A 72089-nucleotide genomic window follows, 5' to 3' on the forward strand; every position below is an offset into this window, starting at 1 on the left:
CCATCCTCAGCATCTCCACTCCCCTCCCAATAACACAACCTGCAGAAACCCATTCTCAGCATCTTCACTCACCTCCCAATAACACAACCTGCAGAAACACATCCTCTGCATCTCCACTCACCTCCCAAAAACACAACCTGCAGAAACACATCCTCTGCATCTTCACTCACCTCCCAATAACACAACCTGCAGCAACACATCCTCAGCATCTCCACTAACCTCCCAATAACACAACCTGCAGAAACCCATCCTCAGCATCACCAGTCACCTTCCAGTAACACAGCCTGCAGAAACCCATCCTCAGCATCTCCACTCACCTCCCAAGAACACAACCTGCAGAAACACATCCTCAGCATCTTTAATATCCTCCCAAGAACACAACCTGCAGAAACCCATCCTCTGCATCTCCACTAACCTTCCAATAACACAACCTGCAGAAACCCATTCTCAACATCTTCACTCACCTTCCAATAACACAACCTGCAGAAACCCATCCTCAGCATCTCCACTCACCTCCCAATAACACAACCTGCAGCAACACATCCTCAGCATCTGCACTAACCTCCCAATAACACAACCTGCAGAAACCCATCCTCTGCATCTCCACTCACCTTCCAGTAACACAACCTGCAGAAACCCATCCTCATCATCTCCACTCACCTCCCAATAACACAACCTGCAGAAACCCATCCTCATTATCTCCACTCACCCCCCAATAACAACCTGCAGAAACCCATCCTCAGCATCTCTACAGACCTTCCAATGACAGAAACTGCGGAAACCCATCCTCAGCATCTTCACTCACCCCCCAATAACACAACCTGCAGAAACCCATCCTCAGCATCTCCACACACCTCCCAATAACACAACCTGCAGAAACCCATCCTCAGCATCTCCACTCACCTCCCAATAACACAACCTGCAGAAACACATCCTCAGCATCTTCACTAACCTCCCAATAATACAACCTGCAGAAAACCATCCTCAGCATCTCCACTTACCTCCCAATAACATAACCTGCAGAAACCCATCCTCAGCATCTCCACTAACCTCCCAATAACACAACCTGCAGAAACCCATCCTCAGCATCTCCACTCACCTTCCAATAACACAACCTGCAGAAACCCTCCTTAGCATCTTCAATAACCTTCCAATAACAAAACTGTAGAGATTCATTCTCAACATCTCCACTCACCCCCCAATAACACAACCTGCAGAAACCCATCCTCAGCATCACCAGTCACCTTCCAATAACACAACCTGCAGAAACCCATTCTCAGCATCTTCACTCACCTCCCAATAACACAACCTGCAGAAAAACATCCTCTGCATCTCCACTCACCTCCCAATAACACAACCTGCAGAAACACATCCTCTGCATCTTCACTCACCTCCCAATAACACAACCTGCAGCAACACATCCTCAGCATCTCCACTAACCTCCCAATAACACAACCTGCAGAAACCCATCCTCAGCATCACCAGTCACCTTCCAATAACACAGCCTGCAGAAACCCATCCTCAGCATCTCCACTCACCTCCCAAGAACACAACCTGCAGAAACCCATCCTCAGCATCTTTAATATCCTCCCAAGAACACAACCTGCAGAAACCCATTCTCAACATCTTCACTCACCTTCCAATAACACAACCTGCAGAAACCCATCCTCAGCATCTCCACTCACCTCCCAATAACACAACCTGCAGCAACACATCCTCAGCATCTGCACTAACCTCCCAATAACACAACCTGCAGAAACCCATCCTCTGCATCTCCACTCACCTTCCAGTAACACAACCTGCAGAAACCCATCCTCATCATCTCCACTCACCTCCCAATAACACAACCTGCAGAAACCCATCCTCATTATCTCCACTCACCCCTCAATAACAACCTGCAGAAACCCATCCTCAGCATCTCTACTGACCTTCCAATGACAGAAACTGCGGAAACCCATCCTCAGCATCTTCACTCACCCCCCAATAACACAACCTGCAGAAACCCATCCTCAGCATCTCCACACACCTCCCAATAACACAACCTGCAGAAACCCATCCTCAGCATCTCCACTCACCTCCCAATAACACAACCTGCAGAAACACATCCTCAGCATCTTCACTAACCTCCCAATAACACAACCTGCAGAAACCCATCCTCAGCATCTCCACTTACCTCCCAATAACATAACCTGCAGAAACCCATCCTCAGCATCTCCACTAACCTCCCAATAACACAACCTGCAGAAACCCATCCTCAGCATCTCCACTCACCTTCCAATAACACAACCTGCAGAAACCCTCCTCAGCATCTTCAATAACCTTCCAATAACAAAACTGTAGAGATTCATTCTCAACATCTCCACTCACCCCCCAATAACACAACCTGCAGAAACCCATCCTCAGCATCACCAGTCACCTTCCAATAACACAACCTGCAGAAACCCATTCTCAGCATCTTCACTCACCTCCCAATAACACAAGCTGCAGAAACACATCCTCTGCATCTCCACTCACCTCCCAATAACACAACCTGCAGAAACACATCCTCTGCATCTTCACTAACCTCCCAATAACACAACCTGCAGCAACACATCCTCAGCATCTCCACTAACCTCCTAATAACACAACCTGCAGAAACCCATCCTCAGCATCACCAGTCACCTTCCAATAACACAGCCTGCAGAAACCCATCCTCAGCATCTCCACTCACCTCCCAAGAACACAACCTGCAGAAACACATCCTCTGCATCTCCACTAACCTTCCAATAACACAACCTGCAGAAACCCATTCTCAACATCTTCACTCACCTTCCAATAACACAACCTGCAGAAACCCATCCTCAGCATCTCCACTCACCTCCCAATAACACAACCTGCAGCAACACATCCTCAGCATCTGCACTAACCTCCCAATAACACAACCTGCAGAAACACATCCTCTGCATCTCCACTCACCTTCCAGTAACACAACCTGCAGAAACCCATCCTCATCATCTCCACTCACCTCCCAATAACACAACCTGCAGAAACCCATCCTCATTATCTCCACTCACCCCTCAATAATAACCTGCAGAAACCCATCCTCAGCATCTCTACTGACCGTCCAATGACAGAAACTGCAGAAACCCATCCTCAGCATCTTCACTCACCCCCCAATAACACAACCTGCAGAAACCCATCCTCAGCATCTCCACTCACCTCCCAATAACACAACCTGCAGAAACCCATCCTCAGCATCTCCAATCACCTCCCAATAACACAACCTGCAGAAAACCATCCTCAGCATCTTCACTAACCTTCCAATAGCACAACCTGCAGAAACCCATCCTCAGCATCTCCACTCACCTCCCAATAACACAACCTGCAGAAACACATCCTCAGCATCTTCACTAACCTCCCAATAACACAACCTGCAGAAACCCATACTCAGCATCTCCACTTACCTCCCAATAACATAACCTGCAGAAACCCAACCTCAGCATCTCCACTAACCTGCCAATAACACAACCTGCAGAAACCCATCCTCAGCATCTCCACTCACCTTCCAATAACACAACCTGCAGAACCCCTCCTCAGCATCTTCAATAACCTTCCAATAACAAAACTGTAGAGATTCATTCTCAACATCTCCACTCACCTCCCAATAACACAACCTGCAGAAACCCCTTCTCAGCATCTTCACTCACCTCCCAATAACACAACCTGCAGAAACCTATCCTCAGCAACTTCACTCACCTCCCAATAACACAACCTGCAGAAACCCATTCTCAGCATCTTCACTAACCTTCCAATAACACAACCTGCAGAAACCCATCCTCAGCATCTCAACTCACCTCCCAGTAACATAACCTGCAGAAACCCATTCTCAGAATCTTCACTAACCTTCCAATAACACAGTCTGCAGAAAACCATCCTCAGCATCCTCCCTAACCTTCCAATAACACAACATGCCGAAACCCATTCTCAGCATCTCCACTCACCTTCCAATAACAAAACCTGCAGAAACCCTCCTCAGCATCTTCAATGACCTCCCAATTACACAACCTGCAGAAACCCATCCTCAGCATCTCCACTCACCTCCCAATAACACAACCTGCAGAATCCATCCTGAGCATCTCCACTTACCTCCCAATAACACAACCTGCAGAAACCCATCCTCAGCATCTTCACTCACCTTCCAATAAAACTACCTGCAAAAACCCATCCTCAGCATCTTCACTCACCTCCCAATAACACAACCTGCAGAAACCCATCCTCAGCATCTCCACTCACCTCCCAATAATACAACCTGCAGAAACCCATCCTCAGCAACTCCACTCACCTCCCAGTAATACAACCTGCAGAAACCCATCCACAGCATCTCCACTCACCTCTCAATAACACAGTCTGCAGAAAACCATCCTCAGCATCTCCCCTAACCTTCCAATAACAAAACCTGCAGAATCTCATCCTCAGCATCTCCACACACCTCCCAATAACACAATCTGCAGAAACCTATCCTCAGCATCTACACTCACCTTCCCATAACAAAACCTGCAGAAACCCATCCTCAGCATCTCCACTCACCTCCCAATAACACAACCTGCAGAAACCCATCCTCAGCATGTTCACTAACCTTCCAATAACACAACCTGCAGATACCCATTCTCAGCATCTTCCCCAACCTTCCAACAACACAACCTGCAGAAACCCATCCTCAGCATCACCAGTCACCTTCCAATAACACAACCTGCAGAAACCCATTCTCAGCATCTTCACTCACCTCCCAATAACACAACCTGCAGAAACACATCCTCTGCATCTCCACTCACCTCCCAATAACACAACCTGCAGAAACACATCCTCTGCATCTTCACTCACCTCCCAATAACACAACCTGCAGCAACACATCCTCAGCATCTCCACTAACCTCCCAATAACACAACCTGCAGAAACCCATCCTCAGCATCACCAGTCACCTTCCAATAACACAGCCTGCAGAAACCCATCCTCAGCATCTCCACTCACCTCCCAAGAACACAACCTGCAGAAACCCATCCTCAGCATCTTTAATATCCTCCCAAGAACACAACCTGCAGAAACCCATCCTCTGCATCTCCACTAACCTTCCAATAACACAACCTGCAGAAACCCATTCTCAACATCTTCACTCACCTTCCAATAACACAACCTGCATAAACCCATCCTCAGCATCTCCACTCACCTCCCAATAACACAACCTGCAGCAACACATCCTCAGCATCTGCACTAACCTCCCAATAACACAACCTGCAGAAACCCATCCTCTGCATCTCCAATCACCTTCCAGTAACACAACCTGCAGAAACCCATCCTCAGCATCTCCACTCACCTCCCAATAACACAACCTGCAGAAACCCATCCTCATTATCTCCACTCACCCCCCAATAACAACCTGCAGAAACCCATCCTCAACATCTCTACTGACCTCCCAATAACACAACCTGCAGAAACCCATCCTCAGCATCTCCAATCACCTCCCAATAACACAACCTGCAGAAAACCATCCTCAGCATCTTCACTAACCTTCCAATAGCACAACCTGCAGAAACCCATCCTCAGCATCTCCACTCACCTCCCAATAACACAACCTGCAGAAACACATCCTCAGCATCTTCACTAACCTCCCAATAACACAACCTGCAGAAACCCATCCTCAGCATCTCCACTTACCTCCCAATAACATAACCTGCAGAACCCCATCCTCAGCATCTCCACTCACCTTCCAATAACACAACCTGCAGAAACCCTCCTCAGCATCTTCAATAACATTCCAATAACAAAACTGTAGAGATTCATTCTCAACATCTCCACTCACCTCCCAATAACACAACCTGCAGAAACCCATTCTCAGCATCTTCACTAACCTTCCAATAACACAACCTGCAGAAACCCATCCTCAGCATCTCAACTCACCTCCCAGTAACATAACCTGCAGAAACCCATCCTCAGAATCTTCACTAACCTTCCAATAACACAGTCTGCAGAAAACCATCCTCAGCATCCTCCCTAACCTTCCAATAACACAACATGCCGAAACCCATTCTCAGCATCTCCACTCACCTTCCAATAACAAAACCTGCAGAAACCCTCCTCAGCATCTTCAATAACCTCCCAATTACACAACCTGCAGAAACCCATCCTCAGCATCTCCACTCACCTCCCAATAACACAACCTGCAGAATCCATCCTCAGCATCTCCACTCACCTCCCAATAACACAACCTGCAGAAACCCATCCTCAGCAACTCCACTCACCTCCCAGTAATACAACCTGCAGAAACCCATCCACAGCATCTCCACTCACCTCCCAATAACAGTCTGCAGAAAACCATCCTCAGCATCTTCCCTAACCTTCCAATAACAAAACCTGCAGAATCTCATCCTCAGCATCTCCACACACCTCCCAATAACACAATCTGCAGAAACCTATCCTCAGCATCTCCACTCACCTTCCCATAACAAAACCTGCAGAAACCCATCCTCAGCATCTCCACTCACCTCCCAATAACACAACCTGCAGAAACCCATCCTCAGCATCTTCACTAACCTTCCAATAACACAACCTGCAGATACCCATTCTCAGCATCTTCCCCAACCTTCCAACAACACAACCTGCAGAAACCCATCCTCAGCATCTCAACTCAGCTCCCAGTAACATAACCTGCAGAAAGCCATCCTCAGAATCTTCAATAACCTTACAATAACACAGTCTGCAGAAAACCATCCTCAGCATCCTCCCTAACCTTCCAATAACACAACATGCCGAAACCCATCCTCAGCATCTCCACTCACCTTCCAATAACAAAACCTGCAGAAACCCTCCACAGAAACTTCAATAACCTCCCAATTACACAAGCTGCAGAAACCCATCCTCAGCATCTCCACTCACCTCCCAATAACACAACCTGCAGAATCCATCCTGAGCATCTCCACTCACCTCCCAATAACGCAACCTGCAGAAACCGATCCTCAGCATCTCCACTCACCTCACAATAACACAACCTGCAGAAACCCATCCTCAGCATCTCCTCTCACCTCCCAATAACACAACCTGCAGAAACCCATCCTCAGCATCTTCACTCACCTCCCAATAACACAACCTGCAGAAACCCATCCTCAGCATCTCCACTCACCTCCCAATAACACAACCTGCAGAAACCCATCCTCAGCAACTCCACTCACCTCCCAGTAACACAACCTGCAGAAACCCATCCTCAGCATCTCCACTGACCTCCCAATAATACAGTCTGCAGAAAACCATCCTCAGCATCTTCCCTAACCTTCCAATAACAAAACCTGCAGAATCTCATCCTCAGCATCTCCACACACCTCCCAATAACACAATCTACAGAAACCTATCCTCAGCATCTCCACTCCCCTTCCCATAACACAACCTGCAGAAACCCATCCTCAGCATCTCCACTCACCTCCCAATAACACAACCTGCAGAAACACATCCTCAGCATCTTCACTACCTCCCAATAACACAACCTGCAGAAACCCATCCTCAGCATCTCCACTCACCTCCCAATAACATAACCTGCAGAAACTCATCCTCAGCATCTCCACTAACCTCCCAATAACACAACCTGAAGAAACCCATTCTCAGCATCCTCACTCACCTTCCAATAACACAACCTGCAGAAACACATCCTCTGCATCTCCACTCACCTCCCAATAACACAACCTGCAGAAACCCATTCTCAGCATCTTCACTAACCTTCCAATAACACAACCTGCAGAAACCCATCCTCAGCATCTCAACTCACCTCCCAGTAACATAACCTGCAGAAACCCATCCTCAGAATCTTCACTAACCTTCCAATAACACAGTCTGCAGAAAACCATCCTCAGCATCCTCCCTAACCTTCCAATAACACAACATGCCGAAACCCATCCTCAGCATCTCCACTCACCTTCCAATAACAAAACCTGCAGAAACCCTCCACAGAATCTTCAATAACCTCCCAATTACACAACCTGCAGAAACCCATCCTCAGCATCTCCACTCACCTCCCAATAACACAACCTGCAGAATCCATCCTGAGCATCTCCACTTACCTCCCAATAACACAACCTGCAGAAACCCATCCTCAGCATCTTCACTCACCTTCCAATATAACAACCTGCAGAAACCCATCCTCAGCATCTTCACTCACCTCCCAATAACACAACATGCAGAAACCCATCCTCAGCATCTCCACTCACCTCCCAATAACGCAACCTGCAGAAACCCATCCTCAGCATCTCCACTCACCTCCCAATAACACAATCTACAGAAACCTATCCTCAGCATCTCCACTCCCCTTCCCATAACACAATCTGCAGAAACCCATCCTCAGCATCTCCACTCACCTCCCAATAACACAACCTGCAGAAACACATCCTCAGCATCTTCACTACCTCCCAATAACACAACCTGCAGAAACCCATCCTCAGCATCTCTTCTTACCTCCCAATAACACAACCTGCAGAAACCCATCCTCAGCATCTTCACTCACCTTCCAATAAAACTACCTGCAAAAACCCATCCTCAGCATCTTCACTCACCTCCCAATAACACAACCTGCAGAAACCCATCCTCAGCATCTCCACTCACCTCCCAATAACACAACCTGCAGAAACCCATCCTCAGCAACTCCACTCACCTCCCAGTAATACAACCTGCAGAAACCCATCCACAGCATCTCCACTCACCTCCCAATAACACAGTCTGCAGAAAACCATCCTCAGCATCTTCCCTAACCTTCCAATAACAAAACCTGCAGAATCTCATCCTCAGCATCTCCACACACCTCCCAATAACACAATCTGCAGAAACCCATCCTCAGCATCTCCACTCACCTCCCAATAACACAACCTGCAGAAACCCATCCTCAGCATCTTCACTAACCTTCCAATAACACAACCTGCAGATACCCATTCTCAGCATCTTCCCCAACCTTCCAACAACACAACCTGCAGAAAACCCATGCTCAGCATCTCAACTCAGCTCCCAGTAACATAACCTGCAGAAACCCATCCTCAGAATCTTCAATAACCTTCCGATAACACAGTCTGCAGAAAACCATCCTCAGCATCCTCCCTAACCTTCCAATAACACAACATGCCGAAACCCATCCTCAGCATCTCCACTCACCTTCCAATAACAAAACCTGCAGAAACCCTCCACAGAATCTTCAATAACCTCCCAATTACACAAGCTGCAGAAACCCATCCTCAGCATCTCCACTCACCTCCCAATAACACAACCTGCAGAATCCATCCTGAGCATCTCCACTCACCTCCCAATAACGCAACCTGCAGAAACCCATCCTCAGCATCTCCACTCACCTCCCAATAACACAACCTGCAGAAACCCATCCTCAGCATCTCCTCTCACCTCCCAATAACACAACCTGCAGAAACCCATCCTCAGCATCTTCACTCACCTCCCAATAACACAACCTGCAGAAACCCATCCTCAGCATCTCCACTCACCTCCCAATAACACAACCTGCAGAAACCCATCCTCAGCAACTCCACTCACCTCCCAGTAACACAATCTGCAGAAACCCATCCTCAGCATCTCCACTGACCTCCCAATAATACAGTCTGCTGAAAACCATCCTCAGCATCTTCCCTAACCTTCCAATAACAAAACCTGCAGAATCTCATCCTCAGCATCTCCACACACCTCCCAATAACACAATCTACAGAAACCTATCCTCAGCATTTCCACTCCCCTTCCCATAACACAACCTGCAGAAACCCATCCTCAGCATCTCCACTCACCTCCCAAAAACACAACCTGCAGAAACACATCCTCAGCATCTTCACTACCTCCCAATAACACAACCTGCAGAAACCCATCCTCAGCATCTCCACTCACCTCCCAATAACATAACCTGCAGAAACCCATCCTCAGCATCTCCACTAACCTCCCAATAACACAACCTGACGAAACCCATTCTCAGCATCCTCACTCACCTTCCAATAACACAACCTGCAGAAACCCATTCTCAGCATCTTCACTAACCTTCCAATAACACAACCTGCAGATACCCATTCTCAGCATCTTCCCCAACCTTCCAACAACACAACCTGCAGAAAACCCATCCTCAGCATCTCAACTCAGCTCCCAGTAACATAACCTGCAGAAACCCATCCTCAGAATCTTCAATAAGCTTCCAATAACACAGTCTGCAGAAAACCATCCTCAGCATCCTCCCTAACCTTCCAATAACACAACATGCCGAAACCCATCCTCAGCATCTCCACTCACCTTCCAATAACAAAACCTGCAGAAACCCTCCACAGAATCTTCAATAACCTCCCAATTACACAAGCTGCAGAAACCCATCCTCAGCATCTCCACTCACCTCCCAATAACACAACCTGCAGAATCCATCCTGAGCATCTCCACTCACCTCCCAATAACGCAACCTGCAGAAACCCATCCTCAGCATCTCCACTCACCTCCCAATAACACAACCTGCAGAAACCCATCCTCAGCATCTCCTCTCACCTCCCAATAACACAACCTGCAGAAACCCATCCTCAGCATCTTCACTCACCTCCCAATAACACAACCTGCAGAAACCCATCCTCAGCATCTCCACTCACCTCCCAATAACACAACCTGCAGAAACCCATCCTCAGCAACTCCACTCACCTCCCAGTAACACAACCTGCAGAAACCCATCCTCAGCATCTCCACTGACCTCCCAATAATACAGTCTGCAGAAAACCATCCTCAGCATCTTCCCTAACCTTCCAATAACAAAACCTGCAGAATCTCATCCTCAGCATCTCCACACACCTCCCAATAACACAATCTACAGAAACCTATCCTCAGCATCTCCACTCCCCTTCCCATAACACAACCTGCAGAAACCCATCCTCAGCATCTCCACTCACCTTCCAATAACAAAACCTGCAGAAACCCTCCACAGAATCTTCAATAACCTCCCAATTACACAACCTGCAGAAACCCATCCTCAGCATCTCCACTCACCTCCCAATAACACAACCTGCAGAATCCATCCTGAGCATCTCCACTTACCTCCCAATAACACAACCTGCAGAAACCCATCCTCAGCATCTTCACTCACCTTCCAATATAACAACCTGCAGAAACCCATCCTCAGCATCTTCACTCACCTCCCAATAACACAACATGCAGAAACCCATCCTCAGCATCTCCACTCACCTCCCAATAACGCAACCTGCAGAAACCCATCCTCAGCTTCTCCACTCACCTCCCAATAACACAATCTACAGAAACCTATCCTCAGCATCTCCACTCCCCTTCCCATAACACAACCTGCAGAAACCCATCCTCAGCATCTCCACTCACCTCCCAATAACACAACCTGCAGAAACACATCCTCAGCATCTTCACTACCTCCCAATAACACAACCTGCAGAAACCCATCCTCAGCATCTCCACTCACCTCCCAAAACATAACCTGCAGAAACCCATCCTCAGCATCTCCACTAACCTCCCAAAAACACAACCTGAATAAACCCATTCTCAGCATCCTCACTCACCTTCCAATAACACAACCTGCAGAAACCCATTCTCAGCATCTTCACTCACCTCCCAATAACACAACCTGCAGAAACACATCCTCTGCATCTCCACTCACCTCCCAATAATACAACCTGCAGAAACCCATTCTCAGCATCTTCACTAACCTTCCAATAACACAACCTGCAGAAACCCATCCTCAGCATCTCAACTCACCTCCCAGTAACATAACATGCAGAAACCCATCCTCAGAATCTTCACTAACCTTCCAATAACACAGTCTGCAGAAAACCATCCTCAGCATCCTCCCTAACCTTCCAAATCACAACATGCCGAAACCCATCCTCAGCATCTCCACTCACCTTCCAATAACAAAACCTGCAGAAACCCTCCACAGAATCTTCAATAACCTCCCAATTACACAACCTGCAGAAACCCATCCTCAGCATCTCCACTCACCTCCCAATAACACAACCTGCAGAATCCATCCTGAGCTTCTCCACTTACCTCCCAATAACACAACCTGCAGAAACCCATCCTCAGCATCTTCACTCACCTTCCAATATAACAACCTGCAGAAACCCATCCTCAGCATCTTCACTCACCTCCCAATAACACAACCTGCAGAAACCCATCCTCAGCATCTCCACTCACCTCCCAATAACGCAACCTGCAGAAACCCATCCTCAGCATCTCCACTCACCTCCCAATAACACAACCTGCAGAAACCCATCCTCGGCATCTCCTCTCACCTCCCAATAACACAACCTGCAGAAACCCATCCTCAGCATCTTCACTCACCTCCCAATAACACAACCTGCAGAAACCCATCCTCAGCATCTCTACTCACCTCCCAATAACACAACCTGCAGAACCCATCCTCAGCATCTCCACTCACCTCCCAATAACACAATCTGCATAAACCCATCCACAACATATTCACTGACCTTCCAATAACAAAACCTGCAGAACCCCATCCTCAGCATCTTCACTAACCTTCCAATAACACGACCTGCAGAAACCCATCCTCCGCATCGCCACTATCCTTCCAGTAACACAACCTGCAGTAACCCATCCTCATCATCTCCACTCACCTCCCAATAACACAACCTGCAGAAACCCATCCTGATTATCTCCACTCACCCCCCAATAACAACCTGCAGAAACCCATCCTCAGCATCTCTACTGACCTTCCACTGACAGAAACTGCAGAAACCCATCCTCAGCATCTTCACTCACCCCCCAATAACACAACCTGCAGAAACCCATCCTCAGCATCTCCACTCACCTCCCAATAACACAACCTGCAGAATCCCATCCTCAGCATCTCCAATCACCTCCCAATAACACAACCTGCAGAAAACCATCCTCAGCATCTTCACTAACCTTCCAATAGCACAACCTGCAGAAACCCATCCTCAGCATCTCCACTCACCTCCCAATAACACAACCTGCAGAAACACATCCTCAGCATCTTCACTAACCTTCCAATAACACAACCTGCAGAAACCCATTCTCAGCATCTCCACTAACCTTCCAATAACACAACCTGCAGAAAACCATCCTCAGCATCTTCACTAACCTTCCAATAGCACAACCTGCAGAAACCCATCCTCAGCATCTCCACTCACCTCCCAATAACACAACCTGCAGAAACACATCCTCAGCATCTTCACTAACCTCCCAATAACACAACCTGCAGAAACCCTTCCTCAGCATCTCCACTCACCTCCCAATAACACAACCTGCAGAAACCCTCCTCAGCATCTTCAATAACCTTCCAATAACAAAACTGTAGAGATTCATTCTCAACATCTCCACTCACCTCCCAATAACACAACCTGCAGAAATCCCTTCTCAGCATCTTCACTCACCTCCCAATAACACAACCTGCAGAAACCTATCCTCAGCAACTTCACTCACCTCCCAATAACACAACCTGCCGAAACCCATTCTCAGCATCTCCACTCACCTTCCAATAACAAAACTTGCAGAAACCCTCCTCAGCATCTTCAATAACCTCCCAATTACACAACCTGCAGAAACCCATCCTCAGCATCTCCACTCACCTCCCAATAACACAACCTGCAGAATCCATCCTGAGCATCTCCACTTACCTCCCAATAACACAACCTGCAGAAACCCATCCTCAGCATCTTCACTCACCTTCCAATAAAACTACCTGCAAAAACCCATCCTCAGCATCTTCACTCACCTCCCAATAACACAACCTGCAGAAACCCATCCTCAGCATCTCCACTCACCTCCCAATAACACAGTCTGCAGAAAACCATCCTCAGCATCTTCCCTAACCTTCCAATAACAAAACCTGCAGAATCTCATCCTCAGCATCTCCACACACCTCCCAATAACACAATCTGCAGAAACCTATCCTCAGCATCTCCACTCACCTTCCCATAACAAAACCTGCAGAAACCCATCCTCAGCATCTCCACTCACCTCCCAATAACACAACCTGCAGAAACCCATCCTCAGCATCTTCACTAACCTTCCAATAACACAACCTGCAGATACCCATTCTCAGCATCTTCCCCAACCTTCCAACAACACAACCTGCAGAAACCCATCCTCAGCATCTCAACTCAGCTCCCAGTAACATAACCTGCAGAAACCCATCCTCAGAATCTTCAATAACCTTCCAATAACACAGTCTGCAGAAAACCATCCTCAGCATCCTCCCTAACCTTCCAATAACACAACATGCCGAAACCCATCCTCAGCATCTCCACTCACCTTCCAATAACAAAACCTGCAGAAACCCTCCACAGAATCTTCAATAACCTCCCAATTACACAAGCTGCAGAAACCCATCCTCAGCATCTCCACTCAACTCCCAATAACACAACCTGCAGAATCCATCCTGATCATCTCCACTCACCTCCCAATGACGCAACCTGCAGAAACCCATCCTCAGCATCTCCTCTCACCTCCCAATAACACAACCTGCAGAAACCCATCCTCAGCATCTTCACTCACCTCCCAATAACACAACCTGCAGAAACCCATCCTCAGCATCTCCACTCACCTCCCAATAACACAACCTGCAGAAACCCATCCTCAGCAACTCCACTCACCTCCCAGTAACACGACCTGCAGAAACCCATCCTCAGCATCTCCACTGACCTCCCAATAATACAGTCTGCAGAAAACCATCCTCAGCATCTTCTCTAACCTTCCAATAACAAAACCTGCAGAATCTCATCCTCAGCATCTCCACACACCTCCCAATAACACAATCTACAGAAACCTATCCTCAGCATCTCCACTCCCCTTCCCATAACACAACCTGCAGAAACCCATCCTCAGCATCTCCACTCACCTCCCAATAACACAACCTGCAGAAACACATCCTCAGCATCTTCACTACCTCCCAATAACACAACCTGCAGAAACCCATCCTCAGCATCTCCACTCACCTCCCAATAACATAACCTGCAGAAACCCATCCTCAGCATCTCCACTAACCTCCCAATAACACAACCTGAAGAAACCCATTCTCAGCATCCTCACTCACCTTCCAATAACACAACCTGCAGAAACCCATTCTCAGCATCTTCACTCACCTCCCAATAACACAACCTGCAGAAACACATCCTCTGCATCTCCACTCACCTCCCAATAACACAACCTGCAGAAACCCATTCTCAGCATCTTCACTAACCTTCCAATAACACAACCTGCAGAAACCCATCCTCAGCATCTCAACTCACCTCCCAGTAACATAACCTGCAGAAACCCATCCTCAGAATCTTCACTAACCTTCCAATAACACAGTCTGCAGAAAACCATCCTCAGCATCCTCCCTAACCTTCCAATAACACAACATGCCGAAACCCATCCTCAGCATCTCCACTCACCTTCCAATAACAAAACCTGCAGAAACCCTCCACAGAATCTTCAATAACCTCCCAATTACACAACCTGCAGAAACCCATCCTCAGCATCTCCACTCACCTCCCAATAACACAACCTGCAGAATCCATCCTGAGCATCTCCACTTACCTCCCAATAACACAACCTGCAGAAACCCATCCTCAGCATCTTCACTCACCTTCCAATATAACAACCTGCAGAAACCCATCCTCAGCATCTTCACTCACCTCCCAATAACACAACATGCAGAAACCCATCCTCAGCATCTCCACTCACCTCCCAATAACACAACCTGCAGAAACCCATCCTCAGCATCTCCACTCACATCCCAATAACACAACCTGCAGAAACCCATCCTCAGCATCTTCACTAACCTTCCAATAACACAACCTGCAGAAACCCATCCCCAGCGTCTCCACTCACCTTCCAATAACACAACCTGCAGACACCCATCCTCAGCATCTTCACTCACCCCCAATAACACAACCTACAGAAACCCATCCTCAGCATCTTCACTAACCTTCCAATAGCACAACCTGCAGAAACCCATCCTCAGCATCTTCACTCACCTCCCAATAACACAACCTGCAGAAACCCATCCTCAGCATCTTCACTCACCTCCCAATGACACAACCTTCAGAAACCCATCCTCAGCATGTCCACTCACCTCCCAATAACACAACCTGCAGAAACCCATCCTCAGCATCTCCACACCTCCCAATAACACAACCTTCAGAAACCCATCCTCAGCATCTTCCCTAACCTTCCAATAACACAATCGGCAGAAAACCATCCTCAGCATCTTCCCCAACCTTCCAACAACACAACCTGCAGAAACCCATCTTATTCATCTCCACTCCCCTCCCAATAACACAACCTGCAGAAACCCATCCTCAGCATCTCCACTCACCTCCCAATAACACAACCTTCAGAAACCCATCCTCAGCATCTTCCCTAACCTTCCAATAACACAATCTGCAGAAAACCATCCTCAGCATCTTCCCCAACCTTCCAACAACACAACCTGCAGAAACCCATCTTATTCATCTCCACTCACCTCCCAATGACACAACCTTCAGAAACCCATCCTCAGCATCTCCACTCACCTCCCAATAACACAATCTGCATAAACCCATCCTCAGCATCTCCACTCACCTCCCAATAACACAACCTGCAGAAACCCACCCTCAGCATCTCTACTCACCTCCCAATAACACAACCTGCAGAACCCATCCTCAGCATCTCAACTCACCTCCCAATAACACAATCTGCATAAACCCATCCACAACATATTCACTGACCATCCAATAACAAAACCTGCAGAACCCCATCCTCAGCATCTTCACTAACCTTCCAATAACACGACCTGCAGAAACCCATCCTCAGCATCTCCATCACCTCCCAATAACACGACCTGCAGAAACCCATTCTCAGCATCTTCACTCACCTCCCAATAAAACAACCTGCAGAAAACAATCCTCAGCATCTTCACTAACCTTCCAATAACACAACCTGCAGAAACGCATTCTCAGCATCTTCACTCACCTCCCAATAACACAACCTGCAGAAACCCATTCTCAGCATCTTCACTAACCTTCCAAAAACACAACCTGCAGAAACCCATCCTCAGCATCTCAACTCACCTCCCAGTAACATAACCTGCAGAAACCCATCCTCAGAATCTTCACTAACCTTCCAATAACACGACCTGCAGAAACCCATCCTCCGCATCGCCACTATCCTTGCAATAACACAACCTGCAGAAGCCCATCCTCCGCATCTCCATCACCTCCCAATAACACGACCTGCAGAAACACATTCTCAGCATCTTCACTCACCTCCCAATAACACAACCTGCAGAAACCCATTCTCAGCATCTTCACTAACCTTCCAATAACACAACCTGCAGAAACCCATCCTCAGCATCTCCACTCACCTCCCAATAACACAACCTGCAGAAACCCATCCTCAGCATCTCCTCTCACCTCCCAATAACACAACCTGCAGAAAACCATCCTCAGCATCTTCACTCACCTCCCAATAACACAACCTGCAGAAAACAATCCTCAGCATCTTCACTAACCTTCCAATAACACAACCTGCAGAAACGCATTCTCAGCATCTTCACTCTCCTCCCAATAACACAACCTGCAGAAACCCATTCTCAGCATCTTCACTAACCTCCCAGTAACACAACCTGCAGAAACCCATCCTCAGCATCTCAACTCACCTCCCAGTAACATAACCTGCAGAAACCCATCCTCAGAATCTTCACTAACCTTCCAATAACACGACCTGCAGAAACCCATCCTCCGCATCGCCACTATCCTTCCAATAACACAACCTGCAGAAACCCATCCTCAGCATCTCCATCCCCTCCCAATAACACGACCTGCAGAAACACATTCTCAGCATCTTCACTCACCTCCCAATAACACAACCTGCAGAAAACAATCCTCAGCATCTTCACTAACCTTCCAATAACACAACCTGCAGAAACCTATCCTCAGCAAGTTCACTCACCTCCCAATAACACAACCTGCAGAAACCCATTCTCAGCATCTTCACTAACCTTCCAATAACACAACCTGCAGAAACCTATCCTCAGCAAGTTCACTCACCTCCCAATAACACAACCTGCAGAAACCCATTCTCAGCATCTTCACTAACCTTCCAATAACACAACCTGCAGAAACCCATCCTCAGCATCTCAACTCACCTCCCAGTAACATAACCTGCAGAAACCCATCCTCAGAATCTTCACTAACCATCCAATAACACATTCTGCAGAAAACCATCCTCAGCATCCTCCCTAACCTTCCAATAACACAACATGCCGAAACCCATCCTCAGCATCTCCACTCACCTTCCAATAACAAAACCTGCAGAAACCCTCCTCAGCATCTTCAATAACCTCCCAATTACACAACCTGCAGTAACCCATCCTCAGCATCTCCACTCACCTCCCAATAACACAACCTGCAGAATCCATCCTGAGCATCTCCACTTACCTCCCAATAACACAACCTGCAGAAACCCATCCTCAGCATCTTCACTCACCTTCCAATATAACAACCTGCAGAAACCCATCCTCAGCATCTTCACTCACCTCCCAATAACACAACCTGCAGAAACCCATCCTCAGCATCTCCACTCACCTCCCAATAACGCAACCTGCAGAAACCCATCCTCTGCATCTCCACTCACCTCCCAATAGCACAACCGGCAGAAACCAATCCACAGCATCTCCTCTCACCTCCCAATAACACAACCTGCAGAAACCCATCCTCAGCATCTTCACTCACCTCCCAATAACACAACCTGCAGAAACCCATCCTCATCATCTCCACTCACCTCCCAATAACACAACCTGCAGAAACCCATCCTCAGCAACTCCACTCACCTCCCAGTAACACAACCTGCAGAAACCCATCCTCAGCATCTCCACTCACCTCCCAATAACACAGTCTGCAGAAAACCATCCTCAGCATCTTCCCTAACCTTCCAATAACAAAACCTGCAGAATCTCATCCTCAGCATCTCCACACACCTCCCAATAACACAATCTGCAGAAACCTATCCTCAGCATCTCCACTCACCTTCCCATAACACAACCTGCAGAAACCCATCCTCAGCATCTCCACTCACCTCCCAATAACACAACCTACAGAAACACATCCTCAGCATCTTCACTACCACCCAATAACACAACCTGCAGAAACCCATCCTCAGCATCTCCACTCACCTCCCAATAACATAACCTGCAGAAACCCATCCTCAGCATCTCCACTAACCTCCCAATAACACAACCTGCAGAAACCCATTCTCAGGATCCTCACTCACCTTCCAAAAACACAACCTGCAGAAACCCATTCTCAGCATCTTCACTCACCTCCCAATAACACAACCTGCAGAAACACATCCTCTGCATCTCCACTCAAATCTCAATAACACAACCTGCAGAATCACATCCTCTGCATCTTCACTCACCTCCCAATGACACAACCTGCAGCAACACATCCTCAGCATCTCCACTAACCTCCCAATAACACAACCTGCGGAAACCCATCCTCAGCATCCCAAGTCACCTTCCAATAACACAACCTGCAGAAACCCATCCTCAGCATCTCCACTCACCTTCCAAGAACACAACCTGCAGAAACCCATCCTCAGCATCTTTAATATCCTCCCAAGAACACAACCTGCAGAAACCCATCCTCTGCATCTCCACTAACCTTCCAATAACACAACCTGCAGAAACCCATCCTCATCATCTCCACTCACCTCCCAATAACACAACCTGCAGAAACCCATCCTCTGCACCTCCACTCACCTTCCAATAACACAACCTGCAGAAACCCATCCTCATCATCTCCACTCACCTCCCAATAACACAACCTGCAGAAACCCATCCTCAGCATCTCCACTCACCTTCCAATAACACAATCTGCAGAAACCCATCCTCAGCATCTTCCCTCGCCTTCCAATAACACAACCTGCAGAAACCCATTCTCAGCATCTCCACTAACCTTCCAATAACACAACCTGCAGAAACCCATCCTCAGCATCTCCACTCACCTCCCAATAACACAACCTGCAGAAACCCATCCTCAGCATCTCCACTCACCTCCCAATAACACAACCTGCAGAAAACCATCCTCAGCACCTTCACTAACCCCCCAATAACACAACCTGCAGAAACCCATCCTCAGCATCTTCACTCACCTCCCAATAACACAACCTTCAGAAACCCATCCTCAGCATATCCACTCACCTCCCAATAACACAACCTGCAGAAACCCATCCTCAGCATCTCCACTCGCCTCCCAATAACACAACCTGCAGAAACCCATCCTCAGCATCTTCACTCACCTCCCAATAACACAACCTTCAGAAACCCATCCTCAGCATCTCCACTCACCTCCCAATAACACAACCTGCAGAAACCCATCCTCAGCATCTCCACTCACCTCCCAATAACACAACCTGCAGAAATCCATCCTCAGCATCTTCACTCACCTCCCAATAACACCACCTGCAGAAACCCATCCTCAGCATGTCAACTCACCTCCCAGTAACATAACCTGCAGAAACCCATCCTCAGAATCTTGACTAACCTTCCAATAACTGCCTGCAGAAAACCATCCTCAGTATCCTCCCTAACCTTCCAATAACACAACATGCCGAAACCCATCCTCAGCATCTCCACTCACCTTCCAATAACAAAACCTGCAGAAACCCTCCTCAGCATCTTCAATAACCTCCCAATTACACAACCTGCAGAAACCCATCCTCAGCATCTCCACTCACCTCCCAATAACACAGCCTGCAGAATCCATCCTGAGCATCTCCACTAACCTCCCAATAACACAACCTGCAGAAACCCATCCTCAGCATCTTCACTCACCTTCCAATAAAACAACCTGCAGAAACCCATCCTCAGCATCTTCACTCACCTCCCAATAACACAACCTGCAGAAACCCATCCTCAACATCTCCACTCACCTCCCAATAACACAACCTGCAGAAACCCATCCTCAGCATCTCCACTCACCTCCCAATAACACAACCTGCAGAAACCCATCCTCAGCATCTTCACTCACCTCCCAATAACACAACCTGCAGAAACCCGTCCTCAGCATCTCCACTCACCTCCCAATAACACAACCTGCAGAAACCCATCCTCAGCATCTTCACTCACCTCCCAATAACATAACCTGCAGAAACCCATCCTCAGAATCTCCACTCACCTTCCAATAACACAACCTGCAGAAACCCTCCTCAGCATCTTCAATAACCTTCCAATAACAAAACTGTAGAAATACATTCTCAACATCTCCACTCACCTCCCAATAACACAACCTGCAGAAACCCCTTCTCAGCATCTTCACTCACCTCCCAATAACACAACCTGCAGAAACCTATCCTCAGCAACTTCACTCACCTCCCAATAACACCACCTGCAGAAACCCATTCTCAGCATCTTCACTAACCTTCCAATAACACAACCTGCAGAAACCCATCCTCAGCATCTCAACTCACCTCCCAGTAACATAACCTGCAGAAACCCATCCTCAGAATCTTGACTAACCTTCCAATAACAGTCTGCAGAAAACCATCCTCAGTATCCTCCCTAACCTTCCAATAACACAACATGCCGAAACCCATCCTCAGCATCTCCACTCACCTTCCAATAACAAAACCTGCAGAAACCCTCCTCAGCATCTTCAATAACCTCCCAATTACACAACCTGCAGAAACCCATCCTCAGCATCTCCACTCACCTCCCAATAACACAACCTGCAGAATCCATCCTGAGCATCTCCACTAACCTTCCAATAACACAACCTGCAGAAACCCATCCTCAGCATCTTCACTCACCTTCCAATAAAACAACCTGCAGAAACCCATCCTCAGCATCTTCACTCACCTCCCAATAACACAACCTGCAGAAACCCATCCTCAACATCTCCACTCACCTCCCAATAACACAACCTGCAGAAACCCATCCTCAGCAACTCCACTCACCTCCCAGTAACACAACCTGCAGAAACCCATCCTCAGCATCTCCACTCACCTCCCAATAACACAGTCTGCAGAAAACCATCCTCAGCATCTTCCCTAACCTTCCAATAACAAAACCTGCAGAATCTCATCCTCAGCATCTCCACACACCTCCCAATAACACAATCTGCAGAAACCTATCCTCAGCATCTTCCCTAACCTTCCAATAACACAGCCTGCAGAAACCCATCCTCAGTATCTTCACTAACCTTCCAATAACACAATCTGCAGAAAACCATCCTCAGCATCTTTCCCAACCTTCCAACAACACAACCTGCAGAAACCCATCTTATTCATCTCCACTCCCCTCCCAATAACACAACCTGCAGAAACCCATCCTCAGCATCTCCACTCACCTCCCAATAACACAATCTGCATAAACCCATCCTCAGCATCTCCACTCACCTCCCAATAACACAACCTGCAGAAACCCATCCTCAGCATCTCTACGCACCTCCCAATAACACAACCTGCAGAACCCATCCTCAGCATCTCCACTCACCTCCCAATAACACAATCTGCATAAACCCATCCACAACATATTCACTGACCTTCCAATAACAAAACCTGCAGAACCCCATCCTCAGCATCTTCACTAACCTTCCAATAACACGACCTGCAGAAACCCATCCTCAGCATCTCCATCACCTCCCAATAACACGACCTGCAGAAACCCATTCTCGGCATCTTCACTCACCTCCCAATAACACAACCTGCAGAAAACAATCCTCAGCATCTTCACTAACCTTCCAATCACACAACCTGCAGAAACGCATTCTCAGCATCTTCACTCACCTCCCAATATCACGACCTGCAGAAACCCATTCTCAGCATCTTCACTAACCTTCCAATAACACAACCTGCAGAAACCCATCCTCAGCATCTCAACTCACCTCGGAGTAACATAATCTGCAGAAACCCATCCTCAGAATCTTCACTAACCTTCCAATAACACGACCTGCAGAAACCCATCCTCCGCATCGCCACTATCCTTCCAATAACACAACCTGCAGAAACCCATCCTCAGCATCTCCATCACCTCCCAATAACACGACCTGCAGAAACCCATTCTCAGCATCTTCACTCACCTCCCAATAACACAACATGCAGAAAACAATCCTCAGCATCTTCACTAACCTTCCAATAACACAACCTGCAGAAACCTATCTTCAGCAAGTTCACTCACCTCCCAATAACACAACCTGCAGAAACCCATCCTCAGCATTTTCACTCACCTCCCAATAACACAACCTTCAGAAACCCATCCTCAGCATCTTCGCTAACCTTCCAATAACACAACCTGCAGAAACCCATCCTCAGCATCTTCACTAACCTTCCAATAACACAATCTGCAGAAAACCGTCCTCAGTATCTTCCCCAACCTTCCAACAACACAACCTGCAGAAACCCATCTTATTCATCTCCACTCCCCTCCCAATAACACCACCTGCAGAAACCCATCCTCAGCATCTCCACTCACCTCCCAATAACACAACCTGCAGAAACCCATCCTCAGCATCTCTACTCACCTCCCAATAACACAACCTGCAGAACCCATCCTCAGCATCTCCACTCACCTCCCAATAACACAATCTGCATAAACCCATCCACAACATATTCACTGACCTTCCAATAACAAAACCTGCAGAACCCCATCCTCAGCATCTTCACTAACCTTCCAATAACACGACCTGCAGAAACCCATCCTCCGCATCGCCACTATCCTTCCAATAACACAACCTGCAGAAACCCATCCTCAGCATCTCCACTCACCTCCCATTAACACAATCTGCATAAACCCATCCTCAGCATCTCCACTCACCTCCCAATAACACAACCTGCAGAAACCCATCCTCTGCATCTCCACTAACCTTCCAATAACACAACCTGCAGAAACCCATTCTCAACATCTCCACTCACCTCCCAATAACACAACCTGCAGCAACACATCCTCAGCATCTGCACTAACCTCCCAATAACACAACCTGCAGAAACCCATCCTCTGCACCTCCACTCACCTTCCAATAACACCACCTGCAGAAACCCATCCTCATCATCTCCACTCACCTCCCAATAACACAACCTGCAGAAACCCATTCTCAGCATCTCCACTCACCTTCCAATAACACAATCTGCAGAAACCCATCCTCAGCATCTTCCCTCACCTTCCAATAACACAACCTGCAGAAACCCATCCTCAGCATCTCCACTCACCTCCCAATAACACAACCTGCAGAAACCCATCCTCAGCATCTCCACTTACCTCCCAATAACACAACCTGCAGAAAACAATCCTCAGCATCTTCACTAAACTTCCAATAAAACAACCTGCAGAAACCCATCGTCAGCCTCTTCACTCACCTTCCAATAACACAACCTGCAGAAACCCATTCTCAGCATCTCCACTAACCTTCCAATAACACAACCTGCAGAAACCCATCCTCAGTATCTCCACTCACCCCCCAATAACACAACCTGCAGAAACCCATCCTCAGCATCTCTACTGACCTTCCAATGACAGAACCTGCAGAAACCCATCCTCAGCATCTTCACTCACCCCCCAATAACACAACCTGCAGAAACCCATCCTCAGCAGCTCCACTCACCTCCCAATAACACAACCTGCAGAAACCCATCCTCAGCATCTCCACTCACCTCCCAATAACACAACCTGCAGAAAACCATCCTCAGCACCTTCACTAACCTTCCAATAGCACAACCTGCAGAAACCCATCCTCAGCATCTTCACTCACCTCCCAATAACACAACCTGCAGAAACCCATCCTCAGCATCTCCACTCACCTCCCAATAACACAACCTGCAGAAACCCATCCTCAGCATCTCCACTCGCCTCCCAATAACACAACCTGCAGAAACCCATCCTCAGCATCTTCACTCACCTCCCAATAACACAACCTTCAGAAACCCATCCTCAGCATCTCCACTCACCTCCCAATAACACAACCTGCAGAAACCCATCCTCAGCATCTCCACTCACCTCCCAATAACACAACCTGCAGAAATCCATCCTCAGCATCTTCACTCACCTCCCAATAACACAACCTGCAGAAACCCATCGTCAGCATCTCCACTCACCTCCCAATAACACAACCTGCAGAAACCCATCCTCAGCATCTTCACTCACCTCCCAATAACACAACCTGCAGAAACCCATCCTCAGCATCTCCACTCACCTCCCAATAACACAACCTGCAGAAACCCATCCTCAGCAACTTCACTCACCTCCCAATAACACAACCTGCAGAAACCCATTCTCAGCATCTTCACTAACTTTCCAATAACACAACCTGCAGAAACCCATCCTCAGCATCTCCACTCACCTCCCAATAACACAACCTGCAGAAACCCATCCTCAGCATCTCCACTCACCTCCCAATAACACAACCTGCAGAAAACCATCCTCAGCACCTTCACTAACCTTCCAATAGCACAACCTGCAGAAACCCATCCTCAGCATCTTCACTCACCTCCCAATAACACAACCTGCAGAAACCCATCCTCAGCATCTCCACTCACCTCCCAATAACACAACCTGCAGAAACCCATCCTCAGCATCTCCACTCGCCTCCCAATAACACAACCTGCAGAAACCCATCCTCAGCATCTTCACTCACCTCCCAATAACACAACCTTCAGAAACCCATCCTCAGCATCTCCACTCACCTCCCAATAACACAACCTGCAGAAACCCATCCTCAGCATCTCCACTCACCTCCCAATAACACAACCTGCAGAAATCCATCCTCAGCATCTTCACTCACCTCCCAATAACACAACCTGCAGAAACCCATCGTCAGCATCTCCACTCACCTCCCAATAACACAACCTGCAGAAACCCATCCTCAGCATCTTCACTCACCTCCCAATAACACAACCTGCAGAAACCCATCCTCAGCATCTCCACTCACCTCCCAATAACACAACCTGCAGAAACCCATCCTCAGCAACTTCACTCACCTCCCAATAACACAACCTGCAGAAACCCATCCTCAGAATCTTGACTAACCTTCCAATAACACAGTCTGCAGAAAACCATCCTCAGTATCCTCCCTAACCTTCCAATAACACAACATGCCGAAACCCATCCTCAGCATCTCCACTCACCTTCCAATAACAAAACCTGCAGAAACCCTCCTCAGCATCTTCAATAACCTCCCAATTACACAACCTGCAGAAACCCATCCTCAGCATCTCCACTCACCTCCCAATAACACAACCTGCAGAATCCCATCCTGAGCATCTCCACTAACCTCCCAATAACACAACCTGCACAAACCCATCCTCAGCATCTTCACTCACCTTCCAATAACACAACCTGCAGAAACCCATCCTCAGCATCTTCACTCACCTCCCAATAACACAACCTGCAGAAACCCATCCTCAACATCTCCACTCACCTCCCAATAACACAACCTGCAGAAACCCATCCTCAGCAACTCCACTCACCTCCCAGTAACACAACCTGCAGAAACCCATCCTCAGCATCTCCACTCACCTCCCAATAACACAGTCTGCAGAAAACCATCCTCAGCATCTTCCCTAACCTTCCAATAACACAGCCTGCAGAAACCCATCCTCAGTATCTTCACTAACCTTCCAATAACACAATCTGCAGAAAACCATCCTCAGCATCTTTCCCAACCTTCCAACAACACAACCTGCAGAAACCCATCTTATTCATCTCCACTCCCCTCCCAATAACACAGCCTGCAGAAAACCATCCTCAGCATCTTCCCTAACTTTCTAATAAAACAACCTGCAGAAACCCATCCTCAGCATCTCCACTCACCTCCCAATAACACAATCTGCATAAACCCATCCTCAGCATCTCCACTCACCTCCCAATAACACAACCTGCAGAAACCCATCCTCAGCATCTCTACGCACCTCCCAATAACACAACCTGCAGAACCCATCCTCAGCATCTCCACTCACCTCCCAATAACACAATCTGCATAAACCCATCCACAATATATTCACTGACCTTCCAATAACAAAACCTGCAGAACCCCATCCTCAGCATCTTCACTAACCTTCCAATAACACGACCTGCAGAAACCCATCCTCAGCATCTCCATCACCTCCCAATAACACGAGCTGCAGAAACCCATTCTCGGCATCTTCACTCACCTCCCAATAACACAACCTGCAGAAAACAATCCTCAGCATCTTCACTAACGTTCCAATCACACAACCTGCAGAAACGCATTCTCAGCATCTTCACTCACCTCCCAATAACACGACCTGCAGAAACCCATTCTCAGCATCTTCACTAACCTTCCAATAACACAACCTGCAGAAACCCATCCTCAGCATCTCAACTCACCTCCCAGTAACATAATCTGCAGAAACCCATCCTCAGAATCTTCACTAACCTTCCAATAACACGACCTGCAGAAACCCATCCTCCGCATCGCCACTATCCTTCCAATAACACAACCTGCAGAAACCCATCCTCAGCATCTCCATCACCTCCCAATAACACGACCTGCAGAAACCCATTCTCAGCATCTTCACTCACCTCCCAATAACACAACCTGCAGAAAACAATCCTCAGCATCTTCACTAACCTTCCAATAACACAACCAGCAGAAACCTATCTTCAGCAAGTTCACTCACCTCCCAATAACACAACCTGCAGAAACCCATCCTCAGCATTTTCACTCACCTCCCAATAACACAACCTTCAGAAACCCATCCTCAGCATCTTCCCGAACCTTCCAATAACACAATCTGCAGAAAACCGTCCTCAGTATCTTCCCCAACCTTCCAACAACACAACCTGCAGAAACCCATCTTATTCATCTCCACTCCCCTCCCAATAACACAACCTGCAGAAACCCATCCTCAGCATCTCCACTCACCTCCCAATAACACAACCTGCAGAAACCCATCCTCAGCATCTCTACTCACCTCCCAATAACACAACCTGCAGAACCCATCCTCAGCATCTCCACTCACCTCCCAATAACACAATCTGCATAAACCCATCCACAACCTATTCACTGACCTTCCAATAACAAAACCTGCAGAACCCTATCCTCAGCATCTTCACTAACCTTCCAATAACACGACTTGCAGAAACCCATCCTCCGCATCGCCACTATCCTTCCAATAACACAACCTGCAGAAACCCATCCTCAGCATCTCCACTCACCTCCCATTAACACAATCTGCATAAACCCATCCTCAGCATCTCCACTCACCTCCCAATAACACAACCTGCAGAAACCCATCCTCAGCATCTCTACTCACCTCCCAATAACACAACCTGCAGAACCCATCCTCAGCATCTCCACTCACCTCCCAATAACACAATCTGCATAAACCCATCCACAACATATTCACTGACCTTCCAATAACAAAACCTGCAGAAACCCATCCTCAGCATCTTCACTAACCTTCCAATAAAACGACCTGCAGAAACCCATCCTCCGCATCGCCACTATCCTTCCAATAACACAACCTGCAGAAACCCATCCTCAGCATCTCCATCACCTCCCAATAACACGACCTGCAGAAAACCATTCTCAGCATCTTCACTCACCTCCCAATAACACAACCTGCAGAAAACAATCCTCAGCATCTTCACTAACCATCAATAACACAACCTGCAGAAACGCATTCTCAGCATCTTCACTCACCTCCCAATAACACAACCTGCAGAAACCCATTCTCAGCATCTTCACTCACCTCCCAATAACACAAACTGCAGAAACCCATTCTCAGCATCTTCATTCACCTCCCAGGAAGACAAACAGAAGGATCCCATCCTCAGCATCTTCACTAACCTTCCAATAACCCAACCTGCAGAAACCCATCCTCAGCATCTCAACTCACCTCCCTGTAACACAACCTGCAGAACCCACCCTCAGAATCTTCACAAACCTTCCAATAACACAATCTGCAGAAAACCATCCTCAGCATCTTCCCTAACTTTCCAAGAACACAACCTGCAGAAACCCATCCTCAGCATCTTCACTCACCTCCCAATAACACAACCTGCAGAAACCCATCCTCAACATCTCCACTCACCTCCCAATAACACAACCTGCAGAAACCCATCCTCAGCAACTCCACTCACCTCCCAATAACACAACCTGCAGAAACCCATCCTCAGCAACTCCACTCACCTCCCAGTAACACAACCTGCAGAAACCCATCCTCAGCATCTCCACTCACCTCCCAATAACACAGTCTGCAGAAAACCATCCTCAGCATCTTCCCTAACCTTCCAATAACAAAACCTGCAGAATCTCATCCTCAGCATCTCCACACACCTCCCAATAACACAATCTGCAGAAACCTATCCTCAGCATCTTCCCTAACCTTCCAATAACACAACCTGCAGAAACCCATCCTCAGTATCTTCACTACCCTTCCAATAACACAATCTGCAGAAAACCATCCTCAGCATCTTCCCCAACCTTCCAACAACACAACCTGCAGAAACCCATCTTATTCATCTCCACTCCCCTCCCAATAACACAACCTGCAGAAACCCATCCTCAGCATCTTCACTCAACTCCCAATAACACAATCTGCATAAACCCATCCTCAGCATCTCCACTCACCTCCCGATAACACAACCTGCAGAAACCCATCCTCAGCATCTCTACGCACCTCCCAATAACACAACCTGCAGAACCCATCCTCAGCATCTCCACTCACCTCCCAATAACACAATCTGCATAAACCCATCCACAACATATTCACTGACTTTCCAATAACAAAACCTGCAGAACCCCATCCTCAGCATCTTCACTAACCTTCCAATAACACGACCTGCAGAAACCCATCCTCAGCATCTCTATCACCTCCCAATAACACGACCTGCAGAAACCCATTCTCAGCATCTTCACTCACCTCCCAATAACACAACCTGCAGAAAACCATTCTCAGCATCTTCACTCACCTCCCAATAACACAACCTGCAGAAAACCATCCTCAGCATCTTCACTAACCTTCCAATAACACAGCCTGTAGAAACGCATTCTCAGCATCTTCACTCACCTCCCAATAACACAACCTGCAGAAACCCATTCTCAGCATCTTCACTAACCTTCCAATAACACAACCTGCAGAAACCCATCCTCAGCATCTCAACTCACCTCCCAGTAACATAATCTGCAGAAACCTATCCTCAGAATCTTCACTAACCTTCCAATAACACGACCTGCAGAAACCCATCCTCCGCATCGCCACTATCCTTCCAATAACACAACCTGCAGAAACCCATCCTCAGCATCTCCATCACCTCCCAATAACACGACCTGCAGAAACCCATTCTCAGCATCTTCACTCACCTCCCAATAACACAACCTGCAGAAAACAATCCTCAGCATCTTCACTAACCTTCCAATAACACAACCTGCAGAAACCTATCTTCAGCAAGTTCACTCACCTCCCAATAACACAACCTGCAGAAACCCATTCTCAGCATCTTCACTAACCTTCCAATAACACAACCTGCAGAAACCCATCCTCAGCATCTCAACTCACCTCCCAGTAACATAACCTGCAGAAACCCATCCTCAGAATCTTCACTAACCTTCCAATAACACAGTCTGCAGAAAACCATCCTCAGCATCCTCCCTAACCTTCCAATAACACAACATGCCGAAACCCATCCTCAGCATCTCCACTCACCTTCCAATAACAAAACCTGCAGAACCCCATCCTCAGCATCTCCACTCACCTCCCAATAACACAACCTGCAGAATCCATCCTGAGCATCTCCACTTACCTCCCAATAACACAACCTGCAGAAACCCATCCTCAGCATCTTCACTAACCTCCCAATAACACAACCTGCAGAAACCCATCCTCAGCATCTCCACTCACCTCCCAATAACACAACCTGCAGAAACCCATCCTCAGCATCTTCACTCACCTCCCAATAACACAACCTGCAGAATCCCATCCTCAGCATCTCCACTCACCTCCCAATAACACAACCTGCAGAAACCCATCCTCAGCAACTCCACTCACCTCCCAGTAACACAACCTGCAGAAACCCATCCTCAGCATCTCCACTCACCTCCCAATAACACAGTCTGCAGAAAACCACCCTCAGCATCTTCCCTAACCTTCCAATAACAAAACCTGCAGAATCTCATCCTCAGCATCTCCACACACCTCCCAATAACACAATATGCAGAAACCTATCCTCAGCATCTCCACTCACCTTCCCATAACACAACCTGCAGAAACCCATCCTCAGCATCTCCACTCACCTCCCAATAACACAATCTGCAGAAAACCGTCCTCAGTATCTTCCCAAACCTTACAACAACACAACCTGCAGAAACCCATCTTATTCATCTCCACTCCCCTCCCAATAACACAATCTGCAGAAAACCATCCTCAGCATCTTCCCTAACTTTCCAAGAACACAACCTGCAGAAACCCATCCTCAGCATCTTCACTCACCTCCCAATAACACAACCTGCAGAAACCCATCCTCAACATCTCCACTCACCTCCCAATAACACAACCTGCAGAAACCCATCCTCAGCAACTCCACTCACCTCCCAATAACACAACCTGCAGAAACCCATCCTCAGCAACTCCACTCACCTCCCAGTAACACAACCTGCAGAAACCCATCCTCAGCATCTCCACTCACCTCCCAATAACACAGTCTGCAGAAAACCATCCTCAGCATCTTCCCTAACCTTCCAATAACAAAACCTTCAGAATCTCATCCTCAGCATCTCCACACACCTCCCAATAACACAATCTGCAGAAACCTATCCTCAGCATCTTCCCTAACCTTCCAATAACACAACCTGCAGAAACCCATCCTCAGTATCTTCACTAACCTTCCAATAACACAATCTGCAGAAAACCATCCTCAGCATCTTCCCCAACCTTCCAACAACACAACCTGCAGAAACCCATCTTATTCATCTCCACTCCCCTCCCAATAACACAACCTGCAGAAACCCATCCTCAGCATCTTCACTCACCTCCCAATAACACAATCTGCATAAACCCATCCTCAGCATCTCCACTCACCTCCCGATAACACAACCTGCAGAAACCCATCCTCAGCATCTCTACGCACCTCCCAATAACACAACCTGCAGAACCCATCCTCAGCATCTCCACTCACCTCCCAATAACACAATCTGCATAAACCCATCCACAACATATTCACTGACTTTCCAATAACAAAACCTGCAGAACCCCATCCTCAGCATCTTCACTAACCTTCCAATAACACGACCTGCAGAAACCCATCCTCAGCATCTCTATCACCTCCCAATAACACGACCTGCAGAAACCCATTCTCAGCATCTTCACTCACCTCCCAATAACACAACCTGCAGAAAACCATTCTCAGCATCTTCACTCACCTCCCAATAACACAACCTGCAGAAAACCATCCTCAGCATCTTCACTAACCTTCCAATAACACAGCCTGTAGAAACGCATTCTCAGCATCTTCACTCACCTCCCAATAACACAACCTGCAGAAACCCATTCTCAGCATCTTCACTAACCTTCCAATAACACAACCTGCAGAAACCCATCCTCAGCATCTCAACTCACCTCCCAGTAACATAATCTGCAGAAACCTATCCTCAGAATCTTCACTAACCTTCCAATAACACGACCTGCAGAAACCCATCCTCCGCATCGCCACTATCCTTCCAATAACACAACCTGCAGAAACCCATCCTCAGCATCTCCATCACCTCTCAATAACACGACCTGCAGAAACCCATTCTCAGCATCTTCACTCACCTCCCAATAACACAACCTGCAGAAAACAATCCTCAGCATCTTCACTAACCTTCCAATAACACAACCTGCAGAAACCTATCTTCAGCAAGTTCACTCACCTCCCAATAACATAACCTGCAGAAACCCATTCTCAGCATCTTCACTAACCTTCCAATAACACAACCTGCAGAAACCCATCCTCAGCATCTCAACTCACCTCCCAGTAACATAACCTGCAGAAACCCATCCTCAGAATCTTCACTAACCTTCCAATAACACAGTCTGCAGAAAACCATCCTCAGCATCCTCCCTAACCTTCCAATAACACAACATGCCGAAACCCATCCTCAGCATCTCCACTCACCTTCCAATAACAAAACCTGCAGAACCCCATCCTCAGCATCTCCACTCACCTCCCAATAACACAACCTGCAGAATCCATCCTGAGCATCTCCACTTACCTCCCAATAACACAACCTGCAGAAACCCATCCTCAGCATCTTCACTAACCTCCCAATAACACAACCTGCAGAAACCCATCCTCAGCATCTCCACTCACCTCCCAATAACACAACCTGCAGAAACCCATCCTCAGCATCTTCACTCACCTCCCAATAACACAACCTGCAGAATCCCATCCTCAGCATCTCCACTCACCTCCCAATAACACAACCTGCAGAAACCCATCCTCAGCAACTCCACTCACCTCCCAGTAACATAACCTGCAGAAACCCATCCTCAGCATCTCCACTCACCTCCCAATAACACAGTCTGCAGAAAACCATCCTCAGCATCTTCCCTAACCTTCCAATAACAAAACCTGCAGAATCTCATCCTCAGCATCTCCACACACCTCCCAATAACACAATCTGCAGAAACCTATCCTCAGCATCTCCACTCACCTTCCCATAACACAACCTGCAGAAACCCATCCTCAGCATCTCCACTCACCTCCCAATAACACAATCTGCAGAAAACCGTCCTCAGTATCTTCCCAAACCTTCCAACAACACAACCTGCCGAAACCCATCTTATTCATCTCCACTCCCCTCCCAATAACACAACCTGCAGAAAACCATCCTCAGCATCTTCCCTAACTTTCCAATAAAACAACTGGCAGAAACCCATCCTCAGCATCTCCACTCACCTCCCAATAACACAATCTGCATAAACCCATCCTCAGCATCTCCACTCACCTCCCAATAACACAACCTGCAGAAACCCATCCTCAGCATCTCTACTCACCTCCCAATAACACAACCTGCAGAACCCATCCTCAGCATCTCCACTCACCTCCCAATAACACAATCTGCATAAACCCATCCACAACATATTCACTGACCTTCCAATAACAAAACCTGCAGAACCCCATCCTCAGCATCTTCACTAACCTTCCAATAACACGACCTGCAGAAACCCATCCTCCGCATCGCCACTATCCTTCCAATAACACAACCTGCAGAAACCCATCCTCAGCATCTCCATCACCTCCCAATAACACGACCTGCAGAAACCCATTCTCAGCATCTTCACTCACCTTCCAAAAACACAACCTGCAGAAACCCATTCTCAGCATCTTCATTCACCTCCCAGGAAGACAAACAGCAGGAACCCATCCTCAGCATCTTCACTAACCTTCCAATAACCCAACCTGCAGAAACCCATCCTCAGCATCTCAACTCACCTCCCTGTAACACAACCTGCAGAACCCACCCTCAGAATCTTCACAAACCTTCCAATAACACAATCTGCAGAAAACCATCCTCAGCATCTTCCCTAACCTTCCAAGAACACAACATGCCGAAACCCATCCTCAGCATCACTCACTTCCCAATAACGCAACCTGCAGAAGCCCATCCTCAGCATCTCCTCTCACCTCCCAATAACGCAACCTGCAGAAGCCCATCCTCAGCATCTTCACTCACCTCCCAATAACGCAACCTGCAGAAGCCCATCCTCAGCATCTCCTCTCACCTCCCAATAACACAACCTGCAGAAACCCATCATCAGCATCTCCACTCACCTTCCAATAACACAACCTGCAGAAACGCATCCTCAGCATCTTCACTCACCTCCCAATAACACAACCTGCAGAAACCCATCCTCAGCATCTCCACTCACCTCCCAATAACACACCTGCAGAACCCATCCTCAGTATCTTCACTGACCTTCCAATAACACAAGCTGCAGAAACCCATCCTCAGCATCTCAACTCACCTCCCAATAACACAACCTGCAGAAACCCATCCTCAGCATCTTCACTCACCTCCCAATAACACAACCTGCAGAAACCCATCCTCAGCATCTTCACTAACCTTCCAATAACACAACCTGCAGAAACCCATCCTCAGCATCTCCACTCACCTTCCCATAACACAACCTGCAGAAACCCATCCTCAGCATCTCCACTCACCTCCCAATAACACAACCTGCAGAAACCCATCCTCAGCATCTTCACTCACCTCCCAATAACACAACCTGCAGAAACTCATCCTCAGCATCTCCACTCACCTCCCAATAACACAACCTGCAGAAACCCATCCTCAGCATCTCCACTCACCTCCCAATAACACAGCCTGCAGAAACTCATCCTCAGCATCTCCACTCACCTCCCAATAACACAACCTGCAGAAACCCATCCTCAGCATCTCCACTCACCTCCCAATAACACAACCTTCAGAAACACATCCTCAGCATCTCCACTAAACTTCCAATAATACAACCTGCAGAAACCCATTCTCAGCATCTTCACTCACCTCCCAATATCACAACCTGCAGCAACACATCCTCAGCATCTCCACTCACCTCCCAATAACACAACCTGCAGAACCCCATCCTCAGCATCTCCACTCACCTCCCAATAACACAACCTGCAGAAACCCATCCTCCGCATCTTCACTCACCTCCCAATAACACAACCTGCAGAAACCCATTCTCAGCATCTTCACTCACCTCCCAATATCACAACCTGCAGCAACCCATCCTCAGCATCTCCACTCACCTCCCAATAACACAACCTGCAGAACCCCATTCTCAGCCTCTCCACTCACCTCCCAATAACACAAACTGCAGAAACCCATCCTCAGCATCTCCACCATCCTTCCAATAATACAACCTGCAGAAACCCGTCCTCAGCATCTTCACTCACCCCCCAATAAGACAACCTGCAGAAAACCCATCCTCAGCATCTTCACTCACCCCCCAATAACACAACCTGCAGAAACCCATCCTCAGCATCTTCACTAACCTCCCAATAACACAACCTGCAGAAACCCATTCTCAGCATCTTCACTCACCTCCCAATAACAGAATTGCAAAAGTAATGAAAAATAGCTCATTTCCCCATTCATTGAAAATGGACATGGGCTTGGTCTAATTTGATTGAAATTCTCCACAGTCTCACTCAATCACTGAATGAGAATTCAGATAGTGGGATGCTGCCAGACTGGGAACCCATCTACATCAGTGAGCACAGGGATGATAGTGGACTGGGATTGGGTGAGGGTTAGGACCCATACTGGGAACCAATCTACATCAGTGAGCACAGGGATGATAGGTGACTGGGATTGGGTGAGGGTTAGGGCTCAGACTGGGAATCAATCTACAGCAGTGAGCACAGGGATGATAGGGGACTGGGATTGGGTGAGGGTTAGGATATGGCAGCAGAGTTGGAGATGAGCTGCGCTTCATGAAGATTTGTATCAGAAATTGTGTGACAGAACGTCATTGGATTAGTCGAGTGTGGATTTAACAAAGACACAGATGATGATTTATTCTGCAGCTGAGATGAAGCAGAGGTGGCGATGGCAAACGAGCAGGAATGGGAATGGCGAGAGTGTCTGGCTATAATAACTTTACTGTCAAAGGGAGAGCAGGGATTGTGAACAGCCTCCGATATTAACCAGAGAGCGAGTGGAGCCACTGGATAGGGAATGACCTCAGTGACTGGAATCGATGTTGATATTTATAGCTAAAGGCACAGAGCTTCAAGGTAAGGAAGTGTTATTCCCACTATTCCAGATGTTGGTCAGACCGCACCTGGAGTATTGCACAGTCCTGGCCCCTGATTTGAGGAAAGATGTAGGGGCTTTAGAGGCAGTTCAGAGGAGGTTGACGAGACTGACCGCAGAGATGAGGGCTTTGTCTTATCAAGAGAGTTGTTAAGAAGGAGTAGAGATCCAATTGTGGTTTATAAGATGATAAAAGGTGTGGGTAAAGTGGAAGTGGAGCGGATGCTTCCTCTTGTGGGGCGTTCTGGAACGAGAGGTCAGAATCTCAGGATAACAGGCAGCAAATGTGAATCAGAGCTGAGGAGAAACTACTTCTCCCAATGGGATGTGAACCTGTGGAATTCGCTATCCAGAGTGTGGGGCATGCTGGGACAGTGAGTACATTTAAGGAGCAGTTAGATAGATTTTGAATTGGGAATGGGGTGAGAATTTTGGACAATGGGCAGGGCGGCGGCGTTAAGCCGAGGATGAGATCAGCCAAGACCGAATGACGGAGCAGACGCGAGGGGCCAAATAGCCTCATTCTGCTCCTGGACCTGAAAACTTACAAACTTCTGAACTGAAAATCGTGTATTGAATCTTTCCAAGATGCAAATGACCAGAGCAATAATACACTTAAAGTGGTTTATACAATAAATAACTGGACAGGGAGACTTACCAGGGACACCGACAACAGCCAGGAGGGGATAGTACCCCGCTTGAATTATCAGCAGTGCGCCGCGGATCCGGTGTGGTAAAGACGGCGAAGACATCACGTAAATACCCCAGGATAAACTCCTGTCCATTGCTGTAACGTTCCTGTGGGTAGTTCCCAGATTCTGATCCATTGCTGTAACGTTCCTGTGGTTAGATCCCAGATTCTGATCCATTGCTGTAACGTTCCTGTGGATAGTTCCCAGATTCTGATCCATTGCTGTAACGTTCCTGTGGATAGTTCCCAGATTCTGATCCATTGCTGTAACGTTCCTGTGGATAGTTCCCAGATTCTGATCCATTGCTGTAACGTTCCTGTGGGTAGTTCCCAGATTCTGATCCCTCCTCTCGGTCTCTCTGGAGCCGCTGATCTCTGGCAGTGTTGGAATTGACGCTCCCGCTGACAGTTTGGGATAACACAATGAAAGGAATCGCTTATTAATACAGAGACAAACCCTCCAGTGACACGGTTAGATCCATGGAGACTGACATTAATCACAGTCACTAAACAAACAGGCTCAGTTAACCCCTTTCAATCCAATACTTTTTCTATCACAATGAAATAGAAGATTAGCCGGGTCTGGATCGGTTGTGTGACAGTGACTGAGGGATGGAGTGTGGAAATAGTGGACACACTGACCCTGATACTCAATCCTCATTGATCTCTGAGTGGTTCCAGGGGACTGGGGCATTTTCACTGTCCCATCCTGTTTATAAAAGGAGAGAGAGGGATAAACCCTGGAGTGACAGAGCAGTCAGTATAATGCTAGTCACCAGGACATTTCTAGGGGTCAGAGTGGGCAACAGGAATATTGCTCCTTCGCGAGGAAATGGTGTTATGTGACCAGAAACACGGCGATATTCGTGGGAAATCACATCGCATGTTGTTATTGCAGTTATATTTCAAAATAACTGGAGGATTAATGAGGGAACGGACATGAATTTATGTATTGGGACATATTGTGATCAAATGTCATTTATTAGAGTTGTAGAGTTGTTCTCGAGTCCCAAAGCCGTGGATTAAAGGGTCTGTGACAGTGAGAATGTGAGATTGGCTAAGAAACAGAAAGCAGAGAGAAGCGGTGAATGATAGTTATTCAGACAGGAGGGGAGGAGACACTGATGTTCACTCGGGGTCCACATGAGGACAATTGCTCTTCAAGATACAATTCACTGCGATAGGCTTCAATGGAAAGACTTTCAACATTCACAAATGACAGAGACTCAGCAATGACACAGTGAGCAGGGTAGCAGCAATCTTCAGCAGCATGTTCCCAGATCTGTGAAAGGGAGGGTCACGGGGAAAGTAAATTTAAATCACTGTCGTGTGGGTGATGCATTAGGGAGGAGGGCAGAGGACAGGAAATATAAACTAAACGGGACAAGTTTAAAAAGTGTACGGGAAGGGAGCGGGGACATGTCCACACTTTGCACTGGAAGGTCATCGTGATAAGATTGGAAAAACCTCAGAAGATATTTAACTTGATCAATAGAGGCGGAGACTGCTAAAAGAAGGATGTTAGGATCATAGAGTCATCGAGGTCCAGAGCACAGAAAGGCCATTCGGCCCATCTGGAGTGGGCAGGTCATAAACAACCACCTGAGTATTTGAATCCCACTTTCTAACACTTTGCCAATAGCCTATAGAGTTATAACCAGGTTTATAGAGAGGACCATAGCTGAGGAATTGCTTCTTGTTCTGCCGCTAAATATACAAAAGGATGTGAGGATCTTCGAGACAAAACAAAGGATATTTAATAGAGTGTTGTCAGGGATGGAGGATTTCAGTTGAATGGTGGGATTAGTGAACTGGAATTGTAATCTGTAGATCAGTTTAAGGTAAAGAGCAACTTCACAGAGGACTCCAAATTAGGAAGGAGTTTAGAGAGAGTGAGCAGAAAGGGTTCCACTGGAGTGTGTGTGGGCTGGGGGGAGTGGCCTGGAGTGTGTGTGTGGGCTGGCCGGGAGTGGCCTGGAGTGTGTGTGTGGACTGGACGGGAGTGGCCGTGAGTGTGTGTGTGGGCTGGCCGGGAGTAGCCTGGAGTGTGTGTGTGGGCTGGCTGGGAGTGGCCGGGAGTGAGTGTGTGGGCTGGCCGGGAGTGACCTGGGGGGTATGTGTGGACTGGTCGGGAGTGGCCTGGAGTGTGTGTGTGGGCTGGCCGGGAGTGGCCTGGAGTGTGTGTGTGGGCTGGCCGGGAGTGGCCTGGCCTGGAGTGTGTGTGTGGTCTGGCCGGGAGTGGCCTGGAGTGTGTGCGTGGGCTGGCCAGGAGTGGCCTGGAGTGTGTGTGTGGGCTGGCCGGGAGTGGCCTGGAGTGTGTGTGTGGGCTGGCCGGGAGTGGCCTGGAGTGTGTGTGTGGGCTGGCCGGGAGTGGCCTGGCCTGGAGAGTGTGTGGGGGCTGGCCGGGAGTGGCCTGGAGAGTGTGTGTGGGCTGGCCGGGAGTGGCCTGGCCTGGAGTGTGTGTGTGGGCTGGCCGGGAGTGGCCTGGAGTGTGTGTGTGGGCTGGCCGGGAGTGGCCTGGAGTGTGTGTGTGGGCTGGCCGGGAGTGGCCTGGAGTGTGTGTGTGGGCTGGCCGGGAGTGGCCTGGAGTGTGTGTGTGGACTGGCCGGGAGTGGCCTGGAGAGTGTGTGTGGGCTGGCCGGGAGTGACCTGGAGGGTGAGTGTGGGCTGGCCGGGAGTGGCCTGGAGTGTGTGTGTGGGCTGGCCGGGAGTGGCCTGGAGTGTGTGTGTGGGCTGACCGGGAGTGGCTTGGAGTGTGTGAGTGGGCTGGCCGGGAGTGGCCTGGAGTGTGTGTGTGGGCTGGCCGGGAGTAGCCTGGCCTGGAGTGTGTGTGTGGGCTGGCCGGGAGTGGCCTGGAGTGTGTGTGTGGGCTGGCTGGGACTGGCCTGGAGTGTGTGTGTGGGCTGGCCGGGAGTGACCTGGAGTGTGTGTGTGGGCTGGCCGGGAGTGGCCTGGAGTGTGTGTGTGGGCTTGCCGGGAGTGGCCTGGAGTGTGTGTGTGGGCTGGCCGGGAGTGGCCGGGAGTGTGTGTGGGCTGGCCGGGAGTGTCCTGGAGTGTGTGTGTGGGCTGGCCGGGAGTGGCCTGGAGTGTGTGTGTGGGCTGGCCGGGAGTGGCCTGGAGTGTGTGTGTGGGCTGGCCGGGAGTGGCCTGGTGTGTGTGTGTGGGCTGGCCGGGAGTGGCCTGGTGTGTGTGTGTGGGCTGGCCGGGAGTGGCCTGGAGTGTGTGTGTGGGCTGGCCGGGAGTGGCCTGGAGTGTGTGTGTGGGCTGGCCGGGAGTGGCCTGGAGTGTGTGTGTGGGCTGGCCGGGAGAGGCCTGGAGTGTGTGTGTGGGAGGCCGGGAGTGGCCTGGCCTGGAGAGTGTGTGTGGGCTGGCCGGGAGTGGCCTGGAGAGTGTGTGTGGGCTGGCCGGGAGTGGCCTGGTGTGTGTGTGTGGGCTGGCCGGGAGTGGCCTGGAGTGTGTATGTGGGCTGGCCGGGAGTGGCCTGGTGTGTGTGTGTGGGCTGGCCGGGAATGGCCTGGAGTGTGTGTGTGGGCTGGCCGGGAGTGGCCTGGAGTGTGTGTGTGGGCTGGCCGGGAGTGGCCTGGAGTGTGTGTGTGGGCTGGCCGGGAGTGGCCTGGAGTGTGTGTGTGGGCTGGCCGGGAGTGGCCTGGAGTGTGTGTGTGGGCTGGCCGGGAGTGGCCTGGTGTGTGTGTGTGGGCTGGCCGGGAATGGCCTGGAGTGTGTGTGTGGGCTGGCCGGGAGTGGCCTGGAGAGTGTGTGTGGGCTGGCCGGGAGTGGCCTGGAGTGTGTGTGTGGGCTGGCCGGGAGTGGCCTGGAGTGTGTGTGTGGGCTGGCCGGGAGTAGCCTGGAGTGTGTGTGTGGGCTGGCCGGGAGTGGCCTGGAGTGTGTCTGGGCTGCCCGGGAGTAGCCTGGAGTGTGTGTGTGGGCTGGCCGGGAGTGGCCTGGAGTGTGTGTGTGGGCTGGCCGGGAGTGGCCTGGAGTGTGTGTGTGGGCTGGCCGGGAGTGGCCTGGAGTGTGTGTGTGGGCTGGCCGGGAGTGGCCTGGAGTGTGTGTGTGGGCTGGCCGGGAGTAGCCTGGAGTGTGTGTGTGGGCTGGCCGGGAGTGGCCTGGAGTGTGTGTGTGGGCTGGCCGGGAGTGGCCTGGAGTGTGTGTGGGCTGGCCGGGAGTGGCCGGGAGTGTGTTTGTGGGCTGGCCGGGAGTGGCCTGGAGTGTGTGTGGGCTGGCCGGGAGTGGCCTGGAGTGTGTGTGGGCTGGCCGGGAGTGGCCTGGAGTGTGTGTGTGGGCTGGCCGGGAGTTATCTGGTAGTCAGCCAGCAGGAAGAGTTACCCGCGCAGGAGGCCTCCTCCAGTCAGACCCAGTCCATCTCCAGCTCCCTTACACATCCCTTCACCCTCTCCACGCTGACTGCCCAGTGATACAACAGAAGATTCAGCAGGGCCAGGCCGCCCACCTGCCCCCTCATTGTAGAATCATCTTGCGTATTCTAGAAACTCGCCCCATTTGTTACAGTGTTTCCAGAGAATAATTTACAGTGGTCCCTGGGTAGTATATCATTATTTACAGTGGTCCCTGGGCAGTATATGATTATTTGCAGTGGTCCCTGGGTAGAATATCATTATTTACAGTGGTCCCTGGGCAGTATTTCATTAGTTACAGTGGTCCCTGGGCAGTATTTCATTAGTTACAGTGGTCCCTTGGAAGTATATCATTATTTAGTGTGGTCCCTGGGTAGTATATCATTATTTACAATGGTCCCTGAGTAGAATACCATTATTTACAGTGGTCCCTGGGCAGTATATCATTATTTACAGTGTCCCTGGGCAGTATATCAATATTTACAGTGGCCTTGGGGAGGTAGCATAATTTACAGTGGCCACTGGATCGTATTTCATTATTTACAGTGGTCCCTGGGCAGTATTTCATTAGTTACAGTGGTCCCTGGGAAGTATATCATTATTTACAGTGTCCCTGGGTAGAATATCATTATCTTCAGCGGTTCCTGGGTTGTATACCATTATTTACAGTGGCCTTGGGGAGGTAGCATAATTTACTGTGGCCTCTGGGTCGTATTTCATTAGTTACAGTGGTCCCTGGGCATTATTTCATTAGTTGCAGTGGTGCCTGGGCAGTATTTCATTAGTTACAGTGGTCCCTGGGCAGTATGTCATTATTTACTGTGGTCCCTGGGTCGTATATCATTATTTACAGTGTCCCTGGGTAGTATATCATTATTTACAGTGGTCTCTGGGTAGTATATCATTATTTACAGTGGTCCCTGGGCAGTATATCATTATTTACAGTGGTCCCTGAGTAGAATATCATTATTTACAGTGGTCCCTGGGTAGTATATCATTATTTACAGTGGCCCCTGGGTAGAATATCATTATTTATTGTGGTCCCTGGGCAGTATATCATTATTTACAGTGATCCCAGGTTAGATTATTATCATTTGCAGTGATCCTTTGTTAGTATAGCATTTTGTACACGGGTCCCGGAGTAGTATCTCATTATTTACAGTGGTCCCTTGGAAGCATATCGTTATTCACCGTGGTCCCTGTGTAGTATATCATTATGCACAGTGGTCCCTGGGGAGAATAACATTATATACAGTTGTCCCTAGTTAGTAAATCATTATTTATACTTGTCCCTGGGTAGTATATCATTATTTACAGGGGCCTTGGGTAGTTATCATCATTTATAGTTTTCACTGGATAGTATTTCATTAGTGACAGTGGTCCCGGGGCAGTATGTCATTATTTACAGTCGCCCGTAGTCAGTATATCATTATTTACAGTGGTCCCTGGGTAGTAAACCATTATTTATAGTGGCCTTGGATAGGTATCATCATTTACAGTGGTGATTGGGTAGTATTTCATTAATGACAGTGGTTCCCGGGTAATATGTCCATATTTACTGTGATCCCTGGGCAGTATATCATTATTTACTGTGGTTCCTGGGTAGTATATCATTATTTACAGTGGTTCCTGGGTAGTATATCATTATTTACTGTGGTCCCTGGGTAGTATATCATTATTTACAGTGGTCCCTGGGTAGTATATCATTATTTTCAGTGGGCCCTGGGCAGTAAATCATTATGTACAGTGGTCCCTGGGCAGTATATCATTATTTACTGAGGTCCCTGGGTAGTATATCATTATTTACAGTGGTCCCTGGGTAGTATATCATTATTTACAGTGGTCCCTGGGTAGTATATCATTATTTTCAGTGGGCCCTGGGTAGTATATCATTATTTTCAGTGGGCCCTGGGTAGTATGTCATTATTTTCAGTGGGCCCTGGGTAGTGTATCATTATTTTCAGTGTGCCCTGGGTAGTGTATCATTATTTTCAGGAGGCCCTGGGCAGTATATCATTATTTTCAGTGGTCCCTGGGCAGTATATCATTATTTACAGTACGAACTCTTACAACACCAGGTTAAAGTCCAACAGGTTTGTTTCGATGTCACTAGCTTTCGGAGCGCTGCTCCTTCCTCAGGTGAATGAAGAGGTATGTTCCAGAAACACATATATAGCCAGATTCAAAGATGCCTGATTCATTCACCTGAGGAAGGAGCAGCGCTCCAAAAGCTAGTGACATCGAAACAAACCTGTTGGACTTTAACCTGGTGTTGTAAGGCTTCTTACTGTGCTCACCCCAGTCCAACGCCGGCATCTCCACATCATTATTTACAGTGGACCCTGGGTAGTATATCATTATTTACAGGGGTCCCTGGATGGTATATCATTATTTACAGTGGATCTTGGTTAGAATATCATTATTTACAGTGTTCTTTGGGTAGAATATCATTATATTCAGCGGTACCTGGGTGGTAAATCATTATGTACTGTTGTCCCTGGGTAGTATATCATTATTTACACTGGTCAGTGGGTTGTATACCATTATTTGCAGTGGTTGTTGGATAGGTATCATCATTTACAGTGGTGATTGGGTAGTATTTCATTAGTGACAGTTGTTCCCGGGTAATATGTCCATATTTACAGTGGCCCCTGGGCAGTATATCATTATTTCCAGTGGTCCCTGTGTAGTATCCCATGATTTACAGTGGTTCCTGGGCAATATATCATTATTTACAGTGTTCCCTGGGTAGTATATCATTATTTACAGTGGTTCCTGGGCAGTATATCATTATTTACAGGGGTCCTTGGCTAGTATATCATTATTCACAGTGGTTTCTGGGCAACGTATCATTATTTAAAGTGGTCCCTGGGTAGTATATCATTATTTACAGTGGTCTCTGGGCAATGTACCTTATTTACAGTGGACCCTGGGTAGAATATCATTATTTACAGTGGTCCCTGGGATGTTAATTATTATTTACAGTGTTACTTGGGTATTATATTAATATTTACAGTAGTACATGGGTAGAATATCATTATGTACAGTAGTCCCTGGGTCGTATATCATTATTTACAGTGGTCCTTGGTTAGTATTTCATTATTTACAGTGTTCCCTGGATAGTATATCTTTATTTACAGTGGTCCCAGGGCGGTCTATCATTATTGACTGTGTTCCCAGGGTGGTATGTCATGATTTACAGTTGTCCCGGGACAGTATGTCATCAATTATAGTGTGCCCTGTGTAATGCATCTTTATTTACAGTGGTTTCTGGATAGTATTTCATTATTTCAAGTGTCCCTGTGCAATATATCAGGATTCACAGTGGTCTCTGTGTAGTATAGCATTATTTACAGTGGTCCCTGGGAAATATATAATTAATCACAGCAGTCCCTGGGTCGTATATCATTATTTACAATGGTCCCTGGGCAGTATATCATTATTTACAGTGATCACTGGGCAGTATATCATTATTTACAGTGGTCCCAGTGTAGTGTAGTATAATTTACAGTGGTCCCAGAGTGATGCATCGTGATTTACAGTGGTCCCTGGACATTGTGTCATCATTTATAGTGTGCCCTGTGTAGTACATCTTAATTTACAGTGGACTCGGGATAGTATTTCATTATTTACAGTAGTCCCTGGGTGGTTTATCTTTATATACAGTGGTCCCTAGGTGGTTTATCTTTATTTCCAATGGTCCCTGGGTGGTTTACCTTTATTTACAGTGGGCCCTGGGAGGTTTATTTATATTTACAGTGGTCCCCGGGTGGTTTATCTTTATTTACAGTGGTCCCTGGGTGGTTTATCTTTATTTACAGTGGTCCCTGGGTGGTTTATCTTTATTTACAGTGGTCCCTGGGTGGTTTATCTTTATTTACAGTGGTCCCTGGGTGGCTTATCTTTATTTACAGTGGTCCCTGGGTGGTTTATCTTTATTTACAGTGGTCCCTGGGTGGTTTATCTTTATTTACAGAGGTCCCCGGGTGGTTTATCTTTATTTTCAGTGGTCCCCGGGTGGTTTATCTTTATTGACAGTGGTCCCTGGGAGGTATATCTTTATTTACAGTGGTCCCTGGGTGGTTTACCTTTAGTTACAGTGGTCCCTGGGTGGTTTATCTTTATTTACAGTGGTTCCTGGGTGGTTTATCTTTATTTACAGTGGTCCCCGGGTGGTTTATCTTTATTTACAGTGGTCCCCGGGTGGTTTATCTCTATTTACAGTGGTCCCTGGGTGGTTTATCTTTATTTACAGTGGTCCCTGGGTGGTTTATCTTTATTTACAGTGGTCCCTGGGTGGTTTATCTTTATTTACAGTGGTCTCTGGGTGGTTTATCTTTATTTACAGTGGTTCCCGGGTGGTTTATCTTTATTTACAGTGGTCTCTGGGTGGTTTTTCTTTATTTACAGTGGTACCTGGGAGGTTTATCTTTATTTACAGTGGTCCCTGGGTGGTTTAAATTTATTTCCAGTGGTCCCTGGGTGGTTTATCTTTATTTACAGCGGTTCCTGGGTGGTTTATCTTTATTTACAGTGGTCTCTGGGTGGTTTATCTTTATTTACAGTGGTCCCTGGGTGGTTTATCTTTATTTACAGTGGTCCCTGGGTGGTTTATCTTCATTTACAGTGGTCTCTGGGTGGTTTATCTTTATTTACAGTGGTCTCTGGGTGGTTTATCTTTATTTACAGTTGTCCCTGGGTGGTTTATCTTTATTTACAGTGGTCCCTGGGTGGTTTATCTTTATTTACAGTGGGCCCTGGGTGGTTTATCTTTATTTACAGTGGTCTCTGGGTGGTTTACCTTTATTTACAGTGGTCCCTGGGTGGTTTATCTTTATTTACGGCGGTTCCTGGGTGGTTTATCTTTATTTACAGTGGTTCCCGGGTGGTTTATCTTTATTTACAGTGGTCCCTGGGTCGTTTATCTTTATTTACCGTGGTCCCTGGGTGGTTTATCTTTATTTACAGTGTTCCCTGGGTGGTTTATCTTTATTTACAGTGGTCCCTGGGTGGTTTATCTTTATTTACAGTGGTCCCCGGGTGGTGTATCTTTATTTACAGTGGGCCCTGGGTGGTTTATCGTTATTTACAGTGGTCCCTGGGTGGTTTATCTTTATTTACAGTGGTCCCCTGGGTGGTTTATCTTTATTTACATGGTCCCCGGGTGGGTTATCTTTATTTACAGTGGTTCCTGGGTGGTTTATCTTTATTTACAGTGGTCTCTGGGTGGTTTATCTATATTTACTGTGTTCCCCGGGTGGTTTATCTTTATTTACTGTGGTCCCTGGGTGGTTTATCTTTATTTACAGTGGTCCCTGGGTGGTTTATCTTTATTTACAGTGGTCCCTGGGTGTTTTATCTTTATTTACAGTGGTCCCCGGGTGGTTTATCTTTATTTACAGTGGTCTCTGGGTGGTTTATCTTTATTTACAGTGGTCTCTGGGTTGTTTATCTTTATTTACAGTGGTTCCTGGGTGGTTTACCTTTATTTACAGTGGTCCCTGGGTGGTTTATCTTTATTTACGGCGGTTCCTGGGTGGTTTATCTTTATTTACAGTGGTTCCCGGGTGGTTTATCTTTATTTACAGTGGTCCCTGGGTCGTTTATCTTTATTTACCGTGGTCCCTGGGTGGTTTATCTTTATTTACAGTGTTCCCTGGGTGGTTTATCTTTATTTACAGTGGTCCCTGGGTGGTTTATCTTTATTTACAGTGGTCCCCGGGTGGTGTATCTTTATTTACAGTGGGCCCTGGGTGGTTTATCGTTATTTACAGTGGTCCCTGGGTGGTTTATCTTTATTTACAGTGGTCCCCTGGGTGGTTTATCTTTATTTACATGGTCCCCGGGTGGGTTATCTTTATTTACAGTGGTTCCTGGGTGGTTTATCTTTATTTACAGTGGTCTCTGGGTGGTTTATCTATATTTACTGTGTTCCCCGGGTGGTTTATCTTTATTTACTGTGGTCCCTGGGTGGTTTATCTTTATTTACAGTGGTCCCTGGGTGGTTTATCTTTATTTACAGTGGTCCCTGGGTGTTTTATCTTTATTTACAGTGGTCCCCGGGTGGTTTATCTTTATTTACAGTGGTCTCTGGGTGGTTTATCTTTATTTACAGTGGTCTCTGGGTTGTTTATCTTTATTTACAGTGGTTCCTGGGTGGTTTATCTTTATTTACAGTGGTCCCCAGGTGGATTATCTTTATTTACAGTGGTCCCTGTGTGGTTTATCTTTATTTACAGTGGTCCCTGGGTGGTTTATCTTTATTTACAGTTGTTCCGGGTCATTTATCTTTATTTACAGTGGTCCCTGGGTGGTTTATCTTTATTTACAGTGGTCCCTGGGTGGTTTATCTTTATTTACAGTGGGCCCTGGGTGGTTTATCTTTATTTACAGTGGGCCCTGGGTGGTTTATCTTTATTTACAGTGGTCTCTGGGTGGTTTATCTTTATTTACAGTGGTTCCTGGGTGGATTATCTTTATTTGCAGTGGCCCCTGGGTGGTTTATCTTTATTTACAGTGGTCTCTGGGTGGTTTGTCTTTATTTACAGTGGTTCCCGGGAGGTTTATCTTTATTTACAGTGGTTCCGGGTCATTTATCTTTATTTACAGTGGTCCCTGGGTGGTTTATCTTTATTTACAGTGGTCCCTGGGTGGTTTATCTTTATTTACAGTGGGCCCTGGGTGGTTTATCTTTATTTACAGTGGGCCCTGGGTGGTTTATCTTTATTTATAGTGGTCCCCGGGTGGTTTATCTTTATTTACAGTGGTCTCTGGGTGGTTTATCTTTATTTACAGTGCTTCCTGGGTGGATTATCTTTATTTGCAGTGGCCCCTGGGTGGTTTATCTTTATTTACAGTGGTCTCTGGGTGGTTTATCTTTATTTACAGTGGTTCCCGGGAGGTTTATCTTTATTTACAGCGGTCTCTGGGTGGCTTATCTTTATTTACAGTGGTCCCCGGGTGGTATATCTTTATTTACAGTGGTCCCTGGGTGGTTTATCTTTATTCACAGTGGTTCCTGGGTGGTTTATCTTTATTTACAGTGGTTCCCTGGGTGGTTTATCTTTATTTACAGAGGTCCCTGGGTGGTTTATCTTTATTTACAGTTGTCCCTGGGTGGTTTATCTTTATTTACAGTGGTCCCTGGGTGGTTTATCTCTATTTACAGTGGTCCCTGTGTGGTTTATCTTTATTTACAGTGGTCCCTGGGTGGTTTATCGTTATTTACAGTGGTCCCTGGGTGGTTTATCTTTATTTACAGTGGTCTCTGGGTGGTTTATCTTTATTTACAGTGGTCTCCGGGTGGTTTATCTTTATTTACAGTGGTCCCTGGGTGGTTTATCTTTATTTACAGTGGTCTCTGGGTGGTTTATCTTTATTTACAGTGGTCTCCGGGTGGTTTATCGTTATTTACAGTGGTCCCTGGGTGGTTTATCTTTATTTACAGTGGTCCCTGGGTGGTTTATCTTTATTTACAGTGGTCTCTGGCTGGTTTATCTTTATTTACAGTGGTCCCCGGGTGATTTATCTTTATTTACAGTGGTCTCTGGGTGGTTTATCTTTATTTACAGTGGTTCCCTGGGTGGTTTATCTTTATTTACAGTGGTCCCTGGGTGGTTTATCTTTATTTACAGTGGTCCCTGGGTGGTTTATCTTTATTTACAGTGGTCCCCGGGTGGTGTATCTTTATTTACAGTGGGCCCTGGGTGGTTTATCGTTATTTACAGTGGTCCCTGGGTGGTATATCTTTATTTACAGTGGTCCCCTGGGTGGTTTATCTTTATTTACATGGTCCCCGGGTGAGTTATCTTTATTTACAGTGGTTCCTGGGTGGTTTATCTTTATTTACAGTGGTCTCTGGGTGGTTTATCTTTATTTACTGTGTTCCCCGGGTGGTTTATCTTTATTTACTGTGGTCCCTGGGTGGTTTATCTTTATTTACAGTGGTCCCTGGGTGGTTTATCTTTATTTACAGTGGTCCCTGGGTGTTTTATCTTTATTTACAGTGGTCCCCGGGTGGTTTATCTTTATTTACAGTGGTCTCTGGGTGGTTTATCTTTATTTACAGTGGTCTCTGGGTTGTTTATCTTTATTTACAGTGGTTCCTGGGTGGTTTATCTTTATTTACAGTGGTCCCCGGGTGGATTATCTTTATTTACAGTGGTCCCTGTGTGGTTTATCTTTATTTACAGTGGTCCCTGGGTGGTTTATCTTTATTTACAGTGGTTCCGGGTCATTTATCTTTATTTACAGTGGTCCCTGGGTGGTTTATCTTTATTTACAGTGGTCCCTGGGTGGTTTATCTTTATTTACAGTGGGCCCTGGGTGGTTTATCTTTATTTACAGTGGGCCCTGGGTGGTTTATCTTTATTTATAGTGGTCCCCGGGTGGTTTATCTTTATTTACAGTGGTCTCTGGGTGATTTATCTTTATTTACAGTGGTTCCTGGGTGGATTATCTTTATTTGCAGTGGCCCCTGGGTGGTTTATCTTTATTTACAGTGGTCTCTGGGTGGTTTATCTTTATTTACAGTGGTTCCCGGGAGGTTTATCTTTATTTACAGTGGTCTCTGGGTGGCTTATCTTTATTTACAGTGGTCCCCGGGTGGTTTATCTTTATTTACAGTGGTCCCTTGGTGGTTTATCTTTATTCACAGTGGTTCCTGGGTGGTTTATATTTATTTACAGTGGTTCCCTGGGTGGTTTATCTTTATTTACAGTCCCTGGGTGGTTTATCTTTATTTACAGTGGTCCCTGGGTGGTTTATCTTTATTTACAGTGGTCCCCGGGTGGTTTATCTTTATTTACAGTGGTTCCCGGGTGTTTTATCTTTATTTACAGTGGTCCCTGGGTGGTTTATCTTTATTTACAGTGGTCCCTGGGTGGTTTATCTTTATTTACAGTGGTCCCTGTGTGGTTTATCTTTATTTACAGTGGTCCCTGGGTGGTTTATCGTTATTTACAGTGGTCCCTGGGTGGTTTATCTTTATTTACAGTGGTCTCTGGGTGGTTTGTCTTTATTGACAGTGGTCCCTGGGTGGTTTATCTTTATTTACAGTGGTCTCTGGGTGGTTTGTCTTTATTTACAGTGGTCTCCGGGGGGTTTATCTTTATTTACAGTGGTCCCTGGGTGGTTTATCTTTATTTACAGTGGTCTCTGGGTGGTTTATCTTTATTTACAGTGGTCTCTGGGTGGTTTATCTTTATTTACAGTGGTCTCCGGGTGGTTTATCTTTATTTACAGTGGTCTCTGGGTGGTTTATCTTTATTTACAGTGGTCCCCGGGTGATTTATCTTTATTTACAGTGGTCTCTGGGTGGTTTATCTTTATTTACAGTGGTTCCCTGGGTGGTTTATCTTTATTTACAGTGGTCCCTGGGTGGTTTATCTTTATTTACAGTGGTCCCTGGGTGTTTTATCTTTATTTACAGTGGTCCCCGGGTGGTTTATCTTTATTTACAGTGGTTCCCGGGTGTTTTATCTTTATTTACAGTGGTCCCTGGGTGGTTTATCTTTATTTACAGTGGTCCCTGGGTGGTTTATCTTTATTTACAGTGGTCCCTGTGTGATTTATCTTTATTAACAGTGGTCTCTGGGTGGTTTATCTTTATTTACAGTGGTCTCTGGGTGGTTTATCTTTATTTACAGTGGTCCCTGGGTGGTTCATCTTTATTTACAGTGGTCCCTGGGTGGTTTATCTTTATTTACAGTGGTCTCTGGGTGGTTTATCTTTATTTACAGTGGTCTCCGGGTGGTTTATCTTTATTTACAGTGGTCCCTGGGTGGTTTATCTTTATTTACAGTGGTCTCTGGGTGGTTTATCTTTATTTACAGTGGTCTCCGGGTGGTTTATCGTTGTTTACAGTGGTCCCTGGGTGGTTTATCTTTATTTACAGTGGTCCCTGGGTGGGTTATCTTTATTTACAGTGGTTCCCGGGTGGTTTATCTTTATTTACAGTGGTCCCCGGGTGGTTTATCTTTATTTACAGTGGTCCCTGGGTGGTTTATCTTTATTTACAGTGGTTCCCGGGTGGTTTATCTTTATTTACTGTGGTCCCTGGGTGGTTTATCTTTATTTACAGCGGTCCCTGGGTGGTTTATCTTTATTTACAGTGGTCCCTGGTGGTTTATCTTTATTTACAGTGGTTCCCGGGTGGTTTATCTTTATTTACAGTGGTTCCCGGGTGGTTTATCTTTATTTACAGTGGTCCCTGGGTGGTTTATCTTTATTTACAGTGGTCCCCGTGTGGTTTATCTTTATTTACAGTGATCCCCGGGTGGTTTATCTTTATTTACAGTGGGCCCTGGGTGGTTTATCTTTATTTACAGTGGTTCCTGGGTGGTTTATCTTTATTTACAGTGGTCCCTTTGTGGTTTATCTTTATTTACAGTGGGCCCTGGGTAGTTTATCTTTATTTACAGTGGTCCCCGGGTGGTTTATCTTTATTTACAGTGGTCCCCGGGTGGTTTATCTTTATTTACAGTGGGCCCTGGGTGGTTTATCTTTATTTACACTGGTCCCTGGGTGATTTATCTTTATTTACAGTGGTTCCCGGGTGGTTTATCTTTATTTACAGTGGTCCCTGGGTGGTTTATCTTTATATACAGTGGTCCCCGGGTGGTTTATCTTTATTTACAGTGGTTCCCGGGTGGTTTATCTTTATTTACAGTGATCCCTGGGTGGTTTATCTTTATTTACAGTGGTCCCCGGGTGGTTTATCGTTATTTACAGTGGTCCCTGGGTGGTTTATCTTTATTTACAGTGGTTCCTGGGTGGTGTATATTTATTTACAGCGGTCTCTGGGTGGTTTATCTTTATTTACAGTGGTTCCTGGGAGGTTTATCTTTATTTACAGTGGTCTCTGGGTGGTTTATCTTTATTTACAGTGGTCTCTGGGTGGTTTATCTTTATTTACAGTGGTCCCTGGGTGGTTTATCTTTATTTACAGTGGTCCCCGGGTGGTTTATCGTTATTTACAGTGGTCCCTGGGTGGTTTATCTTTATTTACAGTGGTTCCTGGGTGGTGTATATTTATTTACAGCGGTCTCTGGGTGGTTTATCTTTATTTACAGTGGTTCCTGGGAGGTTTATCTTTATTTACAGTGGTCTCTGGGTGGTTTATCTTTATTTACAGTGGTCTCTGGGTGGTTTATCTTTATTTACAGTGGTCCCTGGGTGGTTTATCTTTATTTACAGTGGTTCCTGGGTGGTTTATCTTTATTTACAGTGGTCCCTGGGTGGTTTATCTTTATTTACAGTGGTCCCCGGGTGGTTTATCGTTATTTACAGTGGTCCCTGGGTGGTTTATCTTTATTTACAGTGGTTCCTGGGTGGTGTATATTTATTTACAGCGGTCCCTGGGTGGTTTATCTTTATTTACAGTGGTCCCTGGGTGGTTTATCTCTATTTACAGTGGTCCCTGTGTGGTTTATCTTTATTTACAGTGGTCCCTGGGTGGTTTATCGTTATTTACAGTGGTCCCTGGGTGGTTTATCTTTATTTACAGTGGTCTCTGGGTGGTTTATCTTTATTTACAGTGGTCTCCGGGTGGTTTATCTTTATTTACAGTGGTCCCTGGGTGGTTTATCTTTATTTACAGTGGTCTCTGGGTGGTTTATCTTTATTTACAGTGGTCTCCGGGTGGTTTATCGTTATTTACAGTGGTCCCTGGGTGGTTTATCTTTATTTACAGTGGTCCCTGGGTGGTTTATCTTTATTTACAGTGGTCTCTGGCTGGTTTATCTTTATTTACAGTGGTCCCCGGGTGATTTATCTTTATTTACAGTGGTCTCTGGGTGGTTTATCTTTATTTACAGTGGTTCCCTGGGTGGTTTATCTTTATTTACAGTGGTCCCTGGGTGGTTTATCTTTATTTACAGTGGTCCCTGGGTGGTTTATCTTTACTTACAGTGGTCCCCGGGTGGTGTATCTTTATTTACAGTGGGCCCTGGGTGGTTTATCGTTATTTACAGTGGTCCCTGGGTGGTATATCTTTATTTACAGTGGTCCCCTGGGTGGTTTATCTTTATTTACATGGTCCCCGGGTGGGTTATCTTTATTTACAGTGGTTCCTGGGTGGTTTATCTTTATTTACAGTGGTCTCTGGGTGGTTTATCTTTATTTACTGTGTTCCCCGGGTGGTTTACCTTTATTTACTGTGGTCCCTGGGTGGTTTATCTTTATTTACAGTGGTCCCTGGGTGGTTTATCTTTATTTACAGTGGTCCCTGGGTGTTTTATCTTTATTTACAGTGGTCCCCGGGTGGTTTATCTTTATTTACAGTGGTCTCTGGGTGGTTGATCTTTATTTACAGTGGTCTCTGGGTTGTTTATCTTTATTTACAGTGGTTCCTGGGTGGTTTATCTTTATTTACAGTGGTCCCCGGGTGGATTATCTTTATTTAAAGTGGTCCCTGTGTGGTTTATCTTTATTTACAGTGGTCCCTGGGTGGTTTATCTTTATTTACAGTGGTTCCGGGTCATTTATCTTTATTTACAGTGGTCCCTGGGTGGTTTATCTTTATTTACAGTGGTCCCTGGGTGGTTTATCTTTATTTACAGTGGGCCCTGGGTGGTTTATCTTTATTTACAGTGGGCCCTGGGTGGTTTATCTTTATTTATAGTGGTCCCCGGGTGATTTATCTTTATTTATAGTGGTCTCTGGGTGGTTTATCTTTATTTACAGTGGTTCCTGGGTGGATTATCTTTATTTGCAGTGGCCCCTGGGTGGTTTATCTTTATTTACAGTGGTCTCTGGGTGGTTTATCTTTATTTACAGTGGTTCCCGGGAGGTTTATCTTTATTTACAGTGGTCTCTGGGTGGCTTATCTTTATTTACAGTGGTCCCCGGGTGGTTTATCTTTATTTACAGTGGTCCCTGGGTGGTTTATCTTTATTCACAGTGGTTCCTGGGTGGTTTATATTTATTTACAGTGGTTCCCTGGGTGGTTTATCTTTATTTACAGTCCCTGGGTGGTTTATCTTTATTTACAGTGGTCCCTGGGTGGTTTATCTTTATTTACAGTGGTCCCCGGGTGGTTTATCTTTATTTACAGTGGTTCCCGGGTGTTTTATCTTTATTTACAGTGGTCCCTGGGTGGTTTATCTTTATTTACAGTGGTCCCTGGGTGGTTTATCTTTATTTACAGTGGTCCCTGTGTGGTTTATCTTTATTTACAGTGGGCCCTGGGTGGTTTATCGTTATTTACAGTGGTCCCTGGGTGGTTTATCTTTATTTACAGTGGTCTCTGGGTGGTTTGTCTTTATTTACAGTGGTCCCTGGGTGGTTTATCTTTATTTACAGTGGTCTCTGGGTGGTTTGTCTTTATTTACAGTGGTCTCCGGGGGGTTTATCTTTATTTACAGTGGTCCCTGGGTGGTTTATCTTTATTTACAGTGGTCTCTGGGTGGTTTATCTTTATTTACAGTGGTCTCTGGGTGGTTTATCTTTATTTACAGTGGTCTCCGGGTGGTTTATCTTTATTTACAGTGGTCTCTGGGTGGTTTATCTTTATTTACAGTGGTCCCCGGGTGATTTATCTTTATTTACAGTGGTCTCTGGGTGGTTTATCTTTATTTACAGTGGTTCCCTGGGTGGTTTATCTTTATTTACAGTGGTCCCTGGGTGGTTTATCTTTATTTACAGTGGTCCCTGGGTGTTTTATCTTTATTTACAGTGGTCCCCGGGTGCTTTATCTTTATTTACAGTGGTTCCCGGGTGTTTTATCTTTATTTACAGTGGTCCCTGGGTGGTTTATCTTTATTTACAGTGGTCCCTGGGTGGTTTATCTTTATTTACAGTGGTCCCTGTGTGATTTATCTTTATTAACAGTGGTCTCTGGGTGGTTTATCTTTATTTACAGTGGTCTCTGGGTGGTTTATCTTTATTTACAGTGGTCCCTGGGTGGTTCATCTTTATTTACAGTGGTCCCTGGGTGGTTTATCTTTATTTACAGTGGTCTCTGGGTGGTTTATCTTTATTTACAGTGGTCTCCGGGTGGTTTATCTTTATTTACAGTGGTCCCTGGGTGGTTTATCTTTATTTACAGTGGTCTCTGGGTGGTTTATCTTTATTTACAGTGGTCTCCGGGTGGTTTATCGTTGTTTACAGTGGTCCCTGGGTGGTTTATCTTTATTTACAGTGGTCCCTGGGTGGGTTATCTTTATTTACAGTGGTTCCCGGGTGGTTTATCTTTATTTACAGTGGTCCCCGGGTGGTTTATCTTTATTTACAGTGGTCCCTGGGTGGTTTATCTTTATTTACAGTGGTTCCCGGGTGGTTTATCTTTATTTACTGTGGTCCCTGGGTGGTTTATCTTTATTTACAGTGGTCCCTGGGTGGTTTATCTTTATTTACAGTGGTCCCCGGGTGGTTTATCGTTATTTACAGTGGTCCCTGGGTGGTTTATCTTTATTTACAGTGGTTCCTGGGTGGTGTATATTTATTTACAGCGGTCTCTGGGTGGTTTATCTTTATTTACAGTGGTTCCTGGGAGGTTTATCTTTATTTACAGTGGTCTCTGGGTGGTTTATCTTTATTTACAGTGGTCTCTGGGTGGTTTATCTTTATTTACAGTGGTCCCTGGGTGGTTTATCTTTATTTACAGTGGTCCCCGGGTGGTTTATCGTTATTTACAGTGGTCCCTGGGTGGTTTATCTTTATTTACAGTGGTTCCTGGGTGGTGTATATTTATTTACAGCGGTCTCTGGGTGGTTTATCTTTATTTACAGTGGTTCCTGGGAGGTTTATCTTTATTTACAGTGGTCTCTGGGTGGCTTATCTTTATTTACAGTGGTCTCTGGGTGGTTTATCTTTATTTACAGTGGTCCCTGGGTGGTTTATCTTTATTTACAGTGGTTCCTGGGTGGTTTATCTTTATTTACAGTGGTCCCTGGGTGGTTTATCTTTATTTACAGTGGTCCCCGGGTGGTTTATCGTTATTTACAGTGGTCCCTGGGTGGTTTATCTTTATTTACAGTGGTTCCTGGGTGGTGTATATTTATTTACAGCGGTCCCTGGGTGGTTTATCTTTATTTACAGTGGTCCCTGGGTGGTTTACCTCTATTTACAGTGGTCCCTGTGTGGTTTATCTTTATTTACAGTGGTCCCTGGGTGGTTTATCGTTATTTACAGTGGTCCCTGGGTGGTTTATCTTTATTTACAGTGGTCTCTGGGTGGTTTATCTTTATTTACAGTGGTCTCCGGGTGGTTTATCTTTATTTACAGTGGTCCCTGGGTGGTTTATCTTTATTTACAGTGGTCTCTGGGTGGTTTATCTTTATTTACAGTGGTCTCCGGGTGGTTTATCGTTATTTACAGTGGTCCCTGGGTGGTTTATCTTTATTTACAGTGGTCCCTGGGTGGTTTATCTTTATTTACAGTGGTCTCTGGCTGGTTTATCTTTATTTACAGTGGTCCCCGGGTGATTTATCTTTATTTACAGTGGTCTCTGGGTGGTTTATCTTTATTTACAGTGGTTCCCTGGGTGGTTTATCTTTATTTACAGTGGTCCCTGGGTGGTTTATCTTTATTTACAGTGGTCCCTGGGTGGTTTATCTTTACTTACAGTGGTCCCCGGGTGGTGTATCTTTATTTACAGTGGGCCCTGGGTGGTTTATCGTTATTTACAGTGGTCCCTGGGTGGTATATCTTTATTTACAGTGGTCCCCTGGGTGGTTTATCTTTATTTACATGGTCCCCGGGTGGGTTATCTTTATTTACAGTGGTTCCTGGGTGGTTTATCTTTATTTACAGTGGTCTCTGGGTGGTTTATCTTTATTTACTGTGTTCCCCGGGTGGTTTATCTTTATTTACTGTGGTCCCTGGGTGGTTTATCTTTATTTACAGTGGTCCCTGGGTGGTTTATCTTTATTTACAGTGGTCCCTGGGTGTTTTATCTTTATTTACAGTGGTCCCCGAGTGGTTTATCTTTATTTACAGTGGTCTCTGGGTGGTTGATCTTTATTTACAGTGGTCTCTGGGTTGTTTATCTTTATTTACAGTGGTTCCTGGGTGGTTTATCTTTATTTACAGTGGTCCCCGGGTGGATTATCTTTATTTACAGTGGTCCCTGTGTGGTTTATCTTTATTTACAGTGGTCCCTGGGTGGTTTATCTTTATTTACAGTGGTTCCGGGTCATTTATCTTTATTTACAGTGGTCCCTGGGTGGTTTATCTTTATTTACAGTGGTCCCTGGGTGGTTTATCTTTATTTACAGTGGGCCCTGGGTGGTTTATCTTTATTTACAGTGGGCCCTGGGTGGTTTATCTTTATTTATAGTGGTCCCCGGGTGATTTATCTTTATTTACAGTGGTCTCTGGGTGGTTTATCTTTATTTACAGTGGTTCCTGGGTGGATTATCTTTATTTGCAGTGGCCCCTGGGTGGTTTATCTTTATTTACAGTGGTCTCTGGGTGGTTTATCTTTATTTACAGTGGTTCCCGGGAGGTTTATCTTTATTTACAGTGGTCTCTGGGTGGCTTATCTTTATTTACAGTGGTCCCCGGGTGGTTTATCTTTATTTACAGTGGTCCCTGGGTGGTTTATCTTTATTCACAGTGGTTCCTGGGTGGTTTATATTTATTTACAGTGGTTCCCTGGGTGGTTTATCTTTATTTACAGTCCCTGGGTGGTTTATCTTTATTTACAGTGGTCCCTGGGTGGTTTATCTTTATTTACAGTGGTCCCCGGGTGGTTTATCTTTATTTACAGTGGTTCCCGGGTGTTTTATCTTTATTTACAGTGGTCCCTGGGTGGTTTATCTTTATTTACAGTGGTCCCTGGGTGGTTTATCTTTATTTACAGTGGTCCCTGTGTGGTTTATCTTTATTTACAGTGGTCCCTGGGTGGTTTATCGTTATTTACAGTGGTCCCTGGGTGGTTTATCTTTATTTACAGTGGTCTCTGGGTGGTTTGTCTTTATTTACAGTGGTCCCTGGGTGGTTTATCTTTATTTACAGTGGTCTCTGGGTGGTTTGTCTTTATTTACAGTGGTCTCCGGGGGGTTTATCTTTATTTACAGTGGTCCCTGGGTGGTTTATCTTTATTTACAGTGGTCTCTGGGTGGTTTATCTTTATTTACAGTGGTCTCTGGGTGGTTTATCTTTATTTACAGTGGTCTCCGGGTGGTTTATCTTTATTTACAGTGGTCTCTGGGTGGTTTATCTTTATTTACAGTGGTCTCTGGGTGGTTTATCTTTATTTACAGTGGTCTCCGGGTGGTTTATCTTTATTTACAGTGGTCCCTGGGTGGTTTATCTTTATTTACAGTGGTCTCTGGGTGGTTTATCTTTATTTACAGTGGTCTCCGGGTGGTTTATCGTTGTTTACAGTGGTCCCTGGGTGGTTTATCTTTATTTACAGTGGTCCCTGGGTGGGTTATCTTTATTTACAGTGGTTCCCGGGTGGTTTATCTTTATTTACAGTGGTCCCCGGGTGGTTTATCTTTATTTACAGTGGTCCCTGGGTGGTTTATCTTTATTTACAGTGGTTCCCGGGTGGTTTATCTTTATTTACTGTTGTCCCTGGGTGGTTTATCTTTATTTACAGCGGTCCCTGGGTGGTTTATCTTTATTTACAGTGGTCCCTGGTGGTTTATCTTTATTTACAGTGGTTCCCGGGTGGTTTATCTTTATTTACAGTGGTTCCCGGGTGGTTTATCTTTATTTACAGTGGTCCCTGGGTGGTTTATCTTTATTTACAGTGGTCCCCGTGTGGTTTATCTTTATTTACAGTGATCCCCGGGTGGTTTATCTTTATTTACAGTGGGCCCTGGGTGGTTTATCTTTATTTACAGTGGTTCCTGGGTGGTTTATCTTTATTTACAGTGGTCCCTTTGTGGTTTATCTTTATTTACAGTGGGCCCTGGGTAGTTTATCTTTATTTACAGTGGTCCCCGGGTGGTTTATCTTTATTTACAGTGGTCCCCGGGTGGTTTATCTTTATTTACAGTGGGCCCTGGGTGGTTTATCTTTATTTACACTGGTCCCTGGGTGGTTTATCTTTATTTACAGTGGTTCCCGGGTGGTTTATCTTTATTTACAGTGGTCCCTGGGTGGTTTATCTTTATATACAGTGGTCCCCGGGTGGTTTATCTTTATTTACAGTGGTTCCCGGGTGGTTTATCTTTATTTACAGTGGTCCCTGGGTGGTTTATCTTTATTTACAGTGGTCCCCGGGTGGTTTATCGTTATTTACAGTGGTCCCTGGGTGGTTTATCTTTATTTACAGTGGTTCCTGGGTGGTGTATATTTATTTACAGCGGTCTCTGGGTGGTTTATCTTTATTTACAGTGGTTCCTGGGAGGTTTATCTTTATTTACAGTGGTCTCTGGGTGGCTTATCTTTATTTACAGTGGTCTCTGGGTGGTTTATCTTTATTTACAGTGGTCCCTGGGTGGTTTATCTTTATTTACAGTGGTCCCCGGGTGGTTTATCGTTATTTACAGTGGTCCCTGGGTGGTTTATCTTTATTTACAGTGGTTCCTGGGTGGTGTATATTTATTTACAGCGGTCTCTGGGTGGTTTATCTTTATTTACAGTGGTTCCTGGGAGGTTTATCTTTATTTACAGTGGTCTCTGGGTGGTTTATCTTTATTTACAGTGGTCTCTGGGTGGTTTATCTTTATTTACAGTGGTCCCTGGGTGGTTTATCTTTATTTACAGTGGTTCCTGGGTGGTTTATCTTTATTTACAGTGGTCCCTGGGTGGTTTATCTTTATTTACAGTGGTCCCCGTGTGGTTTATCGTTATTTACAGTGGTCCCTGGGTGGTTTATCTTTATTTACAGTGGTTCCTGGGTGGTGTATATTTATTTACAGCGGTCTCTGGGTGGTTTATCTTTATTTACAGTGGTTCCTGGGAGGTTTATCTTTATTTACAGTGGTCTCTGGGTGGTTTATCTTTATTTACAGTGGTTCCCGGGTGGTTTATCTTTATTTACAGTGGGCTCTGGGTGGTATATCTTTATTTACAGTGGTTCCTGGGTGGTTTATCTTTATTTACAGTGGTCCCCGGGTGGTTTATCTTTATTTACAGTGGTCCCTGGGTGGTTTATCTTTATTTACAGTGGTCCCTGGGTGGTTTATCTTTATTTACAGTGTTCCCTGGGTGGTTTATCTTTAATTACAGTGGTCCCTGGGTGGTTTATCTTTATTTGCAGTGGTTCCTGGGTGGTTTATCTTTATTTACAGTGGTCCCTGGGTGGTTTATTTTCATTTAAAGTGGTCCCTGGGTGGTTTATCTTTATTTACAGTGGTCGCTGGGTGGTTTATCTTTACTTACAGTGGTCCCTGGGTGTTTTATCTTTATTTACAGTGGTCCCCGGGTGGTTTATCTTTATTTACAGTGGTTCCCGGGTGTTTTATCTTTATTTACAGTGGTCCCTGGGTGGTTTATCTTTATTTACAGTGGTCCCTGGGTGGTTTATCTTTATTTACAGTGGTCCCTGTGTGATTTATCTTTATTAACAGTGGTCTCTGGGTGGTTTATCTTTATTTACAGTGGTCTCTGGGTGGTTTATCTTTATTTACAGTGGTCCCTGGGTGGTTCATCTTTATTTACAGTGGTCCCTGGGTGGTTTATCTTTATTTACAGTGGTCTCTGGGTGGTTTATCTTTATTTACAGTGGTCTCCGGGTGGTTTATCTTTATTTACAGTGGTCCCTGGGTGGTTTATCTTTATTTACAGTGGTCTCTGGGTGGTTTATCTTTATTTACTGTGGTCTCCGGGTGGTTTATCGTTATTTACAGTGGTCCCTGGGTGGTTTATCTTTATTTACAGTGGTCCCTGGGTGGGTTATCTTTATTTACAGTGGTTCCCGGGTGGTTTATCTTTATTTACAGTGGTCCCCGGGTGGTTTATCTTTATTTACAGTGGTCCCTGGGTGGTTTATCTTTATTTACAGTGGTTCCCGGGTGGTTTATCTTTATTTACAGTGGTCCCTGGGTGGTTTATCTTTATTTACAGCGGTCCCTGGGTGGTTTATCTTTATTTACAGTGGTCCCTGGTGGTTTATCTTTATTTACAGTGGTTCCCGGGTGGTTTATCTTTATTTACAGTGGTTCCCGGGTGGTTTATCTTTATTTACAGTGGTCCCTGTGTGATTTATCTTTATTAACAGTGGTCTCTGGGTGGTTTATCTTTATTTACAGTGGGCCCGGGTGGTTTATCTTTATTTACAGTGATCCCCGGGTGGTTTATCTTTATTTACAGTGGGCCCTGGGTGGTTTATCTTTATTTACAGTGGTTCCTGGGTGGTTTATCTTTATTTACAGTGGTCCCTTTGTGGTTTATCTTTATTTACAGTGGGCCCTGGGTAGTTTATCTTTATTTACAGTGGTCCCCGGGTGGTTTATCTTTATTTACAGTGGTCCCCGGGTGGTTTATCTTTATTTACAGTGGGCCCTGGGTGGTTTATCTTTATTTACACTGGTCCCTGGGTGGTTTATCTTTATTTACAGTGGTTCCCGGGTGGTTTATCTTTATTTACAGTGGTTCCCGGGTGGTTTATCTTTATTTACAGTGGTCCCTGTGTGGTTTATCTTTATTTACAGTGGTCCCCGGGTGGTTTATCTTTATTTACAGTGGTTCCCGGGTGGTTTATCTTTATTTACAGTGGTCCCTGGGTGGTTTATCTTTATTTACAGTGGTCCCCGGGTGGTTTGTCGTTATTTACAGTGGTCCCTGGGTGGTTTATCTTTATTTACAGTGGTTCCTGGGTGGTGTATATTTATTTACAGCGGTCTCTGGGTGGTTTATCTTTATTTACAGTGGTTCCTGGGAGGTTTATCTTTATTTACAGTGGTCTCTGGGTGGTTTATCTTTATTTACAGTGGTTCCCGGGTGGTTTATCTTTATTTACAGTGGGCTCTGGGTGGTATATCTTTATTTACAGTGGTTCCTGGGTGATTTATCTTTATTTACAGTGGTCCCCGGGTGGTTTATCTTTATTTACAGTGGTCCCTGGGTGGTTTATCTTTATTTACAGTGGTCCCTGGGTGGTTTATCTTTATTTACAGTGTTCCCTGGGTGGTTTATCTTTAATTACAGTGGTCCCTGGGTGGTTTATCTTTATTTACAGTGGTCCCTGGGTGGTTTATCTTTATTGACAGTGGTCCCTGGGTGGTTTATCTTTATTTACAGTGATCCCCGGGTGGTTTATCTTTATTTACAGTGGTTCCTGGGTGGTTTATCTTTATTTACAGTGGTCCCCGGGTGGTTTATCTTTATTTACAGTGGTCCCTGGGTGGTTTATCTTTATTTGCAGTGGTTCCTGGGTGGTTTATCTTTATTTACAGTGGTCCCTGGGTGGTTTATCTTCATTTAAAGTGGTCCCTGGGTGGTTTATCTTTATTTACAGTGGTCGCTGGGTGGTTTATCTTTATTTACAGTGATCCCCGGGTGGTTTATCTTTATGTACAGTGGTCCCTGGGTGGTTTGTCTTTATTTACAGTGGTCCCTGGGTGGTTTATCATTATTTACAGTGGTCCCTGGGTGGTTTATCTTTATTTACAGTGGTCCCCGGGTGATTTATCTTTATTTACAGTGGTCTCTGCGGGGTTTATCTTTATTTACAGTGGTCTATGGGTGGTTTATCTTTATTTACAGTAGTTCCCGGGTGGTTTATCTTTATTTACAGTGGTCCCTGGGTGGTTTATCTTTATTTACAGTGGTCCCTGGGTGGTTTATCTTTATTTGCAGTGGTTCCTGGGTGGTTTATCTTTATTTACAGTGGTCCCTGGGTGGTTTATCTTCATTTAAAGTGGTCCCTGGGTGGTTTATCTTTATTTACAGTGGTCGCTGGGTGGTTTATCTTTATTTACAGTGATCCCCGGGTGGTTTATCTTTATGTACAGTGGTCCCTGGGTGGTTTGTCTTTATTTACAGTGGTCCCTGGGTGGTTTATCATTATTTACAGTGGTCCCTGGGTGGTTTATCTCTATTTACAGTGGTCCCCGGGTGGTTTATCTTTATTTACAGTGGTCTCTGCGGGGTTTATCTTTATTTACAGTGGTCTCTGGGTGGTTTATCTTTATTTACAGTGGTTCCCGGGTGGTTTATCTTTATTTACAGTGGTCCCTGGGTGGTTTATCTTTATTTACAGTGGTCCCTGGTTGGTCTATCTTTATTTAAAGTGGTCCCTGGGTTGTTTATCATTATTTACAGTGGTCCCTGGGTGGTTTATCTTTATTTACAGTGGTCCCTGGGTGGTTTATCTTTATTTACAGTGGTCCCTGGGTGGTTTATCTTTATTTACAGTGGTCCCCGGGTGGTTTATCTTTATTTACAGTGGTCCCTGGGTGGTTTATCTTTATTTACAGTGGTCTCTGGGTGGTTTATCTTTATTTACAGTGGTCTCTGGGTGGTTTATCTTTATTTACAGTGGTCCCTGGGTGGTTTATCTTTATTTACAGTGGTCCCTGGGTGGTTTATCTTTATTTACAGTGGTCCCTGGGTGGTTTATCTTTATTTACAGTGGTCCCTGGGTGGTTTATCTTTATTTACAGTGGTCTCTGGGTGGTTTATCTTTATTTACAGTGGTCCCTGGGTGGTTTATCTTTATTTACAGTGGTCCCTGGGTGGTTTATCTTTATTTACAGTGGGCCCTGGGTGGTTTATCTTTATTTACAGTGGTCCCCGGGTGGTTTATCTTTATTTACAGTGGTCCCTGGGTTGTTTATCTTTATTTACAGTGGTTCCCGGGTGGTTTATCTTTATTTACAGTGGTCCCTGAGTTGTTTATCTTTATTTACAGTGGTCCCTGGGTGGTTTATCTTTATTTACAGTGGTCCCTGGGTGGTTTATCTTTATTTACAGTGGTCCCCGGGTGGTTTATCTTTATTTACAGTGGTCCCTGGGTGGTTTATCTTTATTTACAATGGTCTCTGGGTGGTTTATCTTTATTTACAGTGGTCCCTGGGTGGTTTATCTTTATTTACAGTGGTTCCCGGGTGGTTTATCTTTATTTACAGTGGTCCCTGGGTGGTTTATCTTTATTTACAGTGGTCCCTGAGTGGTTTATCTTTATTTACAGTGGTCCCTGTGTGGTTTATCTTTATTTACAGTGGTCCCCGGGTGGTTTATCTTTATTTACAGTGGTTCCTGGGTGGTTTATCTTTATTTACAGTGGTCCCTGGTTGGTTTATCTATATTTACAGTGGTCCCTGAGTGGTTTATCTTCATTTACAGGGTATCCTGGGTGGTTTATCGTTATTTACAGTGGTCCCTGGGTGGTTTATCTTTATTTACAGTGGTCTCTGGGTGGTTTATCTTTATTTACAGTGGTTCCTGGGTGGTTTATCTTTATTTACAGTGGTCTCTGGGTGGTTTATCTTCATTTACAGTGGTCTCTGGGTTGTTTATCTTTATTTACAGTGGTCCCTGTGTGGTTTATCTTTATTTACAGTGGTCCCTGGGTGGTTTATCTTTATTTACAGTGGTCCCTGGGTGGTTTATCTTTATTTACAGTGGTCCCTGGGTGGTTTATCTTTATTTACAGTGGTCCCTGTGTGGTTTATCTTTATTTACAGTGGTGTCTGGGTGGTTTATCTTTATTTACAGTGGCCCCTGGTTGGTTTATCTTTATTTACAGTGGTTCCTGGGTGGTTTATCTTTATTTACAGTGGTCCCTGGGTGGTTTATCTTAATTTACAGTGGTTCCTGGGTGGTTTATCTTTATTTACAGTGGTCCCTGGGTGGTTTATCTTTATTTACAGTGGTCCATGGGTGGTTTATCTTTATTTTCAGTGGTCTCTGGGTGGTTTATCTTTATTTACAGTGGTCCCTGGGTGGTTTATCTTTATTTAAAGTGGTCCCTGGTTGGTTTATCTTTATTTACAGTGGTCCCTGGTTGGTTTATCTTTATTTACAGTTGTCCCTGGGTGGTTTATCTTTATTTACAGTGGTTCCTGGGTGGTTTATCTTTATTTACAGTGGTCCCTGGGTGGTTTATCTTTATTTACAGTGGTTCCTGGGTGGTTTATCTTTATTTACCGTGGTCCCTGGGTGGTTTATCTTTATTTACAGTTGTCCCTGGGTGGTTTATCTTTATTTACAGTGGTCCCTGGGTGGTTTATCTTTATTTACAGTTGTCCCTGGGTGGTTTATCTTTATTTACAGTGGTCCCTGGTTGGTTTATCTTTATTTACAGTGGTTCCTGGGTAGTTTATCTTTATTTACAGTGGTCCCTGGGTGGTTTATCTTTATTTACAGTGGTTCCTGGGTGGTTTATCTTTATTTACAGTGGTCCCCGGGTGGTTTATCTTTATTTACAGTGGTCCCTGGGTGGTTTATCTTTATTTACAGTGGTCCCTGGGTGGTTTATCTTTATTTACAGTGGTCCCTGGGTGGTTTATCTTTATTTACAGTGGTCTCTGGGTGGTTTATCTTTATTTACAGTGGTTCCTGGGTGGTTTATCTTTATTTACAGTGGTCCCTGGGTGGTTTATCTTTATTTACAGTGGTTCCTGGGTGGTTTATCTTTATTTACAGTGGTCTCTGGGTGGTTTATCTTTATTTACTGTGTTCCCGGGTGGTTTATCTTTATTTACTGTGGTCCCTGGGTGGTTTATCTTTATTTACAGTGGTCCCTGGGTGGTTTATCTTTATTTACAGTGGTCCCTGGGTGGTTTATCTTTATTCACAGTGGTCCCCGGGTGGTTTATCTTTATTTACAGTGGTCTCTGGGTGGTTTATTTTTATTTACAGTGGTTCCTGGGTGGTTTATCTTTATTTACAGTGGTCCCTGGGTGGTTTATCTTTATTTACAGTGGTCACTGGGTGGTTTATCTTTATTTACAGTGGTCTCTGGGTGGTTTATCTTTATTTACACTGGTCCCCGGGTGGATTATCTTTATTTACAGTGGTCCCCGGGTGGCTTATCTTTATTTACAGTGGTTCCCGGGTGGTTTATCTTTATTTACAGTGGTCCCTGGGTGGTTTATCGTTATTTACAGTGGTCCCTGGGTGGTTTATCTTTATTTACAGTGGTCTCTGGGTGGTTTATCTTTATTTACAGTGGTTCCTGGGTGGTTTATCTTTATTTACAGTGGTCTCTGGGTGGTTTATCTTTATTTACAGTGGTCCCTGGGTGGTTTATCTTTATTTACCGTGGTGTCTGGGTGGTTTATCTTTATTTACAGTGGTCCATGGTTGGTTTATCTTTATTTACAGTGGTTCCTGGGTGGTTTATCTTTATTTACAGTGGTCCCTGGGTGGTTTATCTTTATTTACAGTGGTTCCTGGGTGGTTTATCTTTATTTACAGTGGTCCCTGGGTGGTTTATCTTTATTTACAGTGGTCTCTGGGTGGTTTATCTTTATTTACAGTGGTCCCTGGGTGGTTTATCTTTATTTACAGTGGTGTCTGGGTGGTTTATCTTTATTTACAGTGGTCCCTGGTTGGTTTATCTTTATTTACAGTGGTTCCTGGGTGGTTTATCTTTATTTACAGTGGTCCCTGGGTGGTTTATCTTTATTTACAGTGGTTCCTGGGTGGTTTATCTTTATTTACAGTGGTCCCCGGGTGCTTTATCTTTATTTACAGTGGTCCCTGGGTGGTTTATCTTTATTTACAGTGGTCCCTGGGTGGTTTATCTTTATTTACAGTGGTCCCTGGGTGGTTTATCTTTATTTACAGTGGTCCCTGGGTGGTTTATCTTTATTTACAGTGGTTCCCGGGTGGTTTATCTTTATTTACAGTGGTCCCTGGGTGGTTTATCGTTATTTACAGTGGTCCCTGGGTGGTTTATCTTTATTACAGTGGTCCCTGAGTGGTTTATCTTTATTTACAGTGGTCTCTGGGTGGTTTATCTTTATTTACAGTGGTTCCCGGGTGGTTTATCTTTATTTACAGTGGTCTCTGGGTGGTTTATCTTTATTTACAGTGGTCACTGGGTGGTTTATCTTTATTTACAGAGGTCCCTGGGTGGTTTATCTTCATTTACAGTGGTTTCCGGGTGGTTTATCTATATTTACAGTGGACCCTGGGTGGTTTATCTATATTTACAGTGGACCCTGGGTGGTTTATCTTTATTTACAGTGGTCTCTGGGTGGTTTATCTTTATTTACAGTGGTCCCCGGGTGGTTTATCTTTATTTACAGTGGTCCCTCGGTGGTTTATCTTTATTTACAGTGGTCCCTGGGTGGTTTATCTTTATTTACAGTGGTCCCTGGGTGGTTTATCTTTATTTACAATGGTCCCCGGGTGGTTTATCTTTATTTACAGTGGTCCCTGGGTGGTTTATCTTTATTTACAGTGGTCCCTGGGTGGTTTATCTTTATTTACAGTGGTCCCCGGGTGGTTTATAGTTATTTACAGTGGTCCCTGGGTGGTTTATCTTTATTTACAGTGGTCCCTGGGTGGTTTATCTTTATTTACAGTGGTCCCTGGTTGGTTTGTCTTTATTTACAGTGGTCTCTGGGTGGTTTATCTTTATTTACAGTGGTCTCTGGGTGGTTTATCTTTATTTACAGTGGTCCCTGGGTGGTTTATCTTTATTTACAGTGGTCCCTGGGTGGTTTATCTTTATTTACAGTGGTCCCTGGGTGGTTTATCTTTATTTACAGTGGTCCCTGGGTGGTTTATCTTTATTTACAGTGGTCCCCGGGTGGTTTATCTTTATTTACAGTGGTTCCTGGGTGGTTTATCTTTATTTACAGTGGTCCCTGGTTGGTTTATCTATATTTACAGTGGTCCCTGAGTGGTTTATCTTTATTTACAGTGGTTCCTGAGTGGTTTATCGTTATTTACAGTGGTCACTGGGTGGTTTATCTTTATTTACAGTGGTCTCTGGGTGGTTTATCTTTATTTACAGTGGTTCCTGGGTGGTTTATCTTTATTTACAGTGGTCTCTGGGTGGTTTATCTTCATTTACAGTGTTCTCTGGGTTGTTTATCTTTATTTACAGTGGTCCCTGGGTGGTTTATCTTTATTTACAGTGGTCCCTGGGTGGTTTATCTTTATTTACAGTGGTCCCTGGGTGGTTTATCTTTATTTACAGTGGTCCCTGGGTGGTTTATCTTTATTTACAGTGGTGTCTGGGTGGTTTATCTTTATTTACAGTGGTGTCTGGGTGGTTTATCTTTATTTACAGTGGCCCCTGGTTGGTTTATCTTTATTTACAGTGGTTCCTGGGTGGTTTATCTTTATTTACAGTGGTCCCTGGGTGGTTTATCTTAATTTACAGTGGTTCCTGGGTGGTTTATCTTTATTTACAGTGGTCCCTGGGTGGTTTAGCTTTATTTACAGTGGTCCATGGGTGGTTTATCTTTATTTTCAGTGGTCTCTGGGTGGTTTATCTTTATTTACAGTGGTCCCTGGGTGGTTTATCTTTATTTAAAGTGGTCCCTGGTTGGTTTATCTTTATTTACAGTGGTCCCTGGTTGGTTTATCTTTATTTACAGTTGTCCCTGGGTGGTTTATCTTTATTTACAGTGGTTCCTGGGTGGTTTATCTTTATTTACAGTGGTCCCTGGGTGGTTTATCTTTATTTACAGTGGTTCCTGGGTGGTTTATCTTTATTTACCGTGGTCCCTGGGTGGTTTATCTTTATTTACAGTTGTCCCTGGGTGGTTTATCTTTATTTACAGTGGTCCCTGGGTGGTTTATCTTTATTTACAGTTGTCCCTGGGTGGTTTATCTTTATTTACAGTGGTCCCTGGTTGGTTTATCTTTATTTACAGTGGTTCCTGGGTGGTTTATCTTTATTTACAGTGGTCCCTGGGTGGTTTATCTTTATTTACAGTGGTTCCTGGGTGGTTTATCTTTATTTACAGTGGTCCCCGGGTGGTTTATCTTTATTTACAGTGGTCCCTGGGTGGTTTATCTTTATTTACAGTGGTCCCTGGGTGGTTTATCTTTATTTACAGTGGTCCCTGGGTGGTTTATCTTTATTTACAGTGGTCTCTGGGTGGTTTATCTTTATTTACAGTGGTTCCTGGGTGGTTTATCTTTATTTACAGTGGTCCCTGGGTGGTTTATCTTTATTTACAGTGGTTCCTGGGTGGTTTATCTTTATTTACAGTGGTCTCTGGGTGGTTTATTTTTATTTACTGTGTTCCCGGGTGGTTTATCTTTATTTACTGTGGTCCCTGGGTGGTTTATCTTTATTTACAGTGGTCCCTGGGTGGTTTATCTTTATTTACAGTGGTCCCTGGGTGGTTTATCTTTATTTACAGTGGTCCCCGGGTGGTTTATCTTTATTTACAGTGGTCTCTGGGTGGTTTATTTTTATTTACAGTGGTTCCTGGGTGGTTTATCTTTATTTACAGTGGTCCCTGGGTGGTTTATCTTTATTTACAGTGGTCACTGGGTGGTTTATCTTTATTTACAGTGGTCTCTGGGTGGTTTATCTTTATTTACACTGGTCCCCGGGTGGATTATCTTTATTTACAGTGGTCCCCGGGTGGCTTATCTTTATTTACAGTGGTTCCCGGGTGGTTTATCTTTATTTACAGTGGTCCCTGGGTGGTTTATCGTTATTTACAGTGGTCCCTGGGTGGTTTATCTTTATTTACAGTGGTCTCTGGGTGGTTTATCTTTATTTACAGTGGTTCCTGGGTGATTTATCTTTATTTACAGTGGTCTCTGGGTGGTTTATCTTTATTTACAGTGGTCCCTGGGTGGTTTATCTTTATTTACCGTGGTGTCTGGGTGGTTTATCTTTATTTACAGTGGTCCATGGTTGGTTTATCTTTATTTACAGTGGTTCCTGGGTGGTTTATCTTTATTTACAGTGGTCCCTGGGTGGTTTATCTTTATTTACAGTGGTTCCTGGGTGGTTTATCTTTATTTACAGTGGTCCCTGTGTGGTTTATCTTTATTTACAGTGGTCTCTGGGTGGTTTATCTTTATATACAGTGGTCCCTGGGTGGTTTATCTTTATTTACAGTGGTGTCTGGGTGGTTTATCTTTATTTACAGTGGTCCCTGGTTGGTTTATCTTTATTTACAGTGGTTCCTGGGTGGTTTATCTTTATTTACAGTGGTCCCTGGGTGGTTTATCTTTATTTACAGTGGTTCCTGGGTGGTTTATCTTTATTTACAGTGGTCCCCGGGTGCTTTATCTTTATTTACAGTGGTCCCTGGGTGGTTTATCTTTATTTACAGTGGTCCCTGGGTGGTTTATCTTTATTTACAGTGGTCCCTGGGTGGTTTATCTTTATTTACAGTGGTCCCTGGGTGGTTTATCTTTATTTACAGTGGTTCCCGGGTGGTTTATCTTTATTTACAGTGGTCCCTGGGTGGTTTATCGTTATTTACAGTGGTCCCTGGGTGGTTTATCTTTATTACAGTGGTCCCTGAGTGGTTTATCTTTATTTACAGTGGTCTCTGGGTGGTTTATCTTTATTTACAGTGGTTCCCGGGTGGTTTATCTTTATTTACAGTGGTCTCTGGGTGGTTTATCTTTATTTACAGTGGTCACTGGGTGGTTTATCTTTATTTACAGAGGTCCCTGGGTGGTTTATCTTCATTTACAGTGGTTTCCGGGTTGTTTATCTATATTTACAGTGGACCCTGGGTGGTTTATCTTTATTTACAGTGGTCTCTGGGTGGTTTATCTTTATTTACAGTGGTCCCCGGGTGGTTTATCTTTATTTACAGTGGTCCCTCGGTGGTTTATCATTATTTACAGTGGTCCCTGGGTGGTTTACATTTATTTACAGTGGTCCCTGGGTGGTTTATCTTTATTTACAATGGTCCCCGGCTGGTTTATCTTTATTTACAGTGGTCCCTGGGTGGTTTATCTTTATTTACAGTGGTCCCTGGGTAGTTTATCTTTATTTACAGTGGTCCCCGGGTGGTTTATAGTTATTTACAGTGGTCCCTGGGTGGTTTATCTTTATTTACAGTGGTCCCTGGGTGGTTTATCTTTATTTACAGTGGTCCCTGGTTGGTTTGTCTTTATTTACAGTGGTCTCTGGGTGGTTTATCTTTATTTACAGTGGTCTCTGGGTGGTTTATCTTTATTTACAGTGGTCCCTGGGTGGTTTATCTTTATTTACAGTGGTCCCTGGGTGGTTTATCTTTATTTACAGTGGTCCCTGGGTGGTTTATCTTTATTTACAGTGGTCCCTGGGTGGTTTATCTTTATTTACAGTGGTCCCTGGGTGGTTTATCTTTATTTACAGTGGTCCCTGGGTGGTTTATCTTTATTTACAGTGGTCCCTGGGTGGTTTATCTTTATTTACAGTGGGCCCTGGGTGGTTTATCTTTATTTACAGTGGTCCCCGGGTGGTTTAACTTTATTTACAGTGGTCCCTGGGTTGTTTATCTTTATTTACAGTGGTTCCCG

Source organism: Scyliorhinus torazame, chromosome 5, assembly GCF_047496885.1.
Source record: "Scyliorhinus torazame isolate Kashiwa2021f chromosome 5, sScyTor2.1, whole genome shotgun sequence".
Taxonomy (NCBI): domain Eukaryota; kingdom Metazoa; phylum Chordata; class Chondrichthyes; order Carcharhiniformes; family Scyliorhinidae; genus Scyliorhinus; species Scyliorhinus torazame.